General features: G+C 38.2%; 1 protein-coding gene across 1 annotated transcript; it reads left to right on the top strand.

Moving 5' to 3' along the window:
• Positions 1–30,639: 30,639 nt before the first annotated feature.
• Positions 30,640–47,540, top strand: hs3st2 (heparan sulfate (glucosamine) 3-O-sulfotransferase 2). Its single transcript, XM_034895156.1, has 2 exons — positions 30,640–31,507; positions 46,231–47,540. Exons 1-2 carry the CDS (start codon positions 30,996–30,998, stop codon positions 46,847–46,849), a joined length of 1,131 nt encoding a protein of 376 aa, XP_034751047.1. The 5' UTR covers positions 30,640–30,995; the 3' UTR covers positions 46,850–47,540.
• The last annotated feature ends 24,549 nt before the right edge of the window (positions 47,541–72,089 follow it).

Genomic DNA, 72,089 nt, shown 5'->3' with positions numbered 1-72,089 from the left:
CCTGAAATCAATAGGCCGCCCAGTGCTTTATGATCTGTGTGCAGCAGGAGTGCTTATGCAGCATCTGGCCTCTAACCCTTAAGTGAATTTCCAACACTTGCTTTCTGTTACTGTCTTTTTATGTAGTCGACAAACCCTGCAGGCCTAACATCACTGGACATTAGTGGTCACTAAATATCATTAATGTTTTTTTTATTCAATTAATTTTCTTTGGCCAATTTTCATGGAATCCAATCACAAGTGTACAGAAGTCTGGATCCCACCCTAAGGGAGCGGTGCTTAAGAACCCATAACAACCCTGGCATCCGTGTTGCTTCAACAACAATGCTGTGTGCTTCCTGGCTGTAGCAACAAAGGTGAGAGTTCATTTGTTTTCATGAGGTGTGTCCAGAGGAGGAGGAAGACAAATTGCAGTGCTGTGTGTGCTGCTATTTGGCTGAATGCCTCATCCTGGTGAAGCCTCCCCAGAGTGCTTTGCTGCTGGCGTCAGGTTCCATGAGGGGAGGGCAGAGGGGGTATCAGCTCCTGCCCACACAATCAAAATATAACATGCAGCATGCCTTTCAGTGGCTGGCTCAAGTAACTTGGTAATCCAACACTCAATGTTGCACAGATCATTAAGGTCATGCTCAGATCTTTCAAGACGCAACAAACAATTGGTCTTGGCAGTATGATGTGGCTGTGTTTCATTGTGACAGATTTAGCTGTGCTGGATCTGACAGGATTGACAAAATTTGAGTCAAGACAGAACTGTAAATCTTTGTCTCGGCCCCTCGTGTAATCTTTCATGCTCTGTCTTCCACAACACTTCTGAGAACGTGTCTTTTTATTTAGATTGACCCCTCATTTGTGGCCAGCGTTGACTCGGCTGATTGGCTCCTCATTTATTTCTTAGAAAACACACATAATTGGCTTTGCTTTGCAGTGCAGCCGCACAGTGATTTACTGCACATGGTCAGATGTTTTATGGAACTGTCCTTATACAGCACATTAATACATGAATGGATATGTTATGTGTAACCATATAGAGTGTCTGCAGGATAAGACCCTGATGCAATTTTCTCCGTGCTTTGTGTTCTCTTGAAACAGCAGCAAGTGTTGTTTTTTTTCCTCTTGTCAGATGAAGGCCTAGACTTTTATGGAAATGAGGAAGCCAGCCACAGGGTGTACATGTTGAATGAGGCACTAGATAGAGTCAAACTGTATTGGCTGTTCATCATCTCTGCCCTGTTTTAAGTTCCAATTTGAAGTTTCTTCAGCTCTGCCTTTAATCTCTCATGGAGTTGCAATTTACACTTTGTCTTTCAATTCATTCCTCTCTGATGTAGTGCTTGGTTATCAGTTCATCTCATTCGTTCCTTCAGTCAGACTTGTAAAATGTTGTGGCATGAATTGCACAGGGCATTCACTTCAGTAAATATGAGACAAACCCTATTTTTTCCATTACCCACCAAAACACCCACCTCTTTATTTAATGTCTGTGCACACATTCCATTTCCACTCACACAAGAAGCAAGGGAGAATTTTCCCTCTGTTGACATCATAAATCTGAACTAGATTAAAAGCTCTATGTCATCATCTGTCACCTGTGGAGGAGTTAACATTAGAGACAAAAAAGCAGATGCCTGCTCAACTACTGCCATCTGCAGCACGTTGCGGTCACTGCCGGCTCTCTGCTTCTCCCTTTCACTTTTCAATTCAATCAAACAGCTGCAGAAAATGTGCAGGGGCTCAGTGATCAGCATTTATAGTATGCAGAAGCCACAAGCATGAAATAAAGAACAGAGTAATTACAGCCCAAACTAAGCAGACCTCAGGCATAGTCTGCAGAGAAACACCTTATAGCTACAACAAACATTTAGCAGCCATGACTTTGTCTGGAAGAGGTGGCTGAAAAACAAACAGCCCTTATTATGTCTATTTACTGTGTCAGGCCAGTGCAATTTGTTAGTGTGAACAGAATGAGGAGCGACGTGACCTGTAATGGTATAAGCAGTGCAACTCATTGGGCATTGACTTTGCCGCCTTGCATCTGCTGAAATCCTTGAACAAATGCTGAGCAGAGGACTAAAGATATTTATTCAAGGGAAAAAATTCAAAATTTCGTATGGCAAATGACACCAGCACGTCCTTTTTTTCCATTCTTTTTTTTCCAAGAGTCTCAAAAAGTCTCTTTTCACAAATCAAGATCTAAAGCAGAAGACAATATAAATTTTCAATTTATATTCTGTCTATCAGAGAAATTGGACCACTGTGGAAATTCTGTGAGGACACATGAATCAGAATATCAGGCTGTATGAAACCAAAAGTATCTAAAAAATATTCATTGTATTATTCTGTGTTTCTCCCTCTAAATGGAACGCCAACTTGCAAACTAATGCGCAAACTCTTTGCGTATTGCCAAATTGCCCACTTAAAATGGCTATTATTACTATTTAGTGACCTTGATGCCTTAGCTTGACCTTGTTAATACATTAATGTTAAAACCTTCAACCGTGTTGCATTTAGAATGTGAATGAGTTCAGAAAAAATAGGACTAAATAGGAAGTGGCTTTTTTCAGGAGCATTAGGGGTCATTTCAATGTTTAATAGTTGTGTGTGTCTTTAAGTATCACTTAAATCAGTGAAAAAACTCTACTGTACAGTATGTAAGCCTATGTGGATTTAATATGTGTATGTGTACACGTCAGCATTACCACAGTCCCATCTAATCTGAGGTGCATCTTGCTGTGTGACTCCAACACAGCTTTTCTGGCACCTCTCTTTGTTGGGATTTAAACCCACTAGCCTGAATGTGTTCCCTTATCCTCCAATCCCAGACTGCACACACAGTTTACTGATCTTTGACCTGCCATACTTGCTGCACATGCACTTCCTTACATCTGTCACATTTTACACGTGTTTAAATCAGAAAAATAAAAATGCCACTTGTGTCCTCAAGGTGAACGGTCAGATGTGCATGGTGGACTGCAAAGATTAGATCTATATTGTTCATCGGCTTTGTAGGCCAGTCAACACTGTAGTAACCTACCTACATATTTCTGGCAGCTGCATGATTTCAGAGTAAGAGGAGGCGCAGATGGTAATGAATAAATAAATTGAAAAAATAAAAAATAAAAAATATTAATCGTGAGTGTGTCTTTCGCTTTCCTCTTGCCTTAAACAAACATTAACCTCAAATATTCCCAGGCTTAAACGCTACGTTTATCAAAAATGTCTACACATGCATTATAGCTTATGCAGTGCATCAGGGATCCACAATACTGATTACGCCGTACTGGTGCAGATAGGCATCCCATTGAACTTTGGCCCTTGCCAGGCTTTTCTGGCATGCAGATATAATCAAATTCTCAGACTCATGCCAGCCCCTACAGATTGAATGAACAAGCACCTGCTGTGCCAGTCTGGGAAAGGGACAGAGCTGGCAGCTTGTAGATTAAATAAAGCTGTATAGTCAGTGCCAAGGTAATGGTTTCTCAAACCAGAGTTAAATGTAATACTGATTCGGTGTCAGTGTTGCTTTGTTGGATAACTCTGTCTGGGGTGTTGAAGGAGGAGACTGTTGCATACGTTGTATTTCAAGCTCCAGCTGAGATTGCCTCCATTCTGGGCCCACAGGGGCCCTAAAAACCAACGGAAACACACCAGCAACTGTTAGGCGTGGATCATGTGAATTGGAATAATAATTGAAGAAAAAAATTACACTGCAGACTTTGAATTATATACTAACCAGGGCATGTTTTAACATTTTGTACATGTTTCAATAAATATATGCTTGCTTCATAAAAACACAAAGTCAGCAGTAATGTAGTCATGTTAACCATCCACACCATCAACAAGATTAATAATTAGCTGAAAAAAACAAGTGTGTACAATCAGGTCTATGTTAACCGCTGTTTTATGTACATTAGTAGGATATTGGTCCACAAAGAAATGTTCACTATCCAAATTGTGGGATAGTGATAGATATAATGGCATATAACAGAAAATATTGTATATGCTGGAGTAGAATACACTGTGATACAATAACAGTAATAAATAGATAAACATACAATACATGTATGTGTATATTACCAAGGAAGTTGAATGCATTGTATGAAAAAAATCATACATGCAAATTTAATTTGCAATTTTTGGTTTTATTCTGTTAAACATCTAAATTTGTTAATTTTCTTACAAATATTTCATATGTCAGTCAATAATACAGCAATGTTCAACTCCAGTCACATTAACATGATGTATAAATGTAGATGCAAAATAAAAAACTCATTCAGATGGAACATTTTCAGGGATTAGGTTCGTGACATCTTGTTATAAATACAGTAACACCTCATCTCCTGTATCCTCTTTGATGGTTTGGAAAGGTTGTGTCTTTGGAAATGCTGGGGAACAACCCAGTACATCCCACGCATCCCATCTAAAAACAGCACTCACCCTTCTTACTACAATTTAACATGGATTTGGGCTCCTTGTAGTTGGTCTGTTCCAGTATGATGGCAATTGGGCTGGGAACATCTGTTTTTTATTCCAGCTTCCATGAAAACATCAAACACTTTATGCACATTTATGCATTTACCGATGAGGTAGGTTCTGCATGTATTCATTTATGAACTAATGTGATATGAAAATTATTTTATTCCTACACCAATGTCTCTGTCCCATTGCAAAGTGCCTATTTTCAGCAGATTACGATCAGGTATAATTTACTTTGTCTAAAAAAAACATCCACTGTATTGTATGTTACAATACAGTGGATTATTCTTATATCAAATATCATAGGCTATTAAAAAATATTCCTGTCACTTGGCAACAGTGGGGAAAATAAATAGCTGAATTGTAGTCTTTAAAACCATACAAATCCATACGATTTCACTGAGTTTATTATGCCTTTACAGACATACTTTTCCTTACATTTCATAGAGCAATTTTGCAAGAATCTCAGACTTTACCATCAAAAGAAGTACAAGCACTGGGTTGAATTCACTTGGTATGCATGGGTGGAAAACCACCTAAGAAAAAAGTTTGTTTTAACCCATGTGTTTTTATATATGTGTAAGTAAATATGCTTGTGAACAGTTATAATCTACTTTAGATCTTTTTAAACTTATATCTTACCCTTCCTTATTGATTGTTAATAAAATGTGCATCTTTTGAAGTTTTGAACACCCTATGCACATCTTTTTGTGCAACTACAGTAGATGCGTGTGCCAAAATTCTCACATTTCCATTTGGGGGAAAAACCAAGCAACGACAAGACAAGACAAGATGCTGTTTAAAATAACCATTGGTACTGGATGAAGTTAATCAAGCAGTGTGTCTGAGAGCAAAATAAAACAGTGGCCTCTGATTGAGCAACTCATGCTTTTGCACCTTTAAGGAATAGTCAACATATTTTTTGACAAATACAATATGTGGTAGAAGAAGTAAAATAACTGGGAAAGAAGGGTACGTCCAGGACAGATGATGAAACCTTTGAAATGCACTGGGTAATAATATCAACATATTCTCTGTTGTTGAAACACATTGTCATGTATTCTGGGTCATTCGTTCTGTCATTTTTTTTTTTTCTTACATTAATCAATTTTGGTTGAGATAATGCAATTTCTTATTGAATGACCATACTCTGGTGGTTGCCATGACAAAGAATCAATCCTAAACTGTAACAAATGGCTTCAATTCATACAGGGAAATGGTTCCCATTTGTCCCCAGCTGGTCAATACACATTTGAGGTCCAGTCGAGAGCTCTATAATGAATGTGTGCTGGCTTGTTTACCCTGGGAGACAGAGATGTAATTTCTGACTGCATGTCTCTGGCCACATTTTGCCAGAGCTTCGTGCCATGATTACTGCAAAGCTGGTTTTCTACAAAATGTTCTGGGCTCATCGGGCCTTTCTCTTTGGCACGCTGAATCACATTCACCAGGGTAAAGGATGGAGATAATTACTGCAGCTTTGTATGCTTTACTCGCCTCCTCATTTTTAAAGGGCAGTGCTTAAGGTGTAAGGACATGCACGCAATCTGCAATTTTCCCAAAATAGATGGAACACCAAAGAGCCTGACCTATACTGTACGTTTATTTTGTTGTGATGAAAGGACATACATCTCTCTTAGCACATCAACCTTTAAGGTGCTGTGAAAGAGTTCAAGGGCAGGGGCACATTTAGAATCAATAACTGCTAAATATCCTAATTTAGCACATTATTCATGTTGACTACTTTGCTCCGTAGTTATTGATCGATGGACAATGTCGCTGAGATGACAAAGACAAAGGGGAAGTAAGAGTATCAAGCAAGGTAACAGAACAAGTACTGGTGATTAGAAATGGAAGATCACCCTATAACTCTATGAAATCACATCTCATATTACATGTTAGTTCATATTTTCTATTGTTTATTCACATAGACTTGTTGCAGGGACGTCTCAGTTAATGTTATTGATCTATGATGTCGAGGGTTGGTCCTCTTGTCCTCCACCATGCGGTTGTCAATAAGCATCCATTTACTGTGGCATCCAACAAATAGGGAAGGAATTCAATTTGCCAGCATTCATTCAAAACTATTTTGTTCTGTGGTCTTGCTGACATCTACCATCCAGCAAAACCAATGTAGTGGAACCCACAGACAGGCTGCAGGCTGACAGTGAATGCTCCCCCCATTACAGCAGGAACAGATCAATCCACAGCCATTACGCAAGGAGTGCAGACAATCAACTATAAATATGTATGTTTTTATGAAACAATACTGCCTGGTGGACATTTGGTCAGGCATGTATCTCCAACACAATGCATGGTAAAGAAAAACTGTCCTCTGTCTTAACACAATGCGACTGGGAATATGCCTCTCTTGAGAAACCTTTGCATGACAGAAATTTTTTACCTTAATATGACATAATTTCATTCTCTAGTATTCAACAGACATGACCAATCAATAACTAAAGATTTGCCCGATCCAGTTGGGCTCAATTGATCCTCTGACATTTTGGGAATTTAATCAATTTTATATGAGACAGGTAGCTGAGAATATTTCCCTCTGTTTAGATTGGTTTGTTCTTTCAGAGCATATACAGCGTAGTAAATGCTTTGGAATGGATTCTAGTTTAAACTGAATGCAACAGTCAACATCACACCATTTTACAAATGAAAATGTTAGCAGTGTACTCCTATTTTGTTTGTTGAAAAGAATGCCCAAGATGTCACAAACAACCGCAAAAGTCACAAAAAATTGAAACAATCTAAATACTTTGGCCTCTGTTTACCGTTGCATTTCTTATGCTTATGCTTTTCAGCAAACTCACCTTTATCAGAGCCAACCAGGAGTAACTTCTCACCAACTTCCATGAAACCAGATAAAGAGAGCATACAAGAACAATGTGCAAACGTAACAAAGTCCACTGAGGTTAAGAATCACCCTTGATGGTGGAGTTCACACAAGTTACAGTTTAATGTGAGCATACTATTTTAAACGTTTAACACATTTATTGAGTCAATGCTTGGAGGACTCTGCTTACTTTTAGTTTGAGTTATTTCTATACCTGGTATAAAGCATTACCACTCCCTCTTAGCCCTGATGTCAATTAAATGCACTGGATTTGTTCTGCATTCTTCTGCTGCTATTTTCTCAGTCTGGTATGTATGTGAATGCCATCTCCACTCACACAGACTGAAGATGAAGATGTAATAAATTGACCTGTCTATGGGTGGCACTGCATTAACAGCAGAGGAAAAGTTGTGTCTGCACACACACACACACACACACACACACACACACACACACACACACACACACACACACACACACACACACACACACACTGCAGTATGTCTGCACATTACCTTCTTTTTTACCACCATATTTGTTTGTAAACACACTCACACATAAACACACACACACACTGAAGTATTTATGCACAGTACCTTATTTTCTGCCACCATATCTGTTTTCAAGAAGTGTATCGGTGAGGTGTTTTAAAAATTGATGTTAGTGTTTAGTGTGTTATAGATTTCCATAAGGAACTAACTTTTTTTGCAGAAGCAGAGACATGCCCTGTGACATTGTGTCCAGTGTGCAGGATCTCACAAAGTTACAACACGCTAAACCTTAGTGAGCCTTTATTTCCATTGGCATGTATTACACTAGCCTGGGATGTGGTTGCAGGGGTTATTCTGGGCTCAGCTTGTTCTGATCGGTGAATTGATTAGACGTGAATGAACCCCTGCAGAGGACAATTGAGCTTGTACTTACAGCCCATCAGTCTCTCGCCCACATTTCTAACAATAGACCTCACTCAGTATATAGGACCCTCCTTCCATAAACATGAAACATTGTTGTTTGGCTGTAATTACAGTCTTTTTTTCAATTGTTAAGCACTATATTGAAAGCAGGGAACCGGCTTTTCAAAACACTACACACAATTAGCACAATCACACACCCCATAAGCAGAACACGTCTTTGCTAAATGAAACACTCTTGCAAAACCATGCACTAATTAAAAAAAATTAATAATAATAAATTATTTTTACGCACTGCTGTTGCACTTTTAGCAATTCTACATCTCAATGATTAAAGTACTGTACATTTAGTACAAAGAGAGAGTGCAAATATACAATAGGTTCACCAAACTCTACACAAGACCAATGCTGCAGACTGAGGAAAATACAATTTATTTCTCTCCTTATACCCAAAAAAGTCAACCTGGAGACAACAAAACATGTTACATTTCTTGTGCTACTACATCAGTGGTGTGCATAACACTGTTAGCTCAGCAAACAACAGACAAACATAAAATATGTTATCCATAATGGTTACAATCACAGAAAAACAACAACAAACAAAAACAAAGCTGAAAAAGTACAGAAAATAATAGACATTATCTCTTCTCCTAGCTGGATCTGGCCGGAGAATTTCATCAACATCACAGGCGGTATCCTCATTGGCAAGACAACATGGGAAGAACCATCTTGAATGTCGAATCCATCCTTGCACTGCTGCGGCGTTGACTTGGTCAAGGGGGTCCTCCATGGCCTGAATGAGGGGTACCTGAGCCTGTGGCCGGAGATCGTAAACCCTCCAACACCATGCAGAGAAAAACTCTTCGATTGGGTTTAGAAATGGAGAGTACGGTGGGAGGTATAGTACTGTAAACTGTGGATGGTGTTGAAACCAGTTCTAGACAAGAGCAGAGCGGTGGAATGACACATTGTCCCAGATGACAATGTATTGCATCGGGTGCATTTGGTTAACTGCTGTGACGATGTTGTGCAATCGGTCCAAAATTCCGAATGTGAGGTGTGTTATAAGGGCCCATACTGCCATGACGGAGGAGGACCCCATCCTGTGTAATGGCAGCACAAAGGTTGATGTTACCCCCACGTTGCCCTGGGACATTGATTATAGCCCTGTGGACAGTGCTATTTCTACCTCTCCTTCTTGCTTTTGTAAGGTTGAACCCTGCCTCATCTATGTATTCATACAGGATTTCTTCAGCATCCATCTGTAAAACTCTCTGAAATACAATGAAAGAAATGATTGTGTAGTTCAGGACTGATCAAGTACGCAGTTGCTGAACATGTAAAAAGGTAATGTGTGCACGTCACACTGCTAAAGTGAACAATACATACCTCCACATACTCATGCTGCAGCCGTTTGACCCTCTCTGAATTCTGCTGAAAAAGCACTCGATACATTTTTTCTCATTTGAACCTGATGTTTTTTTTCAGGATGCGTGCCAGAGAGTTGACAGAGAGACCTGATGGACATAATTGAAAATGGCATGGTCACCGACAATGTTCATTTGGATTCTCTGAGCCTGATAGCATTATTAGCCAAAACCATGTTTATGATCTCTCTCTCTCTCTTGTTCTTCCATGAATGTGGGCCCCCTTCTTCCTTTTGTTTCTCAACCCTCAATCCTACGTAGAGAACAACACATGTAACCTTCTGTAAAATAATACAAGAAGGGGTATCAAAAGTGCTGATATGGCGCATACAATGAGCAGCTGGTTACTGTAACTGTAAACAGCAATTCTTTTACCTGTTTCCTTGTCAAAATGTCCTTGACATTTACTCCAGCCTCCCGCAACATCAATCCATGGTTCACAACATGGTCCACTGGTGTTTCACAAATTTCATTTGATAAATTTGGTCCTCTTCTTTTTGACCACATTCTCCGGCTTCAGGTCTCCTTCTTCCTCTCCCTCCACCTTGGCCTCTACCTCTGGCTGGACTTCCACCTCTTCCTTTTTCTATTCCTCTACCTCCTTCTCCTCCTCTGTGGATTCCATCTCTCACTCTCATTCTTTTATCTTCTGATTTCTTCCATTTTGGTTAAAGGCAGATGAACTCACCTGCTGTGTTTTACACAGTGCTCAAACCTGGTTGGTGTGTCTACAATTAAGTAATCATAAGCCACCTGGTGGCTGTGTTTAACCAATTGGTTCATGAGTGTGTTCATTTGAAATGGAAGGGAATGACATCAATGATGAATGTCGGTGTCAAATGCACACAAGTGTGTTTAGTGTTTTGCAAATCACTGTGTGCATTGTTTTGCAAAAAGTGTGAGGTTGACAATGTACTTACTGTTCCAAATCTAGGCTGGTGTTTTTCTCCTTGAGTGCAACATTTTGCTAATAATGGAAAAGTTTTAATTTTAGTGTGTGAGCAATTGTTAAAAAAAAAATGTAAACACAAGATGTATGTATAACTCACATGTTGAGGCACAATTTTCCCCAAATATTTCAAATCTAACACATTGTAATAATTGTAATAATCCCATTCTTACCAGATTTAAATGTGTATTTTGAATGGGCACATATAAAAATTCAGCTTATAAACCAAATCTGCTTGTATTTAACAGTTTGATAGGCGTCATGGTTTACATGAAGAAAAAGCTCAAGTAATTGAACAGTGATAATGGTCCATGATCACAAAGTACCGCAAAGGTAAAGCTCTGTGTATAGAACTAGCCAAAGATGACTAGCTAAAGGATGAATATGTGTGTAGGTGTGTGTCTTTGTACATGGTGCCAAAAAAATGGCCTCAGAAGGAACTGCAGGAACTCGAAAAATATGTGTGCTAAATTAAATGCTAAACTTTCATAGATGAATGGCACCAATATACTATTGTTTTTTTATTCAACTAAAGCAAGCAGGAAAATGTTTATATTTTATAATAAAGACTAATTTTTCCCCCAAAAAATTAATTCAGTAAACTATTTTTGATTCTTTTCTTCTTCTTTTCTTTCTTCTTCTTTTTTCACGTAATAATATGATTCTTTCAAACTTGTTTTTGTGGCAAACTGACAAAATGACACTGTAGTAGAGGAGGTCTCTTCCCCACTGGGACCAATATATTCACCCTTTTTATTCAAATGAAATTCTGTGCTTGGCAGTGGACAGCTCTCAGCCCACAGGAAATGATGAATGAAAATGTAACAGTCTCTGTTGACACACTAAGTGTGTGCTCCACTAACAGAGAGCTGCACTTGCCAACAAATGTATTCTCAAAAGAGAGAAATATAACATAGCTGCCAGCGACAAATGTAGGGGTAGAGCCCGAATATTCACTGATGAAAGTTTGTCTATAGTGATGGAATATTCATTCAGGCTCACTTACAGCGCAGGCATCCAACCCTGTGAATACATTAAAGAGAATGAAATGATAGGAGGCTACGATGCCTGGGCCAGGAATGAAATTCAGACTTTTGTGAGAGGAAAAAATATTAATCAGTGAGCTATAATATTACGCCACCCTCTAAACTTATTTTTTAACCAGTGTTTGGCCTAAAATATGGGGAGCTGATCTGATTAAACCTGATTCTGAAAAATCTAAATTTAGTATATATATTTTTGGCATTTGTGGCACTTCCTGTCGCTCAGTTTGGAAAAAATTTGGAGCTGCTCAGTGGCCAGCAGTTCAGACTGTGGTTGTACTGGGCAGCTTCCACGTGTGAATGTGTAACTGTGTGAATGTGATCAGGTTGGACCTGCAAAAGAGAGTCTTCCTTACAGTGAACCTTCCCTAAATAAATAAAGGATGTTTGTTCATGTTTAAATAGGGCAAAGTCATAATTGCTTTTTTAGTGTAAAAGTTGTTATGACATGAATTATGACATGAACATGCACCTAAAATGGGACATGAGGTTACATTGCTAGAGTATTTGCTATTGACTATATAAGGTCACAGTACCAAGAATTGGAATAAAATTGGCCTCCAGATAGGAAATGACCCCTGCAGTACCCAGAGGATGTTTGATATAGTTTCTGTTGGTAGTAAGAGGTATTCAAAGGTTTATCCCAGTTATGATTGACACAAAAAAACTACAAGAAATGATGCCGTGTCAGTTGTGAAGCAAGAACATCTGAATATTTCTTTTAACTGGAATACACCATCATTTTGTCATTGAATGTTGATATTGTCTGACAGTCATACTGATAAAAGAGGATGCCATTAATGCCCATTTATAGTGCTGTTCATTTTATTTGACAGGGGAAATTCTGAGTTTGCCCACCAAGGGGCTCCCTTCTCAAACATTGAAATGACTATGTAAAACAGGTGCAACCATCTGGAGCTGTTCACTCACAGTGTGCCTTGTTCACATGTGGATCATACTGGGTTGTACTGGGTGGGTTGTACTGTACTGCATACTATTAATGACAAAAATTACTGTACTTAATTATTACATCAAAAAATAGTACAATTTATTGAGTGCAAGTTGTGTTTTTCAAAGTTTAAAAAAAATATTGGTTTAACAGCAATGTTTCATTTGTTTATTTCATTTCTGAAGTAACATCAAACTTCGATAAACACTTACTGTTGTCTGTTTAACTAGTTTCCTATCTATTGGAGGGACAATGGCACAAAAAAGCTAAACAGCAGTTATTTATATCAAAATCATACGTATTAGTCGTGGATTCTATGAAACCAAACGTGAACACTTCAGAAGAATTACAATCAGCATTTTATTTCTGTACAGAGAACTTTCAATAAAAGCTAAACTAAGTTAAAAAGTTAAAGTTAAACACTTGCTTTAAAAGACTTAAAAAGGTTAAATTACAAAATATATTCAATATTAAAGATGTATCAGTGTATGCAAATAGTAAATCCAATGCAGTGTCCATGTGTTTGTTTCAGTGATGAAATCCAATTGTACAAACAACCAACACACGCAAGATGAAAAAAATAGTTTTTGCATGGGACCCACGTCCACCACTGACCTTTCTTGATTGAGTGTAATAGCATACAGAGCAAATGCAAAAAGGTCACTGGTAGAGACAGCCTTAATATTATAATTGGCACTTATTTCACAGAGACAGCTCTGTTGCAAGAAGCTACACACACTTGCTCCAGAAAAAATATATTACATATTCATGGTATATTTGCAGGCCAGTCGTATCCATGCAAGATGCACTACCTGGTTGATCACAAGGACACAATGCTGTGATGTGACTAACAGAATGAGCTAATGCAATGCAGATGTGGTTTAACGTGTTCTTTGTCCGTTAGCATTCTGAGAGGTGCCTTTGCGTCTTTGCCAAGTCAACACTTTCTGCATAATAGTCAAGGGCAGTGCGTTTATAGCGGAAATGCAACAGGGGGAATAGTACTAAAAACGTGAAATTATGATGCCTAACCCGACATTTATAGAGCCAGCACAGCTACAACATGTAGTCTATCATCTGTCATCTTTAGGAATAATCATCACCTGTGCTCCTCTGTTCTAAATAAGCTAATCAGCAGGGAAGAATGTTGTGTTCTGTGACTCTGTTAAGCACTTTCAAGTATTTTGTGACTGCCCTCTCCCTGTGCCATAATGATGAGCAAGCTGTCTGCCAAATTTAATCACTGTTATTCAGGCTGCTAGCTTTGTTCGTGGGCTACGTTGTCACAGGCCAAACCTGAAAATATAGAGTGAAGCACACAGCGGTAACATCTTTCTGAATTGTGTGCTTGCTTTGTTTACATTGTTATTGACTAGATCAAAGACTTTCACATCGGAGAGTCTGAGTTTTTTATTGAAGGACAGAAAATCTTGCCGTAATGCCACCCTGCTATAAAGGTTTTTGTGGTGTTTTTAAGAAGTGTGAAAGAATCTTGGTAAAGGAAAAAAGAGCTGAAGGACACATACTATAGTTCTTTCTATAGTATGTTCCTTCACTCAATGTGCAGTATTTTACCTGCATAATTCATTTAATAGTAAATACCAGTGTTGAAGCTAAGTACATTTAATCAACTTATGTACTAAATTACACATTTAAGCTACTTGTACTTTACATTTTCTACGTTATGCTACTTTATACTACTCATTCATAAAATGCTATGATAAAACATGAGGATCTTATAAAATACACTACAATGCCAAGTTGTTGGCCCTTCAAAGAAAGTTCAAAGCCCCAAAAATGCAAAAAACACGTTTTTTAACACTTTCCTACCATGACCCCCGGATATATATATATACATGTTTATATATTCATGTATGTGTATATATGTGTGTGTGTGTGTGTGTGTGTGTGTGTGTGTGTGTGTGTGTGTGTGTGTGTGTGTGTGTGTGAGACCTTGACCGAACAGTGAGCTATAATAAACTATAATGCAAAAGTGTTTGCATTTTAAATTTTTTATATTGTATGTATGTGTAAAAGGATTTTGCCTGCAGGATCTTTCCTTGTAATGGAAGATTTTTAGATATTATAGTAGAGTACATCTGAGGTTTTGCCACATTTAGCTTTAATTATGACAGTTTAAATTTTAAAATCCATTTTTATGTCAATAAGGTGACTTATCTGACTGTTTGACTGTTTATGAATGTAAGTAGTTACAATGGCAACAGTATGTGGAGTAATTATTTTCAAGGAAGCTTAACAGCAGATTATGCTCAAAGTATTATTTGTTCTGGGTTATGTAAATACAGTGCATTCTAATTAATGTCATTTGGTAAACAAGAAAAGATAATTGGGAAACACCACACAAAGCGGTTCCGTGCATTGGTTAATGAAAAGGTCACATTAATGAAATGCAAACTTGAATGCAGCGTAATTATGAGCAAGTTACCTGAAATGTTGAGACCCAAATGTATGCATGGACATTCTATACACTTAGAAAGATAATATGGAAATTAAAAGATATTCATTGTTGCAACAACTGTTGCACTTGTGATACAGACCCCAGTGGCATGTAGCACGCTGACAGATGGCATCATGACACCTTTTGAAAGATAGGATTCAGTCTGCGGATGATTTGTTAATGATTGATGGGTCAGCAGTGACTTCCCAACGTTCCCCATGCAGTGTTGCCATTGTTCTGTTGCTGTGCAGAAGCCTTTAATAGAGTGTACATCTTGTCCAGTCATTTTTGACTATCATTGAGTTATTATTTAATTTGTTATTTATTATTTGTAATGTATTTATTCATAATTATTAATCTATTTAAATAAATATCAGTACATTTAGAGATCAAGTTTCAGTGTTTTTCCAATACAAGTATTTGGTCTCAGTGTAATTTCAGAGGATTGTTGCAGAGGAAATCTCACAACATTGGCAGATTTATTTAGGGCTGAACAATCACTGAATAACACTGTATAACTGAACATTATGGGATGAATGTAAAGAATGGAGAAATTCGTATTAAATTCCAACACACTCATTATTAAACACATCTTAAATCTTCACATGCAAATGAACACTAAAGCCAAAAGACTGATGATCAGTCTGTCGGAATGATAGATGCACCGACTGATTTATGCCACTGACGGAGTCAGGATAAACACTGTATGTGACAAGTATGTGTCTGTATGCACCTGTGAACAACCCCATGCTTTCATGATAATAACATTTAATGGCTCCCCCTCAGCAACACATTGACATTGTCCACCCGAAATCCTCTCCAAGATGGCTTGATTTACCAAACCCCTTGAAAGGGAAAGAAAATCTCATTGAGGAGACGGATTGCTGAGAGGGCTCTCCAGCAGGCCTATAAATCATTCTTTAATCAGAGCGCGAGAGAGTGAGGTTACACACTAGCATCACTGACTCTCAGCTGTCTATGGATCTGCTCCTGCTCTCTGCTTTCCAAACTTCTTCTTTGCTCCTTTGCCCTCCTTGTTACCTCATCCTCTACACCCTTCAATACAAAGCATCATGTCATTTACCTGAGAGAATTGTTGTTCAGCCAACAAAAAGATTTGGGACACTTAAACACTGATGTAAGTTGTGGGAAAGCTTTAATTTGAAGGTATTGTTAGCTAGAAAATGGCTATTTTAAGACGTGACAATGTTTGTTCATGTCAATGTTTCATTCAGAAGCTGTGGCCATTGAAGAATAAATCTCATCAGCAAAAATCGCTGGAAACAATTCTCAAAGGAATTTCTGAGTATAGGTTTTTAAATTTTTTTCAACACATTTTTGCATCAGTCAGTGTCCAAGGTTAATGCCTTTGTTGTAGTCTGGAACCCCAATGACAAGCTTTGTTTGCTGAAACCAGGCTGTTTATATATGAAACTGTTTGGAATTCCTATAGTCACTGTAAAAAAGCATCCTCACAAGGTTTTCTGTGTATCCACACTCAACTGCAGTTTGGTAACAGATAAGGAAGTGCACCCAGTCGAGTTTGGATTTTAGTTCTTTCAACTCACTTCAAAAGCAGCCTTACACTGATAGTGAGGCAAACACTCAAGCTTCAAGCTTCAGTACGGATACATCACAGCCTGCACTCTATGGAAGAGTCAGCTTCATCATTTGGAGTCTCTTAGTTGTCATCTTTTTAAATAGAATGTGTTCAGGTTGACTAAGAGAGGGAATGGAGAACCAACATAAAACAATTTTATTCTGTGCATTAGGACATCACGTGTGCTCAGTTTGAGGTTTGTCCATTACATGCGCTTCAATTCCCCTTTAAAGACAAAACTGGGAATAGATATACACTACATTCCCAAAGAGTGATGAGTAGAATATACATTGCAGGCCATGGTGCATTATATGCTCCAAAACTGACAGTGCTGTAATGTAAATCATATTCAGCTGTAGTAAACCTAGCCGAGCACTAGACTGATCACAAGCTGTAACCTTGCATTGTGCAGAACAATGTATGTTTTTTACTGGTCAAATCTCTGAGACATTCGATGGACACATTTTTGAAACAACCAGCATCATTTCGTTTGTTTGGGAGAAGGCTGGCTTTAGGCAAACTTGTGATAATTGTGGTGACCGCATATACTGAAATGGAGGTTTAACTGACATGGCTGTGAGACTCAATTTTAGGATAGTTTCAAGAAATAAATCAGGGGCAGTTGGAAAACAGTTAAACATTGATACACCACATTTTGATTTAAGTTGATGTTGCCAACTTGTTGGAAAAGGACTGCTTGTTTATTCATCCAGTGGAAACGGAGCAACATTATCCTTCAATTGATGTTTTTTTTCTGGCCTTCTGGACTCTAATCATTCTCTCTTTTAGCTCTATTTTGGTCTCTATCATCTCCTGAGGGCAATATCTGGCTCTGTAGCTGCGTTTTGTCTATATGCTGTTTGGTACAAGATGGTCAGTGCGTCATTTTAGAGCTTTATCGTTGAAAACAACACTGTCCAGTTTCACTGACACATAGTTATTTTATTTTGTTATCCTTAAACATATCAACTAATGCCATTTTAAGGATCATCAGTATTCACCATTGCTTGATGCACTGCACTTCGTACTATACTGTCCTCCATATGACGGCTAATTTAAATTTTTCTGCCTCCTGAGCACGTGGGGTAATTCCACTCAGCTCTGTACGCTGATAAATATCCTCAAGTTAACCTCTGCTTACTGAAGTGTACAGGGTGTGCACTGCTCTCATATCTCTTTCCTTGAGAAGGTCCCAGCAGGCTTTTACTAAGTTGGAAGTGTTGGTAAAATAGCACACAGCCTTGCTATAATTCCCCAGTTTACTCTGTGTTTATCAAAACAAACTGGCTGCATGCCTTTGAGGTAAGGGGGATTTAGCCATCCCCCCTGCTTCTGATGTCCTTGAAAGGCAATGTCAGTGCTGATGTCATAGTTGTGTATAGCTTATACACTGTAGCACAATATCTACACTTTTGGCTATGGTTGTACCACTTCACTCTTGATTGTTTAGATGGATGTTTCCTCAGTTGCTGTCTGAGCTTCAATATATATTTTCTGGCAGCTGTGTTCAGGGTAAACTCTGCTTCTTTTTGAGTTGGGGAGGAGGAGGCAATTGTTCACAATACTACTGATCGACATGACTTTGGTACTGACTGGTCACTTCAGAACAGCCTACATCACAACTCTGGTTTTTAGAACTCTCTTTGTCTAGCAAAGCCCTAAGGTGTACACTAGATAACAAAAAATAATAAATCAAACATGCATCCTCTTCACTTCATAATCAAATTTACTGTATAACATTGGCTTGTGCTAAAAAATGCACTCACATCACCACCATGCCCTACATCAGCCAATATGTAGCAAATGGGGGATATGGAAACTTCTATGATTTGTAAACAACAACGAAACGTCAAAATGAGCTTTAATGACCAAATAACTTCAAGTTGAGCATTTTATAGACTGTTGTAGGCCTACATGCCAAGAGTTCGCAAACACGGTCACAGTGTTGGTGGGTGTGCAATCGTCTACATTTCATTTGTTAAATAAGATTGTTGCTAGTCTACGTCAAATTTAGAAATTGTAATGTAAGGATTGGCATTGTGTTGTTTAAAAGCAGCTTAATGAGTTACAATCTTACATGCTATCTGGTTTTTGTTTTCCATAACAAATGATAGATAACCTAATTTAGTTTTTTTTCCAATTAATTAATTGGAGGAACATGTTTTAACTTTGACTTTTCTTGTCATGTTGGTTTTGCAGTTTTGGCTTGGCTTATGGCCTCCATTGTTGTTACGGCATATGTATAACAGAACCGTTACTTTCAGGACCTAAACAAAAACACAAGTGGAAACATATCTGACACTTCTGATCTTGCAGTCATCAAAGATCTATCCCAAAGCCAAATTGTATCACTTTACAGTTCTGTCTACTATGCACAATGTTAGCCATGAAAAATCACTAAAAGAACTGCCTTCCATTTCTGCAGTTTTAGCACCCCTGAAACTTGTTCTGAATTCTGAATCCCCACCCCTATGACACTAGCTGCAGGAAGAGGTGATGAATGATTGAAGCTTCCCATTTTTTTTCATTCTTCTATATGGTTGCAACACTATCTCTTCTGACAGACACACACCGTGTGTAGAGTTCCCTTCAGCAGGACTGGTATGGATGCAGTGTCAGACCTCTGTGAAAAGACAAACCAGGCAGAAAATACACCTCAATCAGTATTTCCAACACTCAAAGTAAAATATTCTTGCACCAATCCTAAAGCAGATAATCTCCTTGATTGTGTACATGTGGTGTGATATAAAGGCTCTGATAAAACGTACAGGGCTCATACAGGGCGAGAAAACAAGATGAACATGGAGTGATCTGAAAGACAAAAGCAAAGCACCGCCATACAACTCAATTATTCCAATGTCTGTGTAAGAACACACAGATTGCTTCGACTGTGTGTTTCCATGGACACTGCCAAGCACCTTTCCTTTTAAATCCTCTCCTAAATCTCGATAAGAACATTAATTGAGACCAGATTCCTGGAGGATAAGGCGGCGAGTCTGTCTGGATGACAGTAAATGAGATCTGAATATGTAGTGGTGACCAAGAAGGATTTAAATATAAATTATGAATATGGCAGAAATTGAGAGTGCTCTAAAAATTCTCCCTCACGCTTGAATAATAGATATGGTTTAGTGCTATGCCAATCCATTTGTGATCCACATTTATACCCTGGTGTTTGTGAGAGTAATGCCAAATAATCTCTTGTTACAGGATAACATTTTCAATATGGTGTTGACTTTACCTGTTGAGTAGAATAAAACTCATGAATCTATATTTGATTTTCAAGCTGAGCCCTTTTTAGTAATATTTGATGCCAAACACTTGTTAGAGTGCTCACTTCAGTCTTGTCACCTGTTTTGTCTATGAAGGGATGGAACATATTCAAGTATAACCTGTGTATGATCAGAGAAATGATGGTGATTTTCCCCAGAAACATAATGATACATTCTAAATATATAAAAAATATATATACTACATCTGGTGCTGGGAGATTTGCACTTCACTGCACGTTACTTCCTGGTGTGATTGCCTGGTTTAGACATCTGGGATGTATGTAAACTAACATATGAATTTAATCAATACGTTAATTGTTGTGTAAAATCACCTTCTCAGACAGATGCTGAAAACTGAAGTTGCACCTTTGTCTCCACAGTGGGATAGTCATAGCAGAGCTGCTTCTTCCTGCACTGACAAAACATGTCTGACTGATGAACTGGCTCCACTGTGAAAATCACTGTGAAAATCAAAAATCACTGTTCAAGGAGGAGTGCGCTGGAGGAGAGGCAGGATCATTCAGTTATTTCAGATTAAATGCTATGCATTATTTTTGTTAAGATTAGTAGATTAATACATGTTAAAATCACTTCTTTTTGTTTTGTGCCATTTAAGCACAATTGTGTACTATGGCACTTATAATACACCACCTGTGGGACAGAACCTCTTAGTCTTATGTAGACCAACTGTGAACTTGAGGTAAACGGGAGTAGCCTGCTTATTTGAATGAGGTATCTACTCGACTCGTCTCAGCTCTACTTGTGTTTTTGGGTTTTCCATTACAAAAAAAAGTCCCAGGTAACTGATAACAGGTAGTTCTTTTAGTACTACCTTAATCGAGGTTCCAAGCGAGCTGAGGCAATACTAAAAGGTGACGTGAAAACTTGCAGACTACGGATTGGTCAGAGAGAATCGTCAGTATTCACTGCGTCATCCTTGCTAGTGACTGACGGTGGGTGTTCTGAACAAACCAAACGTGTTTAAATAGTTTAGACAGCGTTTTTATTTTGCGGCCTTCAGCTTCTTTTGAAACTAATTTTTGTTCTGGCAAACAGCCACATGCTGAGAATCAAAAGCAACACACCTTTGAAGTTCTGTGTGTGTTGCATTAGGTCACGGCAGTTTCCTGCTATGACGACCAGCCATGGCTCGCCACATGAGGCGGCACTAATCTGCAATGGAAAAAGGAGGACGGGGCACCGCGGCCGAGTCGAGGCAAGTAGAGGAGGTACCATTAATGGAAAAACGCCATTAGTGTCACCTGTCCCATTCACCTGGTTTCCAGCCCATTTTAATTTGTAGTTGAAACCGTGGAAATATGAAAAAAAAACAATTCAAAAACTTTTTACTCTTGGTTGAGTTGGAAAAGTTGGTGTATTAATAAAAGGAAAAATGTGGCAGAGTGCAATGGAAACAGACATAGCATAACTTCAAAAACACTCAAATTGTTTTTTATTGTTAAAGGTTTTGTCTGGTACTCATTTAATTACGTAATTTTGTTATGCCCTCTTTGACTTCCTTCTTTGCTCCCGACATGAATACTCTGGTCACTTCAGGGCGCCACCTGTAAATAAAATATACATATGGGTCGTAGTTGCTGTTTGTACAAACAATGAGAGGACATCTTAAAATGACATACACAAAATCATTTATTGAGTCACACCAATATTTTAAGAGATATGTTATGTCAAATTTACCGAAGAGCATTGCAGGTCCATTTAAAGTACATTACTCACAAAGACAACAGTAAACACTCTGTAAAGGTTGGCACTGACAGCTAATCTGTGTATTGACTTTCTGTTTTTTGTTTGTCAGAAATTAGTTTTATAACCTGGAACATATTGCAAACATTCTCATGTGTGTGTGGGCTTTCTACTGCCTTGTATGCAGTATGTGTATTTGGTGAGTAGTATAATCTAAAACTCTGACAAATATCCTTTTAAAGAACATATATGTCATTGTTTTGTTCTTTAATTGCTTTTTCTACTCACTATGATTGCTCTGGAGAATGCTTGATTGAACCAAGTGGACAACTTATAAATGCTTCACATTATATTCTGTGCATGTGGTCACATCAACCTTTGTGAAAATTAAACACTTCATAGTTTTGCTTGAAGCAGAATATTATCAAATTAAATATTCTCATTTCTGTCAGACATAATATGCCGCAGGACATTCCAATCAATGTTTGTCACTGTTAATTCTCTCTTGAGGCTATGAACGAGACAACTGCCACTGAAATGTGGGATGTTAGCAACAGGTGACAAATCTTAGCTATAGCACTTGAATTTGCTGAACCAAATTTGACATTTAAGTGCCAACACTGGTTCTTGACTGATTGAGTATATTGGCTCATACAGAACCTAACAGAGGCTAACAATGTCTTGTTCTAACCGAGCAATAGCAACAGTTTTGTTTGCACAGAGACTCAATATGTGCCATTATAAGTGTTTTTTTTCTTTTTTTTTACTATTTCACAGTCCAAGGCTGTTCTGTGATGCAGGGTCCCACTGAGGGGCAGGTCCCGTTTCTTTTGGATTCAGGAGTGTTGATGCTCAGAATAACAGCAGGGATTAGGTACTCCCTGTTTATGTGTTTTTTACAAGGTGCCGGATATCCAGAATAAGAATCTGTGGAGATACAATCAAAGGAAACAAATCTGTGAGCCACTGAAAGGACATCGCAATCCACTTCACAGCCATCAATCGACTCTTGTTGCATTTTGCCAACAGAAACAGGGATGTATCCTTCTATGCACGGTGATCAATTACTCACCAAAGCAACCTTTTGTCTGTGTCTTTGAAAAACAAATAAAACCCACAAAATCCATCAGCCATGGAGTTTGTCTCAATCAATAAGAAGTTGTGTTCAAAAGTGCTCTGAACAAATAAATGGCTTCACTTTTAAACAAAACTCATGTCCTTTTCTGACGGCATCTGTCGATCCTCAGAGAGTTGCAGTGGATGGAAATCAGTCAGTGACAGAGGTGTACGAATATTTTAATTATGCGGGGACACAGGCAGCCACTGCTTCACTTGACACTGACAGAAATTACAACAATGACAACCTGCAAGCAATCATTTTTATTTTAAAAACTATTTAATCTTAGTAAAGGACTTACTAATGCAAGCCAGAGCTACGGATGCTTAAAATTGATTCTTGTATTAGTATTAACTTAAATAAAGATGCAACAGATTCTTGTCCCATTAATAAATATAAGTGACAAAACAAATCAGGAGTGAAGGGGTCACAGCCCTCCGGCTCCTGTGTGTCTCAAATTTTCTGCTAAAGTTATAAATAATTAGAATTTTGGGAAGAGTCTTTTTGAACTGGGGGAAGCCATATCTGCGGGTCTTCATTTTAGCTCTCTATGCAAGGGGATCCAAAATAGTTGCTGGGTTCATGAAACTGCTGAGCGTTGTCAAAGCAAACTGTGTACTAATTGGACAATTTTGTAAAATATCGAGGCGCTCAGCGGACGGCAGAGGGGATGGCATTTTTTAACCATGTTCCTTTTTGTGTGATGAAAAAAGAAAGAAAGCAATGGATCACAATAGTCCTGATTTAAACAACACAGACAAAATGTCAGCAGCAATTAGCTGACACCAGGGTTGGCAAGGAGAGAGGTAACCTGCTGTTCAATGGCCTTTAGTCGGTGCTTGGCTTTTGTTCTTGTTGTCTTTTTTTTTTGGGAGATCAGCACCAAATACACAGGAAGAAGAAGAGCATGAATAAGAACATGATCAGAAAGGCAAATATAAATTGGCAATAATCATATTATTTAAAAACTTCTTTGTGCTATGAAGCTAACTGCTTCCTGTTCATTGTGGCCATTGCAAGATTTCTTTCTAATGTAACCGGATGAGAAATAAATCCATAAGAGTCTTTTTGGGCAAAAGTCCATTCCAAAGTGTACATGAAGCTAATATGATGCTTCAGCTCAACTGATCAACTGAGTGTCCTTCGAAGTTACAGTTGTTTTATCACCTCTTTGTGACCCCTTCCCCAATTTTGTACTAAAACTGTAACTTTGGAGGATCTGATTTGAATAACTCAGACTGCTAATGCTTCAGATAAGGTGTGGGATATTCTTTTGCACAGACGGAGGACTGTGAATTTTGTTCCCCCCCAGACTTGCATACCTCCCTCCAAGGACAGAGACAGTTCCTGCACTGTTGCTAAATAAGTGGTAGAAATGTATGTTTGTTTAAACACCTACACGCAGAAAATTGATGGGACAGTATGATGGCTGACGCATAAGACGTCCGTTGGTGTGAAAACTGCTTGATGTTACTGTCCTGTAAGTTTCTGTTCTGTCAGTCCTTGGGTACAGTTCAATTACTTGAAATGGGCTGGAGTGACTGATGGCAGAAAAAGACAAGTCCCAACTAAAACAGGAAGAGAAGCGTCTCACTCCTCTACCAGAGGAAGCAGCAATAAGATCATCTCACTTTAATGATTCAAAGCAGCTCACATTTGGGCATTTTTATGAATTTATTAATTGGATTTGTTCCGTAGTTGTATAACACTGTGTTATAGATTCAGTGGAGGGTTTGTTTTCAAGGAATACAGTCTCAAAGCATGAAAACATTGCTTTAACTCCCAGAGTTTCCTTTGTGCCTCTTGTTCTCCGCTCTTCTCTCTGAACAATCATCTCCAATCAAAGAGCACGGGTCTGCAGAGTTTAGATTGCATTTTGACTAAAACTGGCTTTTACAGCGCTTGTAGTATATTTGGAGCTAATGACTAACCATCTCCAATGGATTTTTCTTGTTTATGTTGAAGAAAGATTGTGACAAGATTATAAGATACACACTCATGTTGTCTCTCGATCTGATTTGCAGATAGGATAGGATTCTGTAGAAAACACTAACTGGGTGTTTACCACAAACAAAGAATAACTCATTTTACTGTAAAACTTTATCTCCAACACTGCAGCATACAGTGTTTACAGCCTATAGTGTGCCACATCATCTCACATAGAGTGGGTCATAACTACATGCTGTCCATTCCTGATATCATACTGATGCGGTGATCCTATGAATTCTGAATAGCAAGAAACTAAATGAAAAAGCAAAATATCCTAATATCCTTGGCATTATAGGACACCAGCAAAAATAAAGGGAAGGTGTTTTACTACCACAGGGCGCTTTACTGCGTCACTGTGCAGAGCCTTGCCAAGGTTGCTTATTCTTATTGGTTTATATGAACTTAAGAGGGAAAGATTATTTGAATCCCTGAGGACAATATTCTCTGCTGGAAACATGAGCTTCAGCCAGGCCACAGCTGGCAGTGTAGCAGCATTAATATAGCAGCAAAGATATAATATGAGAGCTTGATTGGCATATAGCCAATAACTATAACTATTATTTTTAAGGTTTTGATGGTGTGATCATTTTGTTGATATATTTATGTGACATGTATTTGCAGAGAATTCAGTTTGGGATATTTGTTTGCTTTGATGCAGGATCTGTCGGAACAAAAGTAATACAAAAGTTGTAGCATGGAAGTTAGGATGCTGCCTGTCATGGGGCTAGCCCATGCCTTCATGTAAAGCTGGGGTAGCATGTGGTATCATGCTAAGCTAACCTTTCTTTGTCCAGTAAATGGGAATGGTTATTGTGAGCAGTAGCAATGGGTTTGTCATTTTATTTCAGTACTTGTCAAACGACTAAGAATTATGTTTGGATAAAAGCAACACATACATAATTCAGTTCAAGTAATTTATTTTAGTTTCATTCACCTGTCTCATTGCAAGCAGGGGTTGGATTGGCAAACAGGAAGTGATAGATTCTGGAGTAATTTATAGAGGGGAAGATCTGGAAGGGCCCAAGTGTCAGCCAGTCCAGAGGGGTGTACAGAATGTCTACAGTTTTGTTGGGAGAACTTGTTCAGCATGTAACATTTCATTTTTGATGTTATTATTGATATAGCCTGTAGTCATGTAGCCATAAAGGTTGGGAATGCTGAATTAACACAATAGGGTTTGATTGATTTCCAATTAACTTTGGTTTGTCTTGTAGGAGGGGCTTCTGCTATAAAGGAGAGAGGCTGACGCTCATCTAGAGATGAACGACTTGGGCCAGGAAGAGTGCAGTTGCTAGGGCCCAAACAGTCCGGGCCTGATTTAGTTTTTATTATTTTGTTTGATATTAGTTGGTGATAGTAATTTCAGTAGTTAGTATTTAGTTTTCATGTTTTGTTTATTTTTTTTATTGTTTTTTCAATAATTCATCCTGGCAATGCTGCATTACCTTGTGACTAATGAAGAAATAAATCAAGTCACCAGGTGGAAAACTCCAGAGTCCATTCCTCTTTCTTCCACTATGGGGCTAAACCTTACACTGCCCTACACATGTCATATTTTTGGAAAACTTTCTGCATGACAAGCAATTTCTGCGATACCTGCACACATCCAATAAGAGTTTTACAACATTGTGTTCTATTACTCATTGGAATTACATCCATTTACACAAAATTCAAACAACTTCAGAGTTATTTTCTCTATCAAATTTCTCCCAGATGGTGATTGCTAGCATGCAGTCACATGTATTCCTAAGGTTTAGTGGCATACGGTGCACAAGTAATTTCAGGCTGGTTTTTTTTACGACAGGCCTGGACAAGTAGTCCTGAGATGCTGAGGAAGTCCATCTTTCACAGTGTGAAGGGACTGAGGCCAGACAAGTGCAGTGTTGTTTACATGTATAAGTACTGTAGGAAATGTTTTTGAAAGGCGCTTTTCGTACCTGCTGTCCGTGTTAGCATACTTTAAGTTGGTGGGGGAGGATTTTCTGGGCAAAGTGTGTTTGTGTGTGTGTGTATTAGGTTTAACTACATTTGTGGGGGCCAAAAACCGTGAATACAGTATACTTATGGGGTCCTGACAGCTTTGTGGGGACAAAATGCTGGTCCCCACAACTTTAAAGGGCTGTTTGAGGAATAAGACTTGGTTTTAGGATCAGGGTTAGAATTAAGTTATGGTTAGGGTGAGGGTAAGGGATAAAGTTAGGCATTTAGGTTTGATGGTTAAGGTTAGGGTAAGGGGCTAGAGAATGCATTATGTCAATGGCTGGTCCCCACAAAGATAGTGAGACACACTTGTGTGTGTGTGTGTGTGTGTGTGTGTGTGTGTGGGGGGGGGGGGGGGGGGTGGAGTGAGGCGTGAAAGCTTTAGTACAGTAATGAAGTCATTATGCCAGTTTATTATAAAAGCAACAAGCCCCTTAACATGATCAATTGCCAATTTAGAATACTTTAACCATTATTTACCAATTATTTGCATTGCTTTTGAAGCAGATAAAAATGACAAAAACATGAACCACTCACCCATGAATACAGACAGATTGTAAAGCAAAAAGGTTTTCAAATTTGGACACTGGGATTGAGAAAAAAGATTCAACACAAGACAACATACAGATTTTTAAGATTATTTCTGTTTGTGTCCCTGAATTTCACTTTGGAGTCCATATTCATTAATACCAGCAACAAACAACAGAGTGTCGATGAAGCCCAGGGCCAATCTCTGATGTACAGTCTTAGAGTGGCACATCAAAACAGTAAAGTGGGAAAGACTTGGAGCCATCTTAAATGCAGTTTCTGCAGTTCCAAGTGTCTTACTGTCCCTTTGAATCGTAAAATGGTTTGAGCTCCCACATTTTTGTTTTTACAAATTTATTTAAGTTATTTTTTAGTTATTTAGTTAACCCCAGTATGCAGCACTGCTTTAGACACATCTTTAGTTTTCCATAAACAAAAGTAAATGAGCAACAAAAGGGCAAATAATGGATACTAATTGTTGAAAGTTTTGTTTTTGTTCTGTTAATTTCACAAAACTGTTGTTGTCTGGATACACCGCTTATCTATTCTGGAATAGCGGGGGAAAAGAGATGTGGCTTGTTTTTATTTCTTTGAGCAAATCACAGCAACTAAGCCCTGGATGCAGCAACGGTGCTCTTACAATATAGATAGGGGAGATGGCACAAGGAGAGGGACAGTCGATGTCAGGCTTTATTCGAGCATCCGTTGAGTTGAACTGCAAGCCTAGAGTAAGACTAGTTGCAGTTGATAGTCTGAGCCTGTTGTCCGTGATAAAAGTGTGAGCTTTTTTTATTGCGGCTAAAACAGGTCTTCCACGAAGGATATATTGGCCTTGGAAGCAAAAAGACATTGAGCTACCCTATTGAGATATGCCACAATCAAGGCAAGTAACCAGCTGCAAAAATACGCTGGTATTGAAAACTCAAAACATCTTTTAATTAACCACAATGTAAATATTAAATCACACAAAAGAAAACTACTCTCACTTAGCAAGTAAGATACTTAATCTACATAGTTATGCATAGTCTTGATTTGACAGGGGCTGGCGAGTCCACACATTCAGGGATGGGAGAAAAACATGGTTAATTGGCATTTCTTTAAACCCATCACAATCATCTTGGACGGGCCAAGGCGGCGCTCAGTTTTTCTACAATGGTAACATCTAATAAGGTCTTAAAGGTGAAACATGTGTATCTGTGTTTACTTGCTGAAACAAAATTACAATATATTTAATTCATATTTTGCTATTTGAAAGTGAAAAAAATACAAATCTTACCCATGCATTGATTAAGCTATTCAGTCCTCCATAATGAAACAACCTTTAACCATGAGATTGAAAGAGGTGTAAATTTTGCATTATGTTCTGCATCCAGCTTGCATCATGTCAAGACAGAGGGTCAAGTGTGATCTTGCCTTTTAGAGAAAGCTAAAGCCCAGGTGTGTGTAAAGAAAACACTTATGCAGAGAATGTTCAGCCTTGATGAAACTATTGTAAGGGAAGAGCAAAGGTTTTGCACAGAGCAGAACATTGAATACAAAACTGCTTTCAACAGTGTTTTGGTAGATTCCTATGAAATGGGACATCTATCTATCTATAAAATATAGGAACTCTGGCTGTCTGTCTGTATGCACGTGTGTGTGTGTGTGTGTTATGCGCATACCTCTAGAACCGTTAGCCCGATGGAATTCAAACTTGACAGGTGTTTTGCTACAGGCACAGGTAAGTCCAGTGCCAAATTTGACGTTATTTGGATTAGAAATGCAAAAGATATCATTAAATATACATCGGTAAAAGAAGCACACATTGTCTTTTGTCGCTCTAGCTGCTGGCCACACCCCTCTCACACTGCACACGTTAGCTACTTGATTGTTGATACACCAAACTTACTTTTCTTCACTTTCCTGAAACATGAGAGGAAAGCTGAAAGGAACATTGCAACTATTTTGTGTAATAAGATTAACAAAAGAAAGGCGGAATTTCCTAAAATAGAAAGGAATTTCTATTTTGTCATTTGCCAACACTAAATATCAAACAAAAGCCATGCAAAGACTTTATAGTATTAACTTGCTGTGGGCTGTAGCCTACATTCAACCATTCTAACCAGCAGCAGAGCATAGTGTAATCTCAGAGATTATTCCTTCACGGTTTGGGCTCCTTCTGTAATTTTGGGGTAGGCTAGGCCTACAATTTGGTTTTGATGAATTCTACAAGCAGCAATACCACAGGCCAAGCAATCCTCCCGTTTCAAACATTTTCAATGGACACTGCTCTAGTGTTAGTAATACAACGAACATTGAAAACCCCATCTCATAATGCTCTGTTATTTTAGAAAAAACTAACTTGTGTTCTTGGATTGATGAGGACGAGAAGAGGCTAGAGTTTCAATGAAGAATTAACAAAAGGTTTAATGAAACAGTATGATGAAAATGATATGACAAAGACAATAAAACACAAAACCTAATAACACTGCCAGCAGCGGACATGATCCATGCTTCTCCCCGATGGAGTAACATGAGACCAGTCCCAAATCATTCTCCATATCCCAATTATATTCCCTTCACCTCAAGGAGGTTATATTTTGCCTGGTGTATTTAAAACCATTGTCATTGGTCTTCCGTTGGCATGGCGACATGTAGGACATGTCTTGTTGGCTTCTTCGCTTTCCAATTAGGAAGGTATGGCTCTAAACTCAGCCACTTTGGGGTCGTCATATGTCAAAAGGTTCTATCATGTAAAATGAGAAACTCTCACAAAAATACAGGAATCAACATTCCATTTGTTTAACCTCGTCTAAGATACCAGGGGTTGGAGACAGAAGGTCACTTGCTCTGCAACAAAAGCTATAAACTATGTTAAATGCCAGACATGACCTGATCAACCACTTTTAGAAGGTTGAGTTGGTGGTAAGCAATGGAATGCTAAATAAGACTAGATCATTTTTGAATCAATCTGGCTGCAGAGTATTCATAAAAAAGAAATACATCCTATCCAGAACATTGTTTTTAACTTTTTAAAATACAACAGTTAACACACCTACAGAACCAGCAGCTCTGATATCCTGAAGGCATGCATTCAATGATAAAATGCACACTGGGAGCCAAATGTTGCAGATTTTGATCTCCAAATATGTTACCTAAATAGTCAGGATGTTCCTTTAAAACACAAAACGCATATGGAATTATGTTCACGTGGACCACGGCAGGGAGTTGATTAAATATGTATAGCCAGTAACCTAAGTGCATACTGTAAATCTCTACAACATCTTCATGAAAGGGAAGAGTGGGCTGAGCATCAAAATCACCTCGGAGGCGACCAGAATAGTCGCGGTGGTTTCAGAGACAGGACGCGTTGGACTTGTCTTTCAAAATCGACACGCAACAAGGAGAAGGAGAATAAAGACGAGCGTCAAATTATTCTTCTAGTATTCTTTTTAAGACAGTGGCATCAGTAATTGATCCAAATTACTAACTTCAAACTACTTGAGAAAAACTTGTTTAAAGTACGACTGACCCATTTCTTCATTTGGGAGCTGCTGTAATCCTGTTCCGCTTCAAGTTTCTTGCACAGTTCAGCAGCCTATGAAAAGGAATATTGCGATTTACGCGCAGTCGATGCCTTCGAGATCCACCCCTATCCTCAAATGCCAGTCTGTCTGACTTTGGAAACCTATTTGCCAGACTCCGAGCGCGGACCAAGAGAGGAGGAAGAGTCCGATGGAAAATCATGCAGCACTTTGAACCCATGGAGACATGGCACATAGGTTTCTCTCATCTACGAACAGGTTTAGCGCCAGATTCGCCTTTATATTTACTGTGTTACTGTCCTGCACCTATTTATGCTACAGTATTATTTTTTGTCGCAGCACAATCATGACACACCAGGGTTACGAGGGGAAAAGATGCCCACCGAGTAATAACGCTGGAGGGAAGAAACTTCTTGGAGAATTAAACAATTGCGCTCCGCTGGAAGTCAGGTCCGCTCTAGATGAGTCTGCAGCCCAGGGAGGATCAAGTAATCTCCGCGACCAAAGTAAAGCCTCTGCTTCGTCTGGTAGCCACTGGAGTGACACGAAGTTGAGTGGCATGAGTGTTGCGCAAAAATATGGGAATAAGAAGCTGCCTAATGCGTTAATAGTCGGTGTAAAGAAAGGAGGCACCCGGGCGGTGCTGGAGTTCATTCGGATCCATCCAGATGTGCGCGCACTGGGAACGGAACCGCACTTTTTCGACAGAAACTATGACAGAGGGCTTGACTGGTACAGGTGAGGAACAAATGAAGCAAGTATTACAAGAAAAACACGTATTCATTTGTATTTATTTATAGATGCATTTTCTTTGATATATTTGCTTTGATATTACTGCATAGATGCACTGTTTTATCTTTACTCCCTCAGCTCAGTGCAGTCAACCCTCTGTTCTGCTGGGTAGAGTGTCCAGGGTTAGGGTTTTAGGGATATGTCCAAATGTCCTCGTTTTCTGACGAGTATGAAGGCACTTTTCAGTCATATGATTGTTTTACAATTTAGCAGTGGCCTATACTGTAATTAAATGTAAGGGGCACAGTTAGCTGTTTACACACAGAGGCATTATGTGTATTATTGGGGGATCACATTTCCATAACCAAATGTAGACACACATATTTAAACAGCACACCACCACTAAGACCACAAGTTTGGTTCTACTTTTTAGTCAGTATGTTTTTTCTCACAGCTGCTGATGTTTGCTGTCAGCAGAGCTCCATGGTGCTGCACAGACAGCTCGGTTAGGGTAATGTAGGATCATCAACAATTATCGTCAACAGCACAGATGACACAGGCCGCCCCCCTTGTTACCAGCCAAATGAAATGGGCTACATGTTCTTGCATTGGTTGGTAAAGGAACAGGTGCACGAGCCTAAAGCATCAGTCCCTCTCCACCGCTGTCCCTCTACCTTGCTCTGAAACTTCTTCACACATTTTTCTATTTAGATGGCCACTGAAATCTAATCTGAAGACAAAGCATCTTCTTTTTTCATGTTCTTTCAAACAAACATTTAAGCAGCAAAATGTAAGTTTCTTCTCAAAAAGAAATATGATTGCCAGTGATTTACGCAGTGACTCAAATTGTTGCAGCCAAGTCTGCAAATGTCTTCCAAAAAGGCTTGATGGTGTTGTGTTACAGTATGTCTAATTGTTAGAGTTGCCTGCAGATTTCCACTCACATAGCCACCATTGTGTCAGGAACAAAACAAAGAGCAATTCTTCCATCAGTTTGATTCTAATTGTTCCTAAGGTCTCATTTTAGAAAAGTAAATCAAACTGTTTTCTAAAGTGAAAGTCCTGTAGCGCTGAAAATATGCAATTACAACTTAAAGTAAAAGGTTTGGATTTGATCATTATTTTACATTTGCGACTCACACATAGAAAAAGATTTATCTTGATAAATTAATCAATCAATTTAAATAAAAATCCAGCCTGTACAATATTATCTTAGTTAACTCAAAAGCCACACCCCTGAAAAGAGAATCATCATCAGTCATTTTCATCTTCAATCTAATAAACCACAGACTGAGATGTAACAACAATGCCTTAATGTATGAGACAAAACCACTTGAGAGTCCCCTGGTCAAAAGTTAAAAAGCAACTTGTGTCCCAAAATGTGCATGTTTATTAAGGTCACCTTTTAATTGCAATTTTTGATATAAATCTAAATTTGTCCATCTATTCCACTTGGTTTAAAGGTACACTGGGACGTCATTTTTTTTTGAATGCACCGGATTGAGCTTTTTAACCATAAAGTAAAACCTGCTAAGGGGGAAGTGGTTAAACATCTGAACAGTATGCAGACAGAAACAACTGGGGGGAATTCTTCTGTCTCTCATTGTCCTGCCCCAACCGATAATTCAATGCGCTAGCAACTTTCTTTCTTTACCTCACGTAAACGCACAGGTTTGGGATTTACAGAAGTACGATTTTTTTTTTTTCACGTCACTCTAAATTAAAGCTTTTATTTTAATTTAAAGATAAATTTAGGTTACACGCTGATATGATGCCACAATTTCAAAGCCGAAATATTGCAAACTTTTTGATAAACGGACAGTTCATACATTCAAGATACTTAAAACTATAGTGAGTAGTTTCTGATAAAATTCTGTATTACGTGATATCAACACCACTGCCACTGCATCCACATGACACAAGCCTTTCGCAATCGTGCACGCGCCCCCACCCCTCCTCCACACAGTTTTCTAGTAGCCAAGGAGGACATGGAGGATTAAAAGAAAAAACATGGTGGACTCTTTCGAAGAGCTAATTACCTTAACTCAAGTTTCTGCGTGCAAAAGTCACCGGGTGACACCATGTTCTAAACATAACTACAGTATACTGAGAAATACAGAGAGTTTTGTGGAGCTCCTAGTGTTAATTAGCTTTGTATCAACTTATTTGACAATGCTTTGAATATAACTGATGTTTATTAATTTTAAAAAAGTTAAGCGCTAAAGCTTTAAACAATACCATGGATACATAGGCTGGTTTATCTCAGGCTAAAGCAGCTGTTTTTCAACTTGGTGAGTGACTGAGTGATGGTCATTGTGTTTGACTCGCTCTCAGTGATTATCTGTCACAATGTTTGGGTTGTTGGCAGCACATCACATGAAGTATCTTTCCATTTTGATTAACTGTCACATTTGTCTCTATAGCAAATAACACAATGTACTTGTACGTTCTACACATGTTGCTCTGCTTTGTGTTAGTAGTTGGCCTTTCTATCTGTGTGTTAAGTGTTGTAAACTATAGATATTTTTATTATTAATTAATCAGTTATCTTTTAAATTGATCTCATTTTTTGGTGTGTGAAACCTAAAATAAGGTTGTGAACTCGCCCACACTATCAATCAAATCAGAAACCTTTAATCTTTGTTAAAAAACATACATAAATGAGACGTGAAGTGTAGCTTCAGTTACACAAAATGCAATAGAAAACTATAATAAGGAAGTCCTGGTAAAAAGTATGAAATAAGTGATGGAATAGGGGACCCATAAGTAAAAAAAAGAACTTTCCTTTACAAACTAGAAGTCTCTGCTGTTTATGCCAAAGTCCTAACCAAATGTCCTACCCAAAAGTCCCACCATACATTAAAAATATAACTTAGCGATATAAATAGTAAATTGTAACATATATGTTTGCCTCCCTTTTAGGTGCATTGAGAAAAAAATTAGTCATCCTTCGATTTGCTGTGTTCATAGCAACTCTCTAGCATCACATGGTAACTCTACGGCTGTTAACTGCTAACATTAAAAGGTTCGTTGTTGATCTCCACTTTAGGCAAACATTTCTTTCTAGTGTGTTATGACCATCATAGCCTTGCAGGCCTGCTACTTGATAAATTAATCCAATAATTAAATCATTACTAAGATGCCAATGATTCATTTTAGGGTAATTTGACTAATTGGGCAATGTGGGCATGAAAGTTTATTCTTGACCTTTTGATCAGTAGGTGTGACAAAATAATCTTCATTTAACAGCTTTTTCAACACAGACCGTCTTATGTTCGTCATCACTGAATGCACGTTGCCACATAACAAGATAATTAATGGATTATTTACAGCATCAATTTATCTTTAAAAACACTTAAACCTCTACTCACTTTTGACAAACCTGGTTTTTCTTGTCAGTTATTCTTATTAGCTAAATTTTTGTTGAACAAACAGAAATATACAACATGTGACACCAACTTAACTCGTTTCAGTTTCAGTGCACTGGCCAGTTGTTTTGCACAGACTGTCATAATTATGTTAAGCGTGTGACAGATCATTTAGGCTCTGAAGGAAAATGGTGCAGTGTTCATTACTGTGCCCCCTGAACAGAACACACACATGGCCTCATTTATTTTAATGCAAGGGTCTTCACATAACCATACAATACCTGATAAAACAGACGTTTCACTGCCACCAATTCCCTTGCACTTCTCTCTCTACTTTTTCCATCCTCCACAGAATCAGAAAGATCAAACAAAAACACGTCGCTATACACCATCAAGACTTAAAAGGGCATCTCAGCTCTATTGATTTCACAGGAGTCAGAAGCACTTCCAGTAGATTCCCTGAGGAGGGTTGGAAATGTATGATAGGCTGCAGCAACAACTATTCTCCAGGTCCACATTAATTGGCTCGGGGAGGCAGGAAACTCTGGAACAGTATCATGAGAAAGGTTGATGAGGACAGAAAGTTAGATGGTTCTCATTTAACACAGAAAACTGCACATTAAAGAGCAAGGGATCGTAAGGAAGGCATATCTCTGCATTATTAATGAGCTGTCCTCATTCCAGTGCAGCTCAGAGACATATAGTGGTTAACATTAATAAAAAAAGCAACTCTTTTCTGAGATGTTTCCCCAATGAGACTAGTCTGAAACACAGAGAAATTCCGCTAATAGAATAATTCCGGAAATATTGTGATAATGCATACATTATGGATCAATCACATGCTAGAGCTTTAGTGTACTGTATGCAGTTAAACAACAAACATTGTTAATCTGGAAACTTCGATGGTGTGGAGAGTCGGGTATTTTGATATAATACAATAAGCTTGCACACAACTTGCACCACTTGCTTATTAGCCATGAATTGGTCCAGGTTCATCTCAACAACTACTAGACGATTTTCTATGAACTTGATAATTATGGTCCCCAGAGGATGTATCACAGTGACTCAAGTGATCGATTACTTGACTTTTTCTTATGCACCATCATGAGGTTCACATTTGTGGCTTTGACTGAAATGTCTTTACAACTATGAATTGTAATACTTTTGGTAATCCATTAACTTTACCGTTGTGTCAGTAACATGTCAAATGTTTGGGTCTAAAACTGGTTTATGACTCAATGCACACAAACAAATGGCATTCTCATCGGCCACAGCTGTACTTATGTACTATATGTTAAGTAGTCAATGTTGGCATGTAAACATGCTGAACTAAGATTAGCATGGTAATCCGTGTACCTCCTTTTATCAGCAAGCATGTAGTTCACAATGGTGATTTAGTACAACCTCACAGAGCCACTTGCGTGGCTGAAGATTACAATTGTTGTAACAATATTGTTTAAAAATATTTTGAAGTAGTGTCTAGTTGTAGCGATACAGTCCGCAAGGGTGGGGACCCCGTGTGGTCCTCACTATCGCTGTTGATCACAGTTTGAATGGGTTGAATGGTTGCAAATTATTCCTTTAAATTAAAAGAAATGAGTTGCACTACCAAACTACCAAAACCATGTGTAACAAAATCACATTTATAAACTGCTAATTTAAAACAGTTAATGTGTTTTGACAAAAACACAATGCCACCTGGAAACATTTTAATAAGCATATAATGTGAATTTGCTAAATGTTTGTACTGTACCTATCTGCCGACACCACATTTAATTCCCCTGTATTATCCTCTGTCAACTACAGAATAATTGACAAGGTAATGTGGTTATTCAAAGATCTTTAGATATGAGAAAGATGCAGGTCATGATGAAATAGCAAAAGAAATCAAGAATTATTTGAAAGGCAAGCCATGCTGAGTATATCCTGAACCACACACATTACTCTGGATGTAAACCCCAGTCTCCTGTGTCAAAGTCCTCCGCTTCGTACAACCATCATCTGCCCCAAACTCCTCTGCAGCACAAAACCATTACACCACCAGGACTGGAAAAATACATTCCAACTGAATACAAGCGAGACAGCATTTATTGGGCTTTTACTTGAAAAAACATGTAGCAAAACATTCGTTTTAGGTTTTTACAAAGTCATTAGTGACATGTTGTAATTTTGTGCGTTAAAAAAAATGCATTGTCAAGTAATGAATGATTGACAAATCTGGTTAGTCACATAATCACTCTTGACAATAAACTGTAATTTAGGCTTCACAAGTCCCTGAAACAAGTGATACTTTAGCATTCTGGAGACATTGTGCTTCTGGAAATATCCAGCAGTCAGCAATCCTTCCACCCTTGGCAAACCCAGTGCGTCCCCACTGACCAGGGTTCAAATTCTCTCTGAGCCTTCACTCATTTTGGTCCCCTGTTCCGTCTCTTTTTGTACTTTCCTACTATCTAAGTCAAGAGTAAAAGTACTTTATATAATGTTGCTTTGCATAAAGTTATCAATTAAATTCAGCAGCCCTACAGCTGTCATTTCACCCAAAAATACAAAAAATAAGCAGAAAATCTCATCTGAGAATGTGCAGTTTTGGATTTCAGAGGCTGTTGATGGTCTTCATTTTAGTGGATACTTTCCTGTGCCACATGGTAATGTGACAACTCGTAGCTCAGCTCAATTCAACCTGTTATTGTTCAGGAGAGCAAGTGTCAATCATTTCCCTCTGCAGACCAAACCATGAATAATTATTATTTCAAGGAAAACACAAGTCTGGTGTTGAAATGACAGCGATTAAATAGGATTTGGTTCAAGGTCAGATACATTATGCAATCTATTTTCCAGTATTTCAGGACTGTAGTGTCTTTCTATGAAAATGTTTTGATTCTATTATGTGGCTGAGGATAGGCCAGGAATTCTCTACTGCAAGAAATCTTGCTCAGTCAGTCTGCTATATTCAAACAATTTGTCTTCTATTAAATTAGAAAAATAGATGCTTGATTCTCAGTGCTGAATTGTTATTCACCTTAGTTCCTCTCCTAACGGATTTGGCCGCAGTATTGTCGAATTATTCAGGACTGCTCTGTGTTAACTCTTAATACACTTTCAAGGCAGCAGGCCTCTGTTGCTAGTGATTCATCGTAAGATGTCATCACAGCTGTAATCTACGAAAGTGATACTTTTATAATGAAGCAGCCTCTCCAGTGGATCTATGCTGTATCAAGAAAAGAGGAAGATGGCATTTTTAGGAAGTGTAGCAGCACAGACATTATGAGAGTCACGCAGCACAAGAACATTTTCTCTGCACAGTCTACCTGACTCATACAAACTGTTAATGGGTTTGGATGGCAGGGAAGCAAATCTCTGCGTGGTATTGCCTTTTCAGGATATTTCAGGACAAATGGTTTGTATGAAACACAATTTCCCCAAGTCAGTTTCTAAAAGAATGGAAAGGAAGATTGCAAACAGATTTGACACCCTCATATCAGCATTTATAAAAGAAAAATATTAAAATGTTAAATCATTCATGCAAAAGTTCACAATAGGACATTGCTGCAACAAAGACAAGACAAAAACCCAATACATAAAATCACCAATTGAAAACTATACTGTGTCGTGTCCGACTAAAGCAATCACCCTGAATCTGCTATGACAGGCTCACAAGACCGTCCACACCTCAAATACTCATTTAATAGGATTTGTTCACTAACTTGACCAAAATACATTGATATGTTAGTCCAACATTGCATGGTATTTGCATTCTTATGTGTGTGTGCGCACATTAATTTGCTGTTCCCTTTTGATAGCGCTGTTGCATGTTTTTGAGTAGCTCTAATTAAGTCTGAAGATAACGATACAAGCAATTACAATAATTAAATTATTGTGTGTTGGATATTATTTGACTAAGCAGTACCTCTGATAAAAGTTTTAATCTATTTCTGCTAGGAAAGGTCACCTTTTTGTTTCTAACCAAAGCTTTTTTATGTATTGCCAAGGACCGTGACCATTATTAGTCTGCATGCTGTTAACTGTGATAACACACAGGCAGGCAGAGCCCAGGAGATCTTTTCTTATAATTTACTGTGTAACGGTTTTGTTGTTAAGTTACTCTAGAGACCAAACAAACACAGCATATGTAATGGCTACTTTGATTTGGGCTTGATTTGGGCTCGTCCGTGGTCAGCCTGTGAGCCTGGATATTGTTCAATGGGCAGGGTTCATTATTCGTCTTTGTAATGACAAACATTTGTTGTCCAGCAGGAGGGAAAGGCCATTCTATAAATCTCTACTCCTGCCACTGCAGAAACACTTTACGTTGTGAATAATGGTTTCTAAGATAAATCAGATCAGTGTTCTCTAAAAATCCATTAACTCATTCAACTGTTTTGTTAGTAATAGTGTGTTGCCACAATTTGCCTTGATTAATTACAAGTGATAGGAAGGATTATGTAAATTATGTTTAGCACTGGTTAGTTTCCAGTTGGATTTTTGGATGTTTGTAGGTGGGAATTGTGAAAACATGAATGAACTTTTGAAAGGTTGACAGTTTGTTCCGACAGACATTGCGGAGGTGATAACAGTTGATGCATATGACAATACAATTAATCAGATGTAAAAAAAAAAAAAAGTGTTTAAGAGAAATGTACTGGTTATTTTTGTTTGTTGCTTCGTAAGAGACTTTTTGCATGTGTAGCTATGTTGCATGACAATTTTTATATTTGTGCTGCAAACATTTACTGAGAATTTACTGACACTGTTTTAAAAAATAGAGAAATTAAACAATTTAAGTTCTCTGTTTAACGTTCATACCACAGTGGAAAATACATTCATTGATCGTTCACAAGGAGAAGATTCAAAGGTGACCTTTACTTGTTCTGATGGTCTGCATCCCTGATTAACCTGCATTGCTCTTTGGAAGTTTAAGTTGTTCAACATGACAATTGTCTGGACCTGAAGAGTCCACTTTTTCTGCATTGTCTTTAGACAATGAAACAAATCATGCACATGCTGTAGGGGAAACAGCAATTTGCAGCTTTTTTATTTATACACATGCAGTGTCACATACAGGCGTGGATTTTAACAGTCTGCAGTCTGTACTGTAATACAGCCAAATAGCTTTTAGCATCCAAATTAGTTTGTGAGTGAGAGTTTCTACTTGTTACTATTCTACTGGTATGGTGGATTGAAGTTTAGTTAGCTTTTGCTTTGGCAGCCATAGTGGTGTAAGGAGGGTCTGTTTATCTGTCAATTGTTAACTGCGATTCAAACAAAGGGAGATTTTGATAGCTACTGGCCATTTCTCTGAAAAAAATGTAATAGATATAATTCCATTACTAGACATTACAAATGTTATTGAAAAAAATTGATCAAATTCTAATAATTAAAAAAAGTAATATCGCTGGGGTTTGTGACACAGACAAATGTATTTACCATTGGATAGCCACTCCTCTTTAATAACTGTTTGGGAAAAGGAACTGACTGTGGTGGTGACATGTGTATGAATATGTGCGTTCAAAAAGTTCCATTTACTTTCACGTCAATTCTTTGAGTGTCTGTCATATCACCTTAATGTTATAATAACCCTTCTTTACACTTTTAATGATAATTGATCCCAGTGGTGCAGCTGGCTTCTTATTTTCTATTTTTTTTCACACCCTTATTTCTTGATGTCTATATCAGTCACCTCAGTGCTGTATAATTTAAATGTAATTTATCCGGTGCTAAGACTCACAGCTGTAAAAATCAATAACTCAAGGTAAGTTAGCACATGTTGCATCTTACCTTGACAGACACCCTTAACAAATCCAATCATATTTATTGACCCCTTAATGTTTACTTAAGCACCATCAACAGGCCAAAAATCAAAATGTATGGATGAATTATCAAAAAATATAATGGCCAGGTTGCCATAAACATGCTGAGCATATTCATGCTCCTCAGAGAACGGACCCCTTCTAGTTGGACACTGTGTCATTCCCTCCTGTGCCACCTTCAGTAGTCACTGTCTGCACAGGTCAACTAGTGATTTACTGTAGCTGGGGTAGGACTATCAGCATCTCATGCAGCCCTCTGATAGTGCTTTTACTGATGTCACTGCTCATGTTGAGCCAGATACTAATTAAAGCACAAAAGTCTGCTACACCATGGGTTGCAGCACAGCATTGCACAATGGAGAACTTGATGCATTCAGACAAAAACTAACCAAAGGTGCAGGCCAGCCGGGTGGTTTCAAACTCAAAGCCAAATTAATATCTGCCTGAGCACTGTGTTCAACACCATGTTTTAACGAGGTTTTCTCTTGACCTACGTGAACTGTGAGGGCAGACCCTGTAGGCTTGAAAGTTCTCATCCCGACTGGTTCAGCAAGTACAAAATACTGAAATGTTCAGTGTGTTGAACACCAAAAATGAGTGACTGAACCTTCAGGGCCCTAAGAGAAGTCAAATCCTAAGTATAATAGAACAACTTAGCAATTTACAGATATTAACTGGCAAACGTCAAAGCAATCATTACAGGGGATTAGTTTACAGCTATAAATGAATTGCTATTAGCTTTAGGTATAAATAAGAGTAATAGGGTAGGATTAAGATGTTCTCACAATAAAACTGCATGCTGCAGGAGAATAGTGTGTTGTGTACTCTGAAATAAAGACATCCATGTTTGTGGCATATTCCTCCACTGCCTCCACTGCACCAACAGAGATAAATTGTTCAACAAGATAGCCAGCAGGCTCTTTCAGGGTCATTACAATATGCAGGCAAGCTTTCAGTACACCCCAGGTCATTAATGAGTGGCAATGACTGGCATGCTTTCCACCGTTGACCTTAACTACCTGAAGATAAGAGCTCCAGAAGGATGCTTGTCTTTGTATGTTCTTTCTCTTCTCTCATGGAGTGGATAATGAAGCTAATTTAAAACATTTTATCAAATCGGTACTGTTGGCATATGGAATGTAAGTGTATTTAAAATTGACAGAGTGTTTATCAATGCCCACATTTTAGTTAAAAAGCCATATATATTTAATAATGAATGCATGCATCTAAATAGGTTTGTTTAATTTGAGTGTTTTCTTCATCTTACATAGACATAGCTATATCTTTACATTATTCTGTGATACACACTCTAATATACTGTAAACTCTCCCTATCACGAGAAGACCCAAATAAAACCTTCACAATAAAAGAAACACCATGCATATACCAATTAGTGACTGCCTTAACACATTTTCAGTGACTTCCTGTTTTGTTCAAACAGATGGTGCAGCTCCTCGCTGTTAGATTTTTTTGGTTAAGATGCAAAAAAGGGTTTTTGGCCTTACATACAGTAAGAAATGACCAAATTTACGTCACAGTATAGACATTGAAATAATATTCCGAAAAGCAAAACTTATACTTGAGGGTTTATTTATAACCCTGCCGGATTCATATTAACCAGCCAAGACCCTGTCTATTATGTTGGTTAACTGCTGTAGTATTTACAATGAAATATCATACTAACCTTTATAATATGTTGTTGAAGTCAGAAATACTTTATTGATCCCCGAAAGGAAATTCAGTAATTCTGTAAGTCAATGTTAAATTCAAATTCAAGTAAAATGCGTTGCAGAAATAACCAACAAGAATTGTGCAATGAGAGCACTGAAAGCAATGCTGGAGCATCCAGCAACAAAATCGTTTTCAACCCTCACCTCTCACTTGATAAGGAACAGGTCGCATTTACAATATCGAGCTGATCTCCAACACCTGAGTTCATTTTCCCAGAGTGATTAAAATGTCACAGTCAAGCCTGTAATGCATTTCATGAAGAATTGGGACAAATACTGTAAATTACCAAAAAAGAATTTATTTAGCATTGACTCTGAGTGAAAAGGAGGTAATCAATCACCTTTACTCAAATGTCACTTAATTAAGGTTTGTGTCCCAAAGCAAAAGCAAAGCAAGCTGTTTATATAAATGTGCATGTTACAGGTTGTTTCTACTCACACATGCATACTGATGATAAAGAAAAAGGTTTGAAACAACAGTTATTTATTACCAGGAACAATTACATTGGTTTTACAATCACGTAGATTTTCTAACTGCAAGTAATCATTACCAAGAGAGGACAGAACAGCTTTGGGTGAAAGAACCCCCTGCCATAAAGATCATCAATTTTTATATTTAACTTTCAGATCCTGTGTGGGTAATGCTGATTGTTTCTTGGAGGCATGGGGGGAGGAAATCCTGGTTGGTTCAGACACCTGCCTCAGGTATCACATGTTCCCCTTCTGGCCTGATTCCCGCTATCTCAGTAATGAGCAGATACATAAATAAGGCTGCTGCTGCTGCCGGGTGTGTTTGAGTGAGCTGAGAAAATGATTTATCAAAATATAATGAATCTCTACTTGTCCCTTGCATTCTGTTTGTAATATCACACATGGCCATTAAAGGTTAATATGCGGCCATTACAATCAGTTGCAGCAGAGCTGGCACATGTGTTGGATGATAATTTTGTTATAACCCGATAATTGAAAACACAATTGTAGTTCAAAACAATTTTCCCCATTAACATAACTCCAGGACTGATTACTTGGAACGTATTGGTCCAGGCTTCTCGCACTGACATAAAAGCATACCTAGAAATAGCCCTGATTTTAATAAAAAATAAAGACTAACATCCTTTGATCATTGGGTTGTACATTGACTGCAGTTACTGCTAGTTAAGCAATCATTTGAAGAGACAACAGAGCAACACATAGGCTGTAGGAATCAGTTTAATGAGCCACAGGGCCAAGATTAAAGTCACACATGTAGTTAGAGGATTTCTGTTTCCATCTAATGTTGTCTGAACACAAACTGAAGATGCAATTAAAGTTGGTAACAACTTGCTGAGGGTTTTGAGGCAAACGACTCTAAGCACAAGATACTACTGTAGTGAGGATTTGTTTGTCCATCAATGGCAATCGTCTAAGAAGACTGCATACGTTTATTGTGAATCAGTAACAGTAACTATTTTTACTGACAGTTTCACATTCACAACCCAAACCCTGTGTATACCTGGATACTACGTCTGATCACCTGCCTTTAAATTTATATACAGATTATTGTTATCTTCATTACGGACCCATTGTGATTGTTTCTTAACATGCAGAGTATGTGTCATTCTAGAGGATTTCTTTTGTCATTTAATCTGGAGGAATTGTTGGACACAGAGATGAGCAAAGGAATATGTTAGCTGCTTTGAGGGGAACTGTGCTAACAAGGCTAATGTTACGTATACTGAAGGTAATCGATTTAAGCATCAAAGTTTTCTATGTCTTAGTCTGAGCTTGTCTACCCCTGTCAGTCACGTCACACTTGTCTTGCACGTCGTGATCGTCCCTCAATGAGCCAGGAATAATGCTGTTGTATGAGCCATGGATAGATTAAGGAGAACTGTGTTTACAGATGGAGCCCCATTCATTCCTTTAATAGTTGCATACGTCTCCATCCTCATGCTTTTGTCTTTGAGCCCATAGAGCATGTGGTCTACTTCTCCAGCCAAGCCAGTTGAGAGCACACACGCCCCAGACTTACGCCGGCCGAGCCATCTGTCTTCCTGTTAGCTCCCCACACACAATTGCGATTAAATAATTTAATTATACCTCTCTTCTAGACATTACAAATGTTATTGTAAAAAAATGGATCAAATTCTAATAATAAAAAAAGTAATATCGCCGGGGTTTGTGACACAGACAAATGTATTCACCATTGGATAGCCACTCCTCTTTAGTAACTGCGTGATCCAAATGAAATGTTAGCAGGAACTGAATGTGGTGGTGACATGTGTATGAATATGTGCGTTCAAAAAGTTCCATTTAATTTCAAGTCAATTCTTTGAGTGTCTGTCACATCACCTTAATGTTATTAGAACCCTTCTTTACACTTTTAATGATAATTGATCCCAGTGCTGCAGCTGGCTTCTTATTTTTTTTTTTTCACACCCTTGTTTCTTCTTGTCTATATCAGTCACCTCAGTGCTGTATAATTTCAATGTAATTTATCCGGTGCTAAGACTCACAGCTGTAAAAATCAATAACTCAAGGTAAGTTAGCACATGTTGCATCTTCCTCTGACAGACAGGATCACTTGGAGTTTTATATTGTGTAACCAAACAAAACAACCAGTGTGGCTTTTTTGAACTCCTTATTGCCAGTATCATCATGCTATGGTCAACAGGAGGTACATAGTATGGTCAACAACAGGCAGCTATATCTATTAGTAAGCAGAACCATCTGCAACCTTTCACTTCATCTGTTCACTTTGTCAGCCCAGTTTTGCGAAGTGACAAGTTGCAGTTTTAAACCAGCACGTAGCGGGTCTTCTCATCTACACAATCTTCATATCTGAGCATGTGGCACACATCCAAAGATGGCCCCTCCTGGAAAATGGCTGCAAGTCTTTTAGTGTGTAGCAAAGCTGTTTGCTTGAAAAGGTGCTGTTCTCATAAAAGATTAATAGTTGCTTAGTCGCCCAGGGGTACCCAGGCCAACAACTCAGGATTCATAAATAAAAGTGAAAGGATCAATATTTTCAAGACTTAAGAGGTAACCTATGGCCACCCCTACCTCGAGAAAGAAAGCTTTGAGAAAGGTTAGGTTTTAATCGAAGGCTTCCCCCAGTAATAATAAAGAAAGTGTGTGGTATTTAATCATCAGAACTGTGTGGTAACGTACCCGAAATCCAGAAACCATTGCACATGCTGTGAAATAGAGCAATTCAAGCTCTATGTCTTCTGTAATCATAAAAGAAAAAAACATTTTAACATGACCATTTTGTAATTATACTCACAAAACTGCAGAGTTATTGTGCACAGCCTTTTTTTTTATTATTTACAGGAAACAGGGAACAACATGTGGATGAATTGTGGCCGAGGAAATCCTTGTCTCAACAGCCAACATCAGATGCCCATTAATCAAGTTTTTTTGAAGCAAAGTGCCAAAGCAGAATGACATACACTGAGGAGAAAAAAACTCACATGATTAATATGACAAATACAAACATTTGCTTGAAGTTTGAAAAGCCATTATCTTGGCAACATGATCATGGCAATTATGATGAAAATCTACCAACTACATTTGCATTGTGTTCATTTCCACATGTATTAGCTGGATGATATCCCCATATTTTGATATACTCTAAAAAAAACATATCTCAATACAAAGGTTGTCAGTATTCATGATACAAGTAAGGATTCATGTTCGCTTCTCTCTGAATTCTACTGTACAATTTTACTTCCTACTGTCATCCATCCAACAGAAAAGATGTGGAAATGGTGCTAAACAGGAAAATATCAACTCTTGCTGACTCATTCATGTGTGTTCTTTTCTTTTATTTCTCTCCCAAGGGGACTAATGCCAAGAACACTAGACAGCCAGATCACATTAGAGAAGACACCCAGCTACTTTGTCACCAGAGAAGCACCCAGACGCATCTCTAGTATGTCCCATGAGACCAAGCTGATTGTTGTGGTGCGTAACCCAGTCACAAGAGCCATCTCTGACTATACACAGACTCTTACCAAAAAGCCCGACATCCCTACGTTTGAAGAGCTGGCCTTTAAGAACATTAGTCTGGGTCTCGTTGACACTTCCTGGAACGCAATTCGGATCGGGATGTACATTCTGCACCTGGAGAACTGGCTGCAGTACTTTCGCCTGTCGCAAATGCACTTTGTGAGCGGGGAACGACTAATCACGGATCCGGCAGGGGAAATGGGCCGTGTTCAGGACTTTCTAGGACTGAAACGAATAATCACGGACAAGCACTTCTACTTTAACCGAACCAAAGGCTTCCCCTGTCTGAAGAAGCCGGAGAGCAGCAGCCAGCCACGCTGCCTTGGCAAATCCAAGGGCAGGACTCATGTACAGATTGAACAGGAGGTCATAGAGCAGCTGCAAGAGTTTTATAGGCCATTCAATATCAAATTCTTTGAAACTGTAGGGCAAGACTTCAAGTGGGATTGATTGTGCCATACAGAAACGGTGCTGTTTAAAAAAAAATGGCTACCCTTTGGAGAGAAATATAAATGAGGATATCGTTAGCTTAATGTTTAGATGACAAGTTTATTGAGCTATGTAATACCATGACACAATTAATATAGAAAAATACACAACTCATTTTAATGTAATCACATAAATGGTTTCACAATGTGCTGGGTTTGGTCATTCTGATGTGCCATTTCATATTCACAGTATATACAAAGACCAAGTTTCTTTATAACACCCAAATGAATTCAACAACAGGCAACCAGCAATTCATTGACCAAGCCTTTAACCAACAACCATAACAATGCCTTTCTGTCATTTAGTAACACCAGACCTACATTAATGACTTTGTTTAAATATTCTAAATAAAAAACAACCAACTTTACTGTTGAAATGAGATGTCGACATGAAATTGCAGTGAAATAGTAAAATAAAAATCCGCCTGTCAAATATCTTGCAGTGAAATTCATCACCTTACTGTGGAAAAAAGCTCATGGACAACAATGATAGATTAAGTGAATATGTGTGCTGTAACTGTACTGAGAAGAAGAAGTAGCAGCTATATTGAAACAGATGAAATAGCAATGGTAAAGGTTTACCTTTAAACTTCAGCTCTTTATGTGTCAGTATGTTTGTTGTGATCATCGAAATAAAAGACACAAGTCTTAAATTCAAGTATTTATTTAATATACTTTCTGGTTTTCTTGCCACATGAATAAAAATAGTGTTTTGTTCTCATTGTGTCCAGTAAGAGTATAAAAGCACATGTTTTCCTTATATTTGTGGTATTTTCTTGTCCTCCTTATATTTATCAGTATCCGATTTAATATATCATGTACACCACACTAATTGTGAGGTTTCCATTACAAAGACTAAACACCCCTAATGCCTGTCTCTGTACAGGCAACTAATGCATAACCTGATGAGTCATACTAAACATGCACCAGCTGTAAAGCCCTGTTCACACATGACTACAATAACATATGATCTTTAAGTGATTTAGTGCATGGCATTCACTGACCAAATTTCAAAGAACATACCAGTACAAAGAAGTTTATATTGACCCTGTTAAAGGATAAAATGTTTCTCACCAAATGCTGCTATGCATGTCAGTGATCTTATTAACTTTCAAGATTCCTCTTTTGATAGATGTGGTCGTGCTCTTTCTGAATGGGTCCCCATGCTAAACAGTTAGATTAACCTCCTGAATTTGCACCCTGAAGCCAATCAGAGTTGTCATTTACAATTTCCACTGAAGCCCCTGAAAGTCACAACACACAAGAGGAGGATGTCGCAGAAACCCAAGGAATATGTGCAAAATCTAATAACAATACAATAAAACTCCAAATAAATGATATGTAAATGTACGCTGGATGTATCTGTGTTCTGTGAAATATGGCAGCAAATGCAGGTGTTGGATTAATACAGGATTAAGAACAGAGGCAACCTCTGCAATTGTTTCAAACAAAGTCTCTGGGTAATTGTGTCCCGTATGAATCCAGCTTTAGATTTAACTTGACTGACTACAATTATGACATTCCAACCCTGCAGAAAGTGCTGGCATATTGTTATTAGGTTAAAAACAGCCTGGTCTCACAGAATGTTGTTAACACCGCATTACGTGGTGGTGGAACGGAAGGTGTGAAAATACTGTGTGGCCACCACGGAAAACAATGTGTAGCATTTGGAGCAACTATGGTAGTGAGTAGCATGAAAGCCCAAAAAATCTGCATAACAAGGTTGGTTGGGTGGTGGATGTGTCAAACACAGGATTTACACCCGGAAGACTGGGGATCGTGTCCCGCGTGTAATGTTTCCTAAAATTGTTTTCTTCTTGTTCTAAACCCATCCATGCCATTCTTCCTGCGTGTCACGTAGCCGCAAACACAAATTTTTTGTGATACCGTGAAACTGACGCACATTTTGAGTTGAGGGGCCATGTTCATTTCATGGAACTCTGTGAGATCAGGTTAGCTTAATATTAGATTTCAATCCTAATCGGTCTGAGACATTGGAATTCTCCTTATGAGTCCCTGTTTTGGTGGTACTTATTAATATACTGAGTTTTTCTTTTTGCTTCAATCTATTTGTCTGCAGTTGGAAACACACAGCAGCAGGAAAATATGAGGTATTTTCTTGATATGGAATACCAGTCTAAATCTGAGCATTTGCTGACAAGAATTAAACAGTTAATGAAAATAAGAATAACCATGTGCTTCATAGGATGTTCTTATTCAAAAGTATTGCCAACACAATACAAGAAAATGTACAAATGCATTCATTTGTAATTAATTATTCTTGGAGGTTATTTAAGGTACATTTTAGATCAGATGATCTAAGACAAGCACCTTGGCTGAAAGAGCCAAGTAAATTTGTTATGTTAATGATGGAACAGTAATCGGGGTGTGAAAAAAAGAGTCTGCAACGTCTTCCAAATAGGTATTACACTGTTATTGTTTAATCACCTGCTGCAGGGCTGTGAATTGAGCAGCCTTATCGTCAAACTTAGACTAATGTGCAAGTGTGATAATGTGACCTTCCGTATGAAGGAAATTAGATATTCACTTTCATTCCAACTGTGCTCTTCCAGTACATGTCCATTGGCCAACAGCAGTATTTAGACTGTCATTTGTGATATTCTCCACATCTTTGATTTACCTGCCAATGTTGTCTGCAGCTGCCTGCTACTTAGTGAGCCATCAGCAGACACGCCAGTTTAGCAATAACTCAACTTTATCTCAGCTCAGTTAATTATAAACTTTTCCCCAAGAATGCTTTGGGCTTGATGACATGGCACTGGGAGAAAAACTCCCTCACGGCTGCTACCCTATGATACCCAATGAATACTCTGATGTGTTATCAGTCCTGCATGTTGCTACTTTCCATGTGAATTCTGTTGAAGAATATTAGGTGAACTTTTGGGGAATATTCATGGATGCAAGACAGAAAAAAATGCTGACAAAAAGCTCACCTTTTTCTTGGATGTGTGTGCTAATTTTATTGGTATGCTTTCTTGCATTAATTGTAGGCATCAAACACAAGCAATATCACACATGCAGTTGTGGCAATGAAAACAAACCGCTCATTGATGTAGGCCTACAGTATATAATGTATGAACTCATTATGAAAAAAGAAAAGTGTTCTCTGTGTAGATAAACGCTCTCTAACCATTCTAACCTTCACAGTAAATACCAAAGAAGTGATTGTAAATGTCATGAACTTTGAAAGACACTGAGGTGAAACACACCTCTTCCACTCGTCAAAAACGTCTCACAGTACACAAGAAAATCAATTACCTCAGAGACCATGTATTTCCCTGCTTATTAAATGAAAATAAATGATGGTGCAACATTCAAATATGTGTTTTGCAATTGCCTCATGAGGACTCCAAAGCTGTTGATGGCCTTTTTATAACTCCTGCCTTGAAAACCTTTTGAAACTCTACTCAGGCTTCAATCCTAAAACGTTACACACTTTACAAGCTTGTGTCTGTAATCTCCATATTGTGGGGATGACATCTAAAGAAAAACAGCTGCAAATGTGCAGTGTCCCAGTAAGCACAGAAACTATAGGCTCTTTCAAAAAATGCATAAATAATAAAATAACAAAAATTGCTCAAATACAACGATAAGAAAAAGCAGAGAATATCTTGCAATAATTATTGGTTTATTGTATGTTAAGTAACAGGTTTGCTGCCTTTTGTTTACTGATGTCACTCGAAATTTCAAGATGTATCATTTATTTCTTACTGGAATGTGCACTTTTTCCAGGAAGACTTATTCAATTTGGAGAAGAGTGTTGAAGTATTTACTGTATATCAAGGCATCTCCTTGCCCCTCATAATGAGCCAAAGCCATGGATGGTAATGAGGATGTTCCCTTTCTCCAATGGATAATGAGAAGAGCAGACTTCCCTTTAGATGATTTAAAACTTGGGAGCCAGAAACCCCTCCAGAGGAAATCTCATTAAGCAAACCTCTACCTGCATCAATGCACCTTTTGAATATGTCATCATTCCCCAAGGTTCTTCCATAAACATCACAGTGTATCGTAGGTCAAGCTGTTCCTCTAAATTAAAAGATATACCCAAAAAAGATTTATTTCCTCTGCAGATTCAACTTGCTATTTCCTCAGGATTTGTCTCTGCACTGCTGTTTCATGCTTCATGTAATACAACTGATTAGCTCAGTGTCACACTAATCAAAAGAATCCCATTGAAAAAGCCATGCATTCTTGGAAAAAAAGAAATAACACAGACCCACAAGTATGTACTATTCTAAAAGCTTATGCTTACACATAAGCAATGTGAAAACTATTCCCCACTACTCATTTCCTCTGGTTTGTTGAACATGTGCTGCTTGCCTTACCTTCAAAAGGTCAAGTGGAGAACAGGTCTCCAGGCACACAGTCAACTAATTAAGCAGGAGCGGTGGAAGATTCATACCAGCTCCTGGGATACCGCAGCGGTCGGTAGCCACCCTCAGGGTTAAAGCACATATTATTTCACATGCAAGAGAGGTATTTGCATTATACGGTTTTCATGCAAAATATAAAATAACCATACCATGGCAGGAACAACAGAAGCTGTATAATAAAAAGGTACTTATGTCTAAGTGTTTCTACTTAGTATGCCTTCATGAAACACAAATCACTTTAAAATGTATTAATGGAAATATATTATTGTATTTCTATGGAAGTTTTGTGGCCTCTTTATTCAAATGACAATGCATTTTGAAACTGGCAATTAAAAGTGAAAAGTGGCAATACAATCCTCAATTCCCTTGAAATTTGGATCCAAAATTAGAATAGAAGTTCAATAAATCATTTGCCCTGGTTTTTCAGCCTCTTCATTCAAAACCAGCCCGCCAGCCAGTGTAAACGTGATACAAAGAGTTTCTTTATCAAACAGGATCAACTTTGGATTAGATTTAACACCACAGGGATTTCATTTTTGTTTTCGGTAAGGGAGTCATATTCCCATCCTGCAAGGTAAATTAGCCTGAAAGGGCTACTTCCTGAAAAACAAAATTTGACACAAATCAGTGGTTTAAAAAAGATTTCATTGGCGTAGGTATTTGACAATATTCCTCTCCACAAGAAGCCAGTTTTCCCCGGTGAGTGTGAGCTAAGCATGGAGGTAACTAATGCTTGCACCAATGTAGCCATTATCACTATTACTGCTCCCTGTTTCCTCAACCCTCTATCAACTTTTGTGATCTGCTAATTTATGTATGTATGAGCTCCGTATAAGCACCAGTCTCTCAAGGAAGCCCGACCGGGTTGTCTGCAGTGCAGAGCGACAGCAATTAGCTACGCAGTGGGAGCGCTACATGCCTACAAACTATAAAGCAATGGTCTGCTACACAGAAAAACAAGACCTTAGCATTGCCATGATTTCCATGGATTAAGTTGTCCTCAAAGCCGTAATAATGATCTGTAATTTATGACAATAGATGCTTTTTTGTTGCCATAACAGCTTTGCAGTTCTGTAATATCCGGAATTTCCAAGACATCTGCTAAACAGCATCATATTTAAATGCTATTTAGTTGGAACATCAAACTGGAAGACAAGCTACAAACTAACTGTTAGGGAGACTGTAGCTTTGCAAGTCCCACAGTTATTCAATGTTGGCAGAGGCTCTGCGTGCTGCCTTCCGTTTGAATGTGGGATCAGAGAGGATGTCAATTCAGTGTACAGGACTGCGCCCATGGGGTCGCCGGAGGAAAAGAAGGAGTCCACAGTGATAACAGACTACCTCGCCAGGAAGCCTGATAAGTGCAGTCAGTCTGAGTCTGTAACTTAGATAATTAAGTCCTTATTTAACTGAGGGAATGTGCCCGATGGCATGTTCAGAAGAGTGGAACACAATAAGGAGCGATGCCAAATGACCGCCACTTAGCCAAACTTTCACCACTTTTGTGAACATTGCAAAATCTCAGTGCCCGCCAGGTTCAACTAAAAGCAGCTCAAGGAAAAAGATCCTCAAAATGTTATTGTGAACAACACTGAGAGTTTACTCAACTACTAATAGTGGAAAAAAAAGGAAAATGAGCAGGCAATCTGAATGCCATTACTAAGAATCACTGAGCTGTCAGACACATGTTCCGCATGTACATACATAAACGTACATAATAAGTTAAACGGTTTACAGAAACTTACAGTATTCAACCCTCAGAGTGTATGTGTTAAAACTATGCATTACCAGACTCACGCTTCTTTTTGGCTTTTTGATCAATCCACACATTTGTGTTGCTTATTCAGATGTAATTATTAACGTGAGGTTAAAATTCATGAAGGCACCTCTAATTAAATGGAGCGATAAAGCTGTCACAATTGTTTTCGGGGTGTAAATAAAATGCCATCAGCGCCGTAAACATAGACGGAGGACGTGCTCTGTTGACACAATGCCTCATTGACCGTTAATGTGTAGGCATTCTGGAAAAAAATTTGTGAATCATTCTTGAATATAACTCTCTGTAATTGTGGAACTAATGGCCTTACTTTGGAGAACAGGAGACAATAATCAGAGCAAAAATGCAAAGCCACTGAGATTGCTTCTGCCTTGATAGATTCTCAGAAGGAAATTATCATAGATTGTAGCAAAGCTCTTTGCAATCTCACTGGCTCTGGTTTAGTGTAATGTGACTCATCAAAGCATTTCCATTGTGTCATTACTTTCATGCTTTCAGAGAAAATGGGATCATTCAGTCTGCATCAGTCTAGTTTAACTCCTTTCTCTTGTCTTTTACCATCTCCCCTCACAGCAGCTCTTAACTCCCAACCCATGTATTTAATACTTTAAGATACTTGCTGCTCACTAAAGCCAGCTCTTTGCTCTGATTACTCTTCCTTGTAGGGTTTTACTGTTTGAGTCCATACGTCTTGAAGGAGAATCTTTTTTTATAGATTGAAATTAAACAGAAAGTCTCCTACAAACTCTGATCCATCCCTTTGAGTCTGCCGTTGCTGTAAAATCCAAGTGACACGTTCAGGAAATAGGTTGACATTTTAGTAAAGTCCTTGTATTCTTTCTGGTGGATATGAGACCACTCATCTCTTGGTTAAGTACAAAGCTAGAACAAAGAGATTGTGAGCAGAATCCCACCATTTCTAAAGCCCACTAATTTACAGTTTATGTCCAATTTCTTTATTCTGTGCAAAATACAAAGTGTTTAAAAAGACAATTTGCTGTTTAACAGAGGATTGTTATTATTTTGGCTAGCAGAAACTCAATAAATAGTCTTTAAGTCCTAATATTTTTTCGGGGTTTTTACAGTGTTTTGTACTAACTAAATACATTATACATCACCTGTTAATTTGTGAGCTTAATTGGTGGTAGTTGGTGGAATTTGCTGTGGACCTTTGGATTAGTCTCAAATTACCAAACCTTTCTCCACAGAGAAAGAGAAGCGTAGAGTAAGCGCTGGCTACACTACATTCTAAGAAAGGAGAAATCTCTAGCTTTCAAAGCTAAGTAAACCGGCTGCTGGCAATAGCTATATATTTAACCAGATATTACTTATTATTATGTTGTTATTATTATATGTTATTTATCTTCTCATCTCTTAGCAAGTGCATTTTTCCAAAATATTGAACTGTTCCTTTAAAAAGCACTCAACAAATTAAATACATTTTTGAAACACAAAATGTCCACAACCTGTGAAACATACTGTGAAACAAGTCACTTAAAAAGTTAAAAAAGACAATACAAAAGAATAACATATGTACACAAACACATTCAATACAGTTTTAGCAAAGGAGAGAAAAACGCAAACCAGAACCAAAAACAGTATTATAACATTTCCAATGTGCAGCATCTCTGGTCACAACACAAGTATCAATTTTTTAGGAGACATTTCCCTCAATATGAAATGTCTTAGTTGCCAGGAAATTATATAAATTTCCTTCCTGACAACTTAGGCATTGGTATACCATCCCACAGAAAAGATGGTCATCATAGACACACGCTGTGCTTGGAGAGACATCACCTGAAAATGTTGCGTTAATGCACCGTTACACCATCACTCTGCCAGCCTGATCTTCTTGGTATATTTGAGAAAATCACTCACTGAACATTTACCCCAGAGTTTAACTGTTCTTGTCTTATGGGAGCACAGTAATTTACATCTGAATGACTTCAGACGCAGTCTCCAAATCGAAGGAAAAAGGTAAAAATCATAACAAGGCTTGTCTTTTCTGTCGGCCTGTAAAATGGGCAAAGCTTAATGGCTTGTGGTTGGCAGAGACGCTCTGAAGCTATATGAAGGCAACAAAAGAATCAATCTGAAATGCATGACAAGTTGCAATACACAGTTTCAAAATGTAAGAGGATTATTAATGTTTGCTGACATAACTGGGACTTACAGTGAGCTTCAGTGGAATTGTCAGCCTTTGTGTTTTACAGTATAAAAGTTGTTTGACCACTGAATTATTAAAACTAGTCTATCGACAGTATTCTGTGTGAACCACATTCAACACAGCAACCTTGAGTTATACACTGGAAACTAGAGAACAAGGTAATATATGAAGGGCTGTATGTATGTTCAGACACTGGTACAACTTATTTAGAGGAGGGGTGAAATAGTTGAGCAATTACAGACCTTTCTGAACTCCATAGTAAAAACGTATTGTACAGGAAGAGACAGAAAAACCCAGAAAAAAAGAGTAGACCTGCTGCAGTTTTGCACTATATATCTGTCCTGATACTGAGAAAGTGATTTTTTTGTTTGTTACCGTTGCACTTGGATGTGGATTTTGAATAATTTTCACTCTCTGTTATCTGCATGTGTCAAGTGATGACTAACCATAAAAGTGTCAGGAACAAGTATGTGCAACTCTGTTTGCTGCTGATTTTTTTCCTGTTTCTCTAAGTCGTGCTGGTGCTTTGACACAGATTGAGATCATTCCTCAACTTTTAAGTAAATGTCTTTCATTTAGACACTTCGACACTTCCCCGCTTCTACAAGGAGCAGAAACCGAAGGTTTCTGGATGTGTTTTTCTCTCACTCAAAATAAATGACTTGTGTTCTGCAAGAAAAAAACAGAAAAATGTTCTGATGGCACTCCAAGATTCAAGGACTACATGGAAGTTGTAAGTCATTAAAGTACAATTGACATTTGTAGGGTCCAGGCGCCGATGGGTTCTAGGGCCCTATTCAAACTAAAGGAATTGGCATTATTTTTCTTTTGCCTATTTTAACTGATTTTTTTGAGGTACTTGGGATGCTCAAAAACTCGCCACAAATTGTACTCTTGTCAGAAAGGCTCATTTCTTTCACTTTCATAGATATATTGGAATTTTAAAAAAACATATCTAATTCTACTAGCCACAGCCCCCAGTGTAAAGTGCAACAGCAAAATAAGACTCAGTTCTTTTCATCACCAATATTACAAGCAATTAAGAAACGTAGGTGAAGTTGATAGTGTTCTTTTTTTCAAGCAAACTTTAGAGCAAAGAAAGGAGGGTTGGTGTGGTTGAACAGATAGGATTCATGGGGCCAAGCAAATACAGTATGTCCTAGCTACTTGTCAAATGTTCCAAAAAAGGATGCCATGCATCCTTGCACTGAGGAGAGTTGAGCCTCTTTGCCAAAGACTCCCAAGACAAAACAGCATGTCAGAACTGTGGTCCCACATGGTTCATCATGTAAAGGTCACACACATTGCTGCATGGAGGGCCTGATGAGCATCCAAAGAGGGAAACCATGTTAAGACGACAGGAGCCACAATTTTACAGACTCATGGTAAATTTACAAAGAATAGTTTGCTAATAGCACCATGAATTGTGCATCACCTGCAAACACTACTCGCCCCAATTACAAAAACATTGTGGTTTCAGTCACAAGCTGAAATTCTGACATTTTCCGCTCGCAGCAGTCACACAAAATATGAAAAAGTCTACATCAGAAGCTTCCCTTGGGAGTAGACATTATTTGAACAATGTGTTCACCCAAAATACAAAAAATATATTTTGCATATAGTTGTCTAGAGTTCCAGTGTCTAATCATGCTTATGGTTTTTAGCTGGCATTCGAAATGAAAGGACAGACACAAGTATAATTTACAAACAAGGCAGAATGCGAAGAGCTTTTAACAAGGCCCATTCCCATGTTATACATTAAGCAAGTAAGAATATATATCATGCACATTCACCAATCCGTTCCACTCACTTTTTACCACAGACTGCAGGGGATAAACTGAAACTTGTCCATGGAACAATTACATTTTTGAACAAAAACGTGAAAGAATCTCTTATAAGCTGTCCATTTATATCATATTCTATCACTGACATCAAAACATTAATATTGCAAGAATTAAACAGGTGACGTTTGAAAGATTCTTGTAATTCTCTGCATTATTCACAATAGACCCGAGCATGATTATTCACTGCAGGGGATATAAAATGCCACTGAATCAGCAATGTTGAAATCAGGAGCCCTCAGCAGAGCGGCTGTGTACTTCAAAGGTAATCAGCGCAGCACTGTAGTTTTTGATCATTTGAGACAATTGATCTTAAGTGTTCAAGGAATATTTATGCTACAGGCTTTCCTAAGACATTTCAAACAACCTGTCATTAAGTGTGTGATTATAATATCAATGCAAAGTAAGATACAACTAGGTAATCCACTCCCTGATAGTAGAGTACAGTTATTGTTTTCCCATTACCAAGACATTTCTTGTACAGTAGCATTCAGCCCCAGACAGTCCAGTATGAATTCAATCAGTGGATGGACAGTTGGAAAATTTGAGAACGTAAATGTAAAGTGTAATTCATGATATGTGTTTGCCCCTTGGCGTTGATGTTGGATGCCTAGTTCAACTATAGCATTTGTAACCTCTGTGCACTTGCTGGTGGTAGATAGCATCATCTAATTTAACAATGACATTGACTGGGGTCAGTAAGTCAGTTACAGTATCTTGAGAAAAGGGTTTCAAGTCAGGGTCCCCCCTCACTCAAGTCCAGGGAAGAACTTTAGTTGCTTCGCAGATGTCACTGAGGTCGATCTGATTGAATCCCACACAGCCAGCCGAGTCTGTGTCTATTCTGCCATTGCTTTGGATTTTGTTTGGAGGCTAAGGAAACCTGGCTGGCTCTGTTGCGCCAGAACCTCGAGTTGCCTCATGTCCAGAAACAAAGAGCCTCTGGCAACCTCACTGACAGTTGTATCATCACTATTCAACATGTTGAGAAAATGGGACAGGCTGGAGGATTTGTAAATCCACTCCACAGTCTATCCACCAACCCTCGCTCCAGTTGAATGAAAATGTCTCAAGTTGAATGCGAGTTTGAACCACCAGAAACCAAAGACACTGTCAATCACTGTAGTTTAATTATGGAATTTACTGATATATTATTAATGGAGATATGGTTTTGGAATTTGCACTATTTAATACACACAAAAGCACTTATACTTTTGGAACACAAAGAAACAGAGAATATTCTATATGGAGTTATCTTTGGTTTAGAATAAATATTTGGTAGATGCAGATCTGGTTCAACAAAGCTAATCTGAGGGAAATTGAATATTTATGTGTCACTCAAACTAGCCTGGAGGAACAATCAAAAGGCTCTGCTGTAAGAATCAGATAGCAGCACTCTGACTGTGCACCAGCCACACACAAGCTGCTCATTTGCACTCGCTTCACACTTCTGATTGCACAAGTGGTGTGACTTGCCGCGTGCATGATGAATTTATGTGTTATATTGTTGTTTTTACCAGTGTATCCTCACCATCACTGGCATCCTTCCAGCTCAGAGTAGGGAGTGCTGCCGACTCCCACAGAAATGAATCCAGAAGCTGAGATGTGAGTGAAGTACACAGGGATGCTTTGTTGCCCCATGTGGCCCCAGATGGGTTGGAGAGCAGATAAAGGGGCCATAATATTGAATGAAAATTCCTGATACTTACCCTCCAGCCCCCATACTAATCTCCATATACTAAAAATGGTGGACAGACATTTTATAAAAGCTTCTCAGTTGCAACCAGGAGAAGAAAGGGATTCTTTGTTTACTCTGATTGAACGCCTGTCGATTGAAAAACATTTCACTGATTGAGAAAACATGAGCGGAGAAAATAATCATCCCCATCAATCATCTACCATTCGAGAAAGTAAATGTGAGAAATCTATCAATGATGGAAATTCAACATCTAAGGTCATTTTTTTACACAAAAAAGTACTTTTTTTTTCAACCAGTGAAAAAGGAATCCATTGGTTCTATAAATAATGATACATATTCCTCATTACAATTATTATCCCTCCTGTCAAACTACATTCATCGATTTCAAGAGGCTAATGGTTAAATAAGGGTACGTTTCAAATTTAGATATACGCTAGAGTCAAATACTAAAACTACAAGCTTATGAGAAAGCACTCCTTGCAATGTTATGGTTGATAAATAAGTATTAAATCCCTGTGAGATACAAGCATCATTTCTTTAGCTTTTAATTAATAGGATAGCTTGAAGGCATAAAGGGGAGAGAGAGAGCTGACGACATGCAGCAAAATGCCACGGGCAGGATTCAAACCTGGCCCGCTGCCAAGGACCACAAGCCTACATGGGGCACACACTCTACTGGGTGAGCTAGAGGTTGCCACAGATATAAGCATTTAACAATGCATTTCTCAAAAACTATAACTGCTTTTATCCTGTGGTTATCCATAAGTAGAAGCTTGTGTAGAAACTAATAAAGGATGACATGTAGTAAGAACCAGGATGATATAATACACGTCTTCATTAAAGAAGATGCAATTGTTGGCAACTACTGTACATTGAAATAAATAGTTAAAATGTCCACATGTCTGCTTTAACAATTACATTATAAAATGTGTTATTAACCATTCATTTAATGTCTATATAGTGCTTATGAATGCAAAGTAATAAGACTTACTAAAATAATAACTGGAGAAGTGGTAAAACACATCTCCAGCCGTCATTGAAACTAATAAAAGACGTTTTTTGACTGCCGCCACAGGAATATGTGAGCAGACCACTTCTATTTACACACTATGGTAGTCAGAGGCAGTAAAATCCCTGCATGCATGTCACAAATATTGTTAGAATTTTTAATGTTTTGCTTTGGCATCCATTTACAGTATGTAATACAGATTAACCTGTGTGGGTGACAATGTGACCTCATTATCTGAAACTTAAACGCCTTGTAATTTTGTGGAAACTTGGTCCAATGCTTTACGATGAGAAAGCAGCCCTTCTTTCATGGGAATGTCTAGTGGTGTTAAAGAATGGCAACAGTCTGGTAAATAACATGTCCAAATGACACGCTGTATGTTGGCGGGACGTTGAGCGAAGGCAGATGGGCCCCTGCCCTCAGAAAAACTCAAGCGTATCCTCCCTGCAGCCCTGTCAGAGTGAAACAGAAAGCAAACATGAATCAAGACACTTTGGAAAACAAAACACACATATATATATATATATATATATATATATATATATATATATATATATATATATATATATATATATATACACACATACATACAAACTGCATATACACACTGTACGTATATACTGTATATGTATGTATAGACAAACACACATATATGAATACATACACACGTATATATAAATACACACACACAGTACAGAAGTATTTTAGGTAGGTTGCCTTTTCATTGTTTTTTCTTTTTCATCAAGAGTTCATGTCTAATAATTAATGGAAGAGGACATTGTATAGAAGATTTGCTTGTGCTGACATGTCCAAGAGGAACTGCGTCATGTCTTATGTAATTTAGTAGAGGTATAAACCGGCTTGTTTGATGTTCAGAATAGCGTCCAGAGGGACGTTACATGTTCTTGTGAAACACAGCAAGACTGACTAATTGCTGATTATAGTGTTTGCAAGGATGGAATACAGTCTGCTACGTTTGGCAGCTGCTAATTGATAGATTCACGATCATTACCCCTAGTGATTATTATTTTTACAAAAATAGGGACATGAGCAGTGGTGTTTTTATATCAAATCAATTGGTTGGACACAATTTCTAAAGATGGGCTACATACCAATAAAACAAGAATACTCTGTATCTCACTCTGTTAATATGTCAACAAACTGCATAGCTCCACAAAACAGGTGCACAGTGATGTGAAGATGCACATTGCAATGTTTGACAGGGGCTCTCTGAAACGTTCAGGCTGCCGTTGTCTACTCCGAACACGGGAGAGTGCAGTCTGAAGCAGCAAGGCAGGGGCAGAATGTAAAATAAAAATCCTACCACAAATTACAGGCAATTTTGGAAGATGTTGTATGCATAGAAGATAATAAATCGTATATGATAATAATCTTGAATTAATAAAAAAAATATAAAATAAACAATATTATAAATAAAATGCATTTATTTCTGTTGACAAGAGGTGTGCCCTCCTGCCCCTAATGACCAGTTGCCACTGGACATGAGGCTTGTACAACACAACCAACTGGACAGAGGAATGTGTTAGATTGCAACATAAGGCACACATCAAGTTTACTGCTGCAGTCTGGCTCATCTGGTCAAAGAAAGACACATTCTAAACAATGCACCATTGCAATAAGTATCAATAAAACCTTCCTGATGGTACAGCAAATTCCCTCCAGCTCGGCAGATAAAAAGGATTTACAGCAACTTTTAACTCACATCACACCCTTAACCAAACTGGCCATTCACTTTAGTCATTGCTGAGTATGATGATAATCAGTAAGCCTGCAGCTAACTTGTAGGCATTGCTTTTTTTACTACATAAAAAAACAGAAATTAATCAAGTAGCTTCTAGTAAACTAAACCAGTCAGAATCTGCTTTACTGTGAAATGATAAAAATACTCCTGAACCTCTGTTTGCAGAGAGGAGGGATGATCAATAACAATCAAGACTCTGATTAGACGAAAGGGCCTATCTTGTTTGGATTGCCTCACATCCGATCTTTACAAGTAGTCAGGCCTGTGAGTTACCAATGTTTGGACAAATAAAATCAGACGTGTTGACTCTCAGTTAGTAGAATGAAGTCTCTCTGCGTTTGCTGAAGAAAGCTTTTGTCATCTAAACCTACTCGCTCACAGCGGAAATGCTTTTTTAGTATTTAGTGTGCTTTTTCTTGGTGTTGAGGTGCAGTCATTTTTAAATCTATCACATACCAAGATAGAGAGTGGTGGGTAAAACTGTAGGTATCTCACATGTTCACCTGTCCTCTATGCAGCAGCAGGGTATGAGGATCAGTTCATCCCTGGCTGCTGAGCAAGGAATTTTCTCCAAAACCAGAGCAACTTAAAAGATGGTGTCAGATCAGCCGAGAGCTGCAGATGAGAAATGAAAGAAGGAGGGAGAGATGGAGAGGGAGGATTGGAGGAGAGACAGAAAGAGACAGAGTAAGGTGGGAAGTTAATATCCCCCACACGACATATCCCGAATATCATCCAAGTGAAATAACAGCGGACCCATCAATTCAAATATGCACAATTACTGCAAGTGTTGAACTGCTTGATATTTTAAACATGTCACAGGCATTTTCTGCTTGAACCTAAGACTGTGGTAGAAGTCTGAATAACCAACTGCTGTCTTGTGAAAGGATCAGCCTGATAATCTTTGTAATATTAAAACGCATTCGTTATTCTGTGTAGTGGCGCAGGAGGATGTGGCCTTAAACAGTCTGAGTAAGTGAAACCCATTTCAAATAAAAAAAACTCCTTGCAGTTGTTCCTAATGTATGAAAAATGTTTTGAAATCATATCATATATATATATATATATATATATATATATATATATATATAAATAATATTGTTTAGATGATTATTGTTTTCATAAATAATGTTGATTGTTCGCACCTGACTTTTGTGATTTGTATTCTGTGAAGAAGCAACTATTGCTGAGTTTTAACAACTATCTACTCTACTAATATCTCACAAGATATTTGACACTGACAACAGTGACCTACAGATATGAACAATAACCTGCTGATTCGCAGTAATTTTCTTCCATATTTCTCAACATTGTGCTTCTAGCTTTCACTTCTTTGGATATTTATACTTTTCTGTGATATTTGTTTGCAGAACTGTTAGATCAAGCCCAAAGTGAGAACTGCTTTAGGTGTGCATGCTTGTAACAATACTTTTTGGTACACATGATGAGGATGTCAGTATTACAGAGGATTAGGTAACTAACACAGCCACAAGAAGTTTAGGATTAGAGCTCATGAAGTATATTGTTGAGTTAACACTTTCTGCAGAAAGAGCTTACTTTGCAAGAAACATCTCAGAACAGGCCTATAGTTTGGGTTAAATTGAACACAGGAGAAAAGGCAAATGGGGTGCCGTGTCGCTCCATATTCTCTGAGAAGCACTTGCACAATACAACCAAGAACAATTTACAACAATCTTTTAATTTAAGAGCATATGCGTTCACAAGTTTTTACCTCCTAAGGAAGAACAACAACATTTACGTCCATCAATATTTCCAGGACTCGACAGGCGCTGCCAGTGTCACAAACCTCACCAATACTGATGATGCACACAGCGTAACCCAGTCCTGACTCGCTGCTCAGACGTTAAGATGGCAAATTAAGAATAATGGCCCCATGTCAGCACCAGATATAAATATCAATCATCTGATGAGAAACAATGCAGTTGAGGGAAACTGAAAGGGTTTTGCTTCTGCACAGCACCTGATAACTCTCTTCAAACATATCTCGTCCTTCACCAGAACGTCAGAGTAAACCGGTTTCACAGAGAAAAGAATTCAATGATTACATTTTTGCCTTCAGCCACAGAAACTCAACACTCAGGAGGATGACATGAACCAAGGTCATTGTATTTACATTGCAAAGGATGGCTCCTCGGATCTGTTTGCTTGTTGTTGTTTTTCCTCCAAGCTCCCTGTGAAGAAATATGAAGTGTGAAACATGGAAGGGAAAGGAATGCCGGAGAAGGATCAGTCGGACAACCATCGCTGTGGTGGGCTGAAATCTATTGCAATGACGTTCCCAAGGATCAAAAGCAATGAGCTGGCTGTTTAATAAACTGCAAGCTTTCACTGCAGTATGTTTTTAACTATGATTCATTACTGTCACTGGATCTTCTATGAAAATGAAGGAGGCGCATGAGGAGGCTACTGGATTCCGGCCACGTTAAATTGCCTCTTCAATACATATACTTTTAGTGGGGTTCATTTTCTTTATGTTTTCGTTCCTCTTCCCTTTATTTTACCCCCAATTAAAAATGCATGAAAATAAGAGTTTCAGATCATCATAAGTTGCTACAGGGTTTTCAAGTTGGCATACTGAAGGCACAGTTTAATATTTTATTCATTAATGTGTTTCCTCACATCACAATTATGGAGGTAGACTCCATAATAACAGCTTGCCTCAAAGTCACGGCTGACATTTCTTAGTTTGTGAGAAGCTCACTGCAGTGGATGTTCTCCAGTTTTTGAGGGCTTTATCTCATCTCTTTGAGCAACAGCTAAATGAACTTTTTAGCACACTCTGACTCCATAGAGAAGATAAAAGCTGTCATTGTCATGAGCTTCAGAAAATGGAGGGCCCAAGTGCAGAGACCAGAGGCAGGATAGAGCTTGAATATTTAATAAGGAAAATCCCAGCAAAAGGTGTCCATCAAAAACAGCAGGAGTAAAAAAAGAAATCCCAAAACTAAGTACAAAACAAAACAGGAATCCCAGGAACTACTAAACAATGGGGACAAAACGGGAAGACTGACCACACAGATACTCCTAACAGAAATAATGACCTGACAACAGACAAGGGAATCCCAGAGACTCAATTCAAGAGGTAGTGAGCAAACAAGGGACATGTGATACAACAGGTGAAACACATCAGGGCGGGGCAGAACAATCAGACAATCTGGGAAAACACAAGACAGGAAATAAAACTAGACAGAACTGGACTACTACAAAATAAAACAAGAAACATCAACAGAACCTCAAAACCCACAGAAACTCAACCTCAAAACCAGAAGAGTTATGTTGTGGTCAGAATTCTGTAGAATGAGAGGCACTGCATTACTTATCGCCAGGGATGAAATCTTTCCACAACCATAATTTTTAATAGTCCGATCTCCAAGAGGAAATTCTGTTGCATGTCATCTATTGAGTATATGAAAATGTTTCTTTTACACAGAACCATGTATCATTTAACTATGCATTTTCCTCTTCGGATCTACAGTGTGTGTCAAGATTGTCTTGCTATTACAAAGGGGAAATTGCAGCTGTTGTTTTGAATTTCAAATGCAGGAATTAAAAAGCAAAGGCACTGATTATCGCTGAAGAAATGCTGTTCGGAAGGCCAGCCAGAGACTTTTGGGAATTGGACAACAGAGCCTTATACAAACACTCACACACATGCACGCACTCACACACACACACACACACACACACACACACGCACACACACACACATGCATACACACATGCACACATACACACAGACACACACATTTAACAGGGCTCTGGTTTAGGGTGTTGCTCTGGTTATAGCCAACGCTTTGCTGACTCTGCTGTTGGTCCGTTTCTGTGGGCACTGGAAATATCTTAAAAGTCTCACTTTTAGGATGGTGACCAAAATGTGCTGTGTACTAAAGTGCTCATATTATTCAGATTGGACAATCTATAATTCATTCTGCTAGGGTTTATTTATATTCTCATTGCTGAAAGTCTGGGGAATGTGATAGGGCGTCTTCTTACTGGTAATTAGTGGAGCAGAGAGGATGGCTTTTTTAACTTGTTATGAACATTACACAAAGGACATTTTGGTACATGGAAGGGCTCTTTGTTTCTCTATTTGTCCACATTAAACCAAGAAACAGAAATCACCAGTGATTGTTATGTAAATTACAGCCGTTTTAAATGTATCTTTCTGTCAGCCGCATCGCTCTGATCTAAGTATAAACCCAAAGTAAAGATGAACCCCCTTCGAACTCTATTAAGGTACAAATTCACTCCCCTCTAGCACATTATGTTTATGATGCACATGTGTGAGTGGAGACACAGCATTTACATCAGGGTAATTACTAAATGCAGATGATTTTGTGTTTTAGTGTTACATTACCATTGAATGAACTAGTTTTTTTTTAAATCCTAAACCTCATTTGTGCCGTAGCCAAGTAGCCTATCATCAAATGTTCATAGCGGTTTACATAATACTGTAACTGCAGAAAAAAATAACACTTATGTGGATCTTGGTGCCTCCACAGGCTCAAGTGTCATCCACTCGGATTCTCTGTGTTGTAAAGGGGTAAAAAGAAAAATAATAAAAACCACATGATGAAGTGTTACTTTCAGAGATTTGACAGGTAATAAAGAATCCCAGACCAGGCTTAACAAATACATTAGGCCATTTTCCTAAGTCCAGAGACAAATTAGTGCAGTTGAAGAATATTCATTCATAAATAAATGATGGTGAAACAGCTTATGGCTGCATCTGGCTTTATATCCGTATTAGCTGCTGTGCACATGAAACCATGAATCATGATAAAGAGGATTCATGAGCAGTGAGGCCTCTTTAAAATATGGTTCCTTCAAACCTTTTGTTCTTGTAGAAAATCAAACCATAAAGGGGCATGCAATGTTTCCTTTTCAATTGTCGTTAATCCGATAATATATATAATATACATGATACGATATATATATTTTTTACATTCACAACATCCTGGGTCAGGGTAAGAAATAGCAAACGGAATATTCTGATGCTGGAATAGTTTCATCTACTCTCTGTTTGTGAACTGCTTCACACTTGACAGGCCAGTTTACGTACTTCTGTGTTACCTTGACAGTTTTTGGCTCCGCTGTCGTCCTCATAATACAAGAGGTGGTCAAATAACTTCAATGGCTGGAAATTGCAAGATGGTGACTTCTGCTGCAGTTGAGTAGAGTTGATAGGTCCATCATTGCCGTTTACGGTCCACTGGGTCCATTTCTAAATTCATGTTGCCTTTTTAATACAGCAGGACTCATTGCTTTCAGATGTGACAGCTCTGGGCCGCTCTCAGAAGTTGTTTTACTCTTTTGCAACATTCAAAAAATGCCAACTTGTTTTCTTGACTGTTTAAAAGCTGTTTTTTCACATGAACTCAGGACAATGTCCCACAAATCAGGTCCGTCCAAAGTTGACCTTTCTTACGTGTGGCACACATGCGTAGATCGTTCGCCTTATCAGATGTGTGCTGCAGACCTGAACTTGACATTACCCAGAGTAGCTGTGTGTGAGACTGCAAATGTCCAAATCTGTTAGAGTCAACATTATACGGACATTACCGTCCCGGCACCCTAGTACAACGTCTGTGTAATGTCCAATTATGCCCATGTGTAAATAGAGCAGGTCATTGTCCGGAGAAGCAAGCGAGTGGGCGTGTTTCTGCAATGCGGCCGGCGCAAAACTGGAAGAAACCAAACATTGAAGAAAGAACAAAAAAATCTAAACCAAACAGAGTATATTCAGCAAGTGAGAACCAACTGATACGGACAATCTCTTGTTGTGCACTACATCTGTGAAAGGACATGGACATGGCGGGCAGGACATGACGCAGATTACACTGGCCGGTTTGTAATTTGGACACAAACACCCAAGTCTCTTTTCATCATTTAAATTTGTCTGATGATGTCTCTCCAGACATTTCCATTGCCCTCTTCATGTGGTTGACCCTTCATCTTCTCCCTAGGGTGTTTGTTTTCTTTGCTGCATGATAAGAATGTCATCGACACGCCCACTAGCTCGCTGTGAATTCTCCAGACAATGACCTGTTCTATTTAAACATGGGCTCAATCGGATATTACACAGACTTTGTACTTGGGAGCTGGTAGGTTAAAGTCTGTTTAATGTCTGTTCTCACATACAGCATGGTAAAGTCAAGAAAAATGTTTGCAGTAAATTTACTAAGCCCCAGAAAAGGTCCTTATACAATTGTATTTTAGTATCTTTCCCATGTTACAAAAGCCCCAAAAAAAGATGTCCAGTGTGTGTTTTGTTAAAAGATATCTCACAATCAAAGTCCCTTAGTATTATTTTATTATCATAGTTTGATTTATTCCAACAGGATAATCCATTCGGTATCAATGCTGCTTTTCAGGGAGTCCAGCTGCATCTGTCAAGGTTAGCAAGCACATACCCTGTTCTGACGAAATCGTTAAATCATATAAACTTTATGTTCTATTGGTATTCCATAAACGTAGACACAGTGTACATATATGCAAAGGAAGAACTTGGGTATTGACCTCATCACTGACAGGTTCAGGAATGTTTTATCCCACTTTGATGGAAATGCGGCCAAACATAGACTCACATTTCATCATATTAACTGAAAGCACAGTGAAGGTACTATCAGTAGAAATCTGCTGAGGTCATTACAACCTGTCTATTTCTGAACAACCGGAACAGATAATGGGATATTTAATCCACACTGCATGCTATTCATGTAAAAACGCTTTGGATCTACTGCCGTGCCGAGACAGTGATCCAAACTTTTGAGCTTAACAAAATAGACCAAACACTTGTACCACAATACTTAGTTTTTATTCTGCTGCGAGTTATGAAGCATTTGAGAGATTGTCATATTTTGATATATGCCAATGATTAAATATTTTACCAATATTTCTTTTAACAGAGGCACAGCACCCCTCTTTTAGTTTGGCCATGAGCAAGAAAAACTATGAAATGACTATTGAAAAAATGTGGATACACACACACACACTCTCCTTCTCGCTGATAGGGAGTATGAACATGAAAAAAGTATAAGCCTGTTTTCACAAGTGAAAAAAAATCAGTGCCACACCGTAACAGTATTGTTATTGGTTGTCCATGTGTGTGCGCATCTATATTAAAATCAACTCACCGTTTGGATGGCTCTGATCAAAATCAGGAAGAGTGACGATTTCTCTCACTGTTAATATTGGTGTATTTGCTTTGTCTGAAACACTAGATAAAAAAGAAAGGAAATGACAACAGGGAATAATGAAAATTCAATAAAGAAAACACGAAACAAAAAAGAAGAAACTAACTTTTAATAGTCCTGAACCAATGATGGGTCCACAGGTGCTTAGATCTGAGTCTGCAGGTACTGAGTACCATTCAGCAGTCCTGATGACAGGGGGGACATGATCTTCAGTCAAAAGACCACACACACACACACACACACACACACACACACACAGTCACACACACTACACATATGCAGCCACCCCACCTCCATCCTGCTCCCATAGTGCCTTGGATCACTGCTTATGTTGTCCAACACTGTTCCGCCTGGGAAAGATCTCAACTATCAATCTCCAAGCTGTCAGCCACACTGACCCACCGGACCCCGGACGAATCCTGCAACAGAAATCAAACAGCCCTCTTCTCTCTGTAGTGAAAGTCTGTTCTGTCTTGTCCTTCTTTGAACGTTACCCTGTGAAGGTTGATTGAGTGGTCTAGGGGAAAAAAGGATGTGAAAGTAAATGTGAAATGAAGCTCAGCAGCAGATTAAAGGCAACTAACTGGCTGCTACAAGGAGGAACACTGGAAATGAATGTTGATTGTGTGGCAGCAGATTTTAAGACAGATTTGGCGTTGGTACATTATTTCCCACTTTGTAATGAACAACAAAAGCAATCAACAATTGCCCTGCGATAGGTTGACAGAGTCTGCACAGTTGGCTGAACTTGAACACAACCCGCATTCCACTTCATGGATTAAAATTACTTACAGTGAAGAAGTTCACAGCTGCCATTATTCTTATCTTGTGTGAGACTCTATAGCTGTGAGGCCTAGACACTCCATAATCTGTTGTTACAGACAGGTTCATGTTGGTGACCTTTAGCTGTGCCAGCACATGCATATTATGCTTAGGGTCTTGCACTTTTCTCTGCTAGTACCTCTCTGTCTTTGTCTTCCCCTGGTTCTTCCCTTGAATTCCAACCGTTTTTTCCTGCCTTCTAAAATCAATTAGTATTGATTTTGCTGCACTCTCTGGGGTGGAGTCAAAAGAGGGGACAAAGGGGATAAAAACCACAGGCGAATTGCTGAAGTAACTCCACTGTACTGCGGGTTACTGATATTATCATGAAAGAGAAGCCAGATGCTGGTTCAACTCCATTTAAAAGCACTGGAGAATGAGAGTAACTGGCATCCTCTGCTTACCAGGAAATTTTAAATGATTCATGAGGTGGATCTCAGCAAAGAGTTGACTGCCTGTCCAGTTCTATGGCATAAACCAACATTGTTATACAGACAGAGGGATAACATTAACTCCTGTATTAGACTGAACTGTAAAAGCCAAACAGCTGTCTCTACTATGTGGAATGAATAAGAAGTTATTCTGGCCTCTAAAAGGTATTTTAGTGGAATGTAGCCTATCTACTTTAATGATAAGCTGAAAAACCAATTAGCTGATCAGAAGAAATGTAATGATGATTTTTTAGGTAGTTAAAAGTAACAGATACGTAGAACCACTGTACTTCAGTACAATTTTGAGGTGGTTGACTTTAAACTTCCAATTTTTCTCTTCAATAGGAAAATGCTAACATTTATCTGACAGTTAGTTAGTTACTGTTCAAAAATAAACTTCCAATCATATATGTATGGTATTATAAATCTCTGATATTAATTAACTCCGCATGATTAGAACTTTTACTTTTTATACATACTTTGATACTTGCATATTTCTAAAGTAAATGATTGGTTGTTAGTAAGTCCAGGAATGTGCTTTTTAAAGGGCAATGTGATGTGTTTTTATTTCCTGCCTGGTTAAAATAAATGTATCCATCTAATATGATTGTGTATTAAAAATATTACCCAACATTCAGTTTTCAACTTCACAATTTATATTTCTTCCCTGTCATTGCAGCCATAGGTGCAAAGGTATATTAGGCAGCCAGTAAAGGCTTCAAATTATAATCTTTCCCAGATTGCTCATATATCTCACAGCCTTGAGGTCTCACACAATACATAGTCTCCGCAACAGCTTGACAATAAGCTGCAGATATGTCTGCTCATACATGGGATAATGGGATAAAGGAGAATCTTTCTACTCTAAAAATAAAAAATACCTTTAAACGATGTCTCATGCTGCTAATGTACTGTACAACATGTGACAGCTGCAAGAATACAAATGCTTTTAAGGAGACACACTGCGGGCAGTATCGCAGATCTGAGTACTGAGCCCACTGCTGAGTGGTTACACTCATTACTGCCTCAATGTGAGGATCACAGGCTATTCTGACAATCAATCTTAAGCTGAGGAATAGTATCACCAAAAAGCTTTGTTTAACTTCAATGTTAATTTAACTTTTTTGTAATGCTGAATCAGTGAATCTCTATAAACCAATGAAATCTAAGAAATTCATGTTGCGTGGCGTCATGCTAAGGGACAATTTGTGTGAGAAAAGCTCCCTCTAGTGTAGGAACCAAAACACTCACACAAACAAACCATAATAACAAGACATCTAGACACGCTAGACCTTTAACAATTTTAATATGATTTTTCATTTTGTACTTGCATGGGTAAACCAACAAAGTATATACACATTTGTCCTTTTGGAAAAATAAAAAAACATTGAAAGTGCATACATGATAACAAAAGAGAAATAAATTAACATAGAAGACTTTGACAGTCTAATGAACTACTGGATGTCAAAACACTTAAACTCTTAAAACAAATGAAAAGTGAGGAGGCAAATGCTGGAACAGAGGCCCTCAAAACAGAACAAAGAGCCTCATGAACTTGGTAAAACAAGACATACAGTAAATGAAATCAATAAGTGGAAACAATCTTAAATGCAATGCACTGGATTTTATAAAATGCTTTATGAATGATTAAACATGAGTAAAAGTTAAAAAAGCACAATGTGCTAAGCATTTAGCACTATAGTGTTCTTTGTTAGCTTAAAAACATTAAAATGAGATTCATGACATTCATTCATTACACAGCTCCTTAGTTTCATCCAAAAAAATACAAACTATCCTTTACAATTAGTGTTGCTTAAGGCTTCTGAAAAGTTTCAGTATTACATGTTTGTAGTGTTTACATCTGAAAAAGCCTCATCCACTTGCTCATAGATAAAGTCCAAAAAACAATTTTACCCCAAACTCACAAAGTAAGTTACTTATATAGATTATTTTATTATTAAGGACAACATACGGTTGTATTGCTGTAGTACTACAGTATTTGCAGAATCTGAAGTCTGGCTCAAATGTTGTATTTTGGTATTTTACCGTCAATGGTAAAATTCTCACACAACAATGTTTC

The sequence above is a fragment of the Etheostoma cragini genome, chromosome 15 (assembly GCF_013103735.1).
Source record: "Etheostoma cragini isolate CJK2018 chromosome 15, CSU_Ecrag_1.0, whole genome shotgun sequence".
Classification (NCBI taxonomy): Eukaryota; Metazoa; Chordata; class Actinopteri; order Perciformes; family Percidae; genus Etheostoma; species Etheostoma cragini.
Note: the sequence above shows the minus strand (reverse complement) of the source record. Positions and strands in the feature narration are given on the sequence as shown.

Bases quoted from the DNA above. Each gene is read 5' to 3' on its own strand.
- hs3st2 (XM_034895156.1), top strand. From the start codon at position 30,996: ATGGCACATAGGTTTCTCTCATCTACGAACAGGTTTAGCGCCAGATTC. The intron at 31,508-46,230 runs GTGAGGAACAAA...TTCTCTCCCAAG, and splicing joins AGAGGGCTTGACTGGTACAG to GGGACTAATGCCAAGAACAC.